The 63,635-nt window shown below is 40.9% G+C and overlaps 4 protein-coding genes across 4 annotated transcripts; 2 read left to right on the top strand and 2 right to left on the bottom strand.

The window, feature by feature from the left end:
* Positions 1-7,138: 7,138 nt before the first annotated feature.
* Positions 7,139-8,428, bottom strand: ripply2 (ripply transcriptional repressor 2). The gene is made up of 3 exons (XM_076084218.1): positions 7,767-8,428; positions 7,589-7,659; positions 7,139-7,500 (listed from the first exon to the last, which is right to left on the bottom strand). The coding sequence occupies exons 1-3, from the start codon at positions 7,887-7,889 to the stop codon at positions 7,338-7,340; spliced, it is 357 nt and encodes a 118-aa protein (XP_075940333.1). The 5' UTR covers positions 7,890-8,428; the 3' UTR covers positions 7,139-7,337.
* A 7,981-nt stretch (positions 8,429-16,409) lies between these two features.
* On the top strand, positions 16,410-18,895 carry LOC142942294 (melanocortin-2 receptor accessory protein 2A-like). The gene is made up of 4 exons (XM_076084563.1): positions 16,410-16,565; positions 16,660-16,796; positions 17,324-17,423; positions 17,838-18,895. Exons 2-4 carry the CDS (start codon positions 16,679-16,681, stop codon positions 18,313-18,315), a joined length of 696 nt encoding a protein of 231 aa, XP_075940678.1. The 5' UTR covers positions 16,410-16,565; positions 16,660-16,678; the 3' UTR covers positions 18,316-18,895.
* Positions 18,896-25,803: 6,908 nt separating this feature from the next.
* On the top strand, positions 25,804-48,228 carry LOC142941917 (uncharacterized). Its single transcript, XM_076084042.1, has 22 exons — positions 25,804-25,830; positions 26,486-27,894; positions 28,382-31,862; positions 32,139-32,318; positions 33,089-33,127; positions 33,782-33,900; positions 35,023-35,167; positions 35,378-35,517; positions 36,907-37,033; positions 37,451-37,486; positions 38,584-38,744; positions 38,917-39,040; positions 39,943-40,088; positions 41,361-41,487; positions 42,209-42,238; positions 42,356-42,468; positions 42,945-43,077; positions 44,779-44,918; positions 45,993-46,116; positions 46,493-46,651; positions 46,991-47,153; positions 47,773-48,228. The coding sequence occupies exons 1-22, from the start codon at positions 25,804-25,806 to the stop codon at positions 47,859-47,861; spliced, it is 7,212 nt and encodes a 2,403-aa protein (XP_075940157.1). The 3' UTR covers positions 47,862-48,228.
* An 84-nt stretch (positions 48,229-48,312) lies between these two features.
* Positions 48,313-56,609, bottom strand: LOC142942021 (NAD(P)H oxidoreductase RTN4IP1, mitochondrial-like). The gene is made up of 9 exons (XM_076084178.1): positions 56,012-56,609; positions 55,776-55,927; positions 54,507-54,575; positions 53,978-54,102; positions 53,425-53,473; positions 53,170-53,306; positions 52,442-52,625; positions 50,778-50,873; positions 48,313-49,244 (listed from the first exon to the last, which is right to left on the bottom strand). The coding sequence occupies exons 1-9, from the start codon at positions 56,307-56,309 to the stop codon at positions 49,050-49,052; spliced, it is 1,305 nt and encodes a 434-aa protein (XP_075940293.1). The 5' UTR covers positions 56,310-56,609; the 3' UTR covers positions 48,313-49,049.
* Between the last annotated feature and the right edge of the window lie 7,026 nt (positions 56,610-63,635).

The following is a 63,635-nucleotide window of genomic DNA, read 5'->3' on the forward strand; positions in this document are numbered from 1 at the left end:
TCCATACGGCATGTCGAGGTGACCTTTTAAGACTGTTTTAAAGATCCTAAAATACGTTTTACATAGTCACGCATTTAATTTATAAATAAGTGCTTGATTTATAATGTTTAAGAGCTATTTACAACAACACTGAAATTGTGAATTTGAACTTTGTTACTGCATGAAGGCTGATTCAAAGAGGAAACTTAAAAACGACTCTACATTCAGAAAAGTTCTCTGAACGTCAACAAGATCACTCACTTTTCTTTTTCTTTCTGAATAACATGGATCCCAGGATCACACTGCATGCGAGCAACGTTTTTCAGGCTGCAAAACCAAACGTTTCTTCTAAAAAACATGGGAATGGTATGAGGACCCCCATTCTTATTAATTGCATCAAAACTGAGAGGGACCTGCTCTGCCATAGCTTGTACAAACAACCTCACTCACCTCTGTTCTTCGGCAATCAACAATAAAAACCCCTTTTGCACTGTCTGCAGTCAACATTACACCTTTTAATACGAGGGAAAAAAGAGAGCATGTATGAGCATATGAGTGCGCTTGGTAACATGTGAGCACTCCAACACGAGGTCACAACACCAAGCCTGCACGTGAATATAAGTGAGAGAGAAAATACATGCAGGGGCGGTGCACACCTGTGTACTTTGATGAAACACACCACATGAGCAGGACTTGCAGCAGTGATTGGCCAGAGGTGGGGTTCAGTCTTTGTGGGTTTAGTCTCCCACGGGACACTCCTTCCACCCCTGACACCCCTGACATCCCTGACATGAAGCATTCCTCTCAGACTGGTGACCCCACATGACGGACGGCATCCTCCATGCCTATAACCGAATGATGAGACCCGCTGCAGCCCCAAGAGACAGAGAGGCAGAGAGAGGTTGTGAGCAGGAATGTTAAAAACTAAAAAAAAACAACAGCAAAAAAAACGAAATGGTAAAAAAAAAATGCAAGAAAAATTTGTCATAAAGACATTTTCTTTTAATCCTAATAGCAGCAGAATGGGAACACAGGTGGTTTATTTGAACCATAAAATGATTAAAAGGTAAACCACAATCCAAGATTTCATGCCATGATCTTACATCAGGGTTGTTGGGTGTGTGTATGTGTGTGTGTTGCAAGACTTATTTCTCATTCAACTTGACACCCCTGTTTCCATGGTAAGTTACGAGGCCTGACCTTTGAATCTGAAGCTCCCACCTCCAAAACCTTCTTCTTCATGGCTATCATAACCCCTTTTTGAACAGTTTGGTATAGCCACAAAGTCTAAAATGTGAAAACCGATAGTCATGACGAAACTTTTGGTTTCCCTCTCTTTTTTCAGGTTCGGGTTAAAGTTAGGATGAAGGTGAAAGTTAGGTCCATTTTTGTGGGAAAAGTCTAAAAACAATTGCAGAATTGCCAGGAAATTGAAAGGCAGCCGCCATATATTAACTAGCCACTTCTTCCAGACACGGGTACTGTATATCTAGACCTGTAGAGGTCTAAAACCTGCAGGGCACTTACTTGCCTCCAATCACATTTGTTTGAGGACTCTGCATCACATTGTAGCTCTTGTCAGGGCATGGGAATAGCTGAATGAGAGATTCTCAAACAGGGGCAGTAATTTGCAGTGTGTGTTTCTAAGTTATTCCAGCTCCCCGCAGCTCAGCAGTGGCTGACCCCTCTACCCGTCTGTCTGCTAAGAGGCCTACAGGGAGGAATCAGCCCAAATTACCTTTATTGATCCGGAGAGACAGGTGAATACCAAGCAGGGTTCTCTTCCCTACACTCTTCTTATCTCTCATCAGTCCATCCCCCTCCCCGCCTGCAAGAAGAGAGAATATAAAAAAGAAACAGGGAGCTTTAATGTGAGAGGAACTATCCTAACCACCACCACACGTTACTGTATCAGCCATTGCAATGATTTACCGTTCACATTCAGGTTGCTGTGATTAAACCTGCCTCCTCGTTGCTTGTCTTTCATCAGAGTGAAAAGGAATGGCGAGCGGCTGTTTTTCTGCCTCCAAACCAACGTTGTCCTTTCGCCCCAGCATACAAATCACTGTGGCGGTGGAAAAGATACTCCATTAGGTCCAACTCTGAGTTAAATCAATGCGTGACTTATCAAATGAAATAGGGGATTATGAGGTAATCACCTGGCAAACGTTGCTGAAATTGTAATTATCTCCACAGCACACATCTCAGAGAGAGGAGACCAAACTAACTATTTAAGTGGAGGGCGAGATTACAAGGTGTAGAAAAGCACAACAGCTATATCTCTTAGACAGCGGCGTGAGGCGGAATGTTTATGTGCTGAGAGGAAGGAGAGCAACACTGTGGTTTCTCTCCCTCAACAGAGAAACACGAATGAAAGTGTTCACTCCATTGACAGATTTATGCTTCTTGTCTTCTATCTTATTACCACAAGACGGCTGCTCAGTCTAGTTGCTGCTTAATCACACTGCTGTTTATGTGCATCACATTTGTAGCATGCATGAATGACAGGCACTGCATTATGTACAGTGCTATGAGAGGATTTGTAATGTCTTTACAACATTAATAATTTACACTGCAGCAATTTACACTTACAAAACAATTTGTAAATAATATGAATACAAAAATACACAATTCAAGACATAAATAAGTAATCTAATGAAATATAAAGTAGTATAAAGTAATATGAACATAATGATTAGGCGGATTAGAGTTGGATTAATAAAAATGTATTTTAAAGAGAAAATGAAAGAAATCCACTATAAGCCTTTTTTCCAGTTTATTTACTTAGTTTAATTATACTTTATTTTATTTGTTCTATTCATTTTGGACCCTGAAGCAACACATACTGAATCAGTTCAGTATTTCCATTAAACCCTGATAAGGGATCTACTTATGTTCAAACACAATTTAATTTATTTGAAATACATTTTTAATGAAAACCATGACTGCATGTTCTACTGCACTGCCGTGTAATGGAAATATTGTAAGCCATTTTGAAGCAATTTACAGTCATTTATTATGCATTTTGAAACCTAAAATGAGAGTCATATATTTAACCCAGTACCTAATATTCTGTGTCTGTATTTATTTTCCATAAAAATTCACATGCCGAACCTTCCAAATTACTCACATCTTTTACAAAATGTGGAGTTTGAATTGTCAACATCCTATAATTGAAAATGAATGGTTACTGAACAAGTGCAATACCGCTCCCAGGTGGAAGCACTGCAGAGTTACATCACTGGGCCCAAAACCAGATGGATTCTCACTTTTGGCTATCTTGCCCCATCTGTTGGTCTGAAGTGCTCATTGTGCTGTGCAGCTCTAAGTAACTGTCAGCTAATCAAAGGGGAAAACAAGAAGTGGATAAGGGCCCTGTAAGGATTTTTCAATCTTACAGTGAAGAAGAAAAAGAAGGAGACGGGAACTTTAATTGTGCTGGTTCTACTGTGGACAAACATCAAGTGGTGCTTCCACATACAATGCTGAATGTTGAGGTGGTGACAGGTTGGTGACACACACACACTGCAAACATCCCCAAACAGGTTGTTTGACAGCAGATGTTTGCGTCCCAGGCATCACACTATAACACTGTATTTAATATTCTACGTCACTTAGTATTAGATAACAGGTACTGACATGTCAGACCTCTGAAATAATGCCTGAACCCCCAAACAATCTCCATTGACATCAATAGTAAACATCATTACATTTGGAGAAAAGCAGTGCTTACAGTTCATTGTCCATCGGTGCATGGAAATTCACTTTGTAGCATATTTTCTGAGAGATACAGAGCAGTAACATTCTGCATCACCAGAGAAACTCTCTACTCCAAACAACGCAGCACTTCCTGTCTGCATGCACAAAGTTGCACATGAGCAGAAGCACACTGCCCCCCTTTGGCGTACAGCCGAACTACCTTTGAAAACACAACCGGTCATAAATAGACTATTCTGACAACAAGCCCTCTGTCCCCACAGAAAAAGCAAAGGTGTGGCTGTGAGAAGCTGGCGCAGTAGGTTCAGTCTCAGCCTGGCGGAGTCACGCTTGGTCACACTTGGTCACACTTGGTCACACTCGGTCACACTCGGTCACCTCTTTTTGGTGTCTGTGATCACACCACGAGCCTAGTCAAAGTTCACGGGGCAGGCCAGCAGTCACACTCTCCAAATGAGCTTTCATTACAAAAAGTAACATCTTGAGTGACAATAATGCATGTTTCTGAATACTCACTTTTGAGAAGCACCAAATTATGAGTTAATTTCCGACAATTGCTTTGAAATTGATAACTTTTAAAGGATTATTATGATCATCAAAGGTATAGATCTTAAGTAGACAGACTGGACCAAGGGAATGTTGATATCCATACTCTTTGTTAAAGCCGGACTATAACTTATTTTAAGATAATGTATTCGCAGGCAAAGAGAGGGTGTTTGGCAGTTGTGACACATGAGAGCGCAGAGGTCAACCATGGGACTGAACTGAGCGTTTACCCCCTCAGGTGTGTATTCCTCACGCCCAACTTCACACCAGCTCCTGGGAAAGCATGCGTCTGAAAAGTTGAAGCTGTGCAAAGTTCATCAGAGTTCACAAAGTTATGTCGGGATAGAACAACATGTAAAAGTCCAAACCAAAAAAATCACATATTGCATGTGTGTTTCATGGTAAACACTTTGCTTCACACTCTGTTGTGACTGTAGATATTTTTCTCCAGCTATGCTCTCCTTTTCAGGAATCTCCCACAAGTGATTTCTACAACTAAACAAGGGAAAGTATGTATAGATAAACCCTCAAATAAGAAATCTCTGCTTCAGTTGACCTAAAGTTTGTGCAGTAAAAGTTATAAGTTCATCAGACAGGCCATCAGTCCCTGGCTGGTTGTATATTTAACTCTGGAGGTGAGCAAATGTCACACCCAAGTAAGTGACACTCCTACAATCACCAGCTCTGACACCCAGGCATGGGAAAGTCTCGACCATGCAGGCCAAGGTTGAAGAGGTTATCAGAGCGTCATCACCAACTCCTAATTCAGTCCTGCGGATGAATATTCAATTTGATTTAGATGCTCAGTAGTCATCCTTACCCATGACTTGCACAGGAAAACATTAGGTGCAACGTTGTGCGTTGCTTTACACCTTTACTGTCTTGGTACCTGAGTTTTTGTATCAATCTGGGTGTGAAAACAAAAATGTGAATGAAGATCAGATCGTTATTTAATATATAGGTCGTCCTTGTCATCAGAATACAGTCTGTTCTGTGGAGGTCAGTAGTTCAGTGGCAGTGCAGCACCCCTGAGGCCACCATGTTTAGCGTTAATAAGGTGTGTAAACTGTGCACCCTGCAAAGCACCTAAAGATGATCCCATGGGTTCCCACGGAAAGGCTTGAAAGGTTGGCACCAGGGTAAGTTGAAGAGTTCAAGTCACTAAGTCAGAAATGCATGCAATAACTTCCATCACCAACACAGACAACTTATTAGATGTCAAGTCTGCATATATGTTTTGAAGTTCTAGAAACTGTGCATTTAACTATATCATATTCAAGCAATATGTTTCCTGCATTTAACAGAAACGTTGATGTAAGAGCATCATGATCACCTGCATAATGCGATGAGTCAAGACACCTATTTTAAACAGGCCATAGACCATTTTTTTGTGGTTTGAAATCCCAACTGTATTACCATAAGTACTACACCTACCAGCAAAAGTCCTTCTAAACCTAGTTTACATCTCCATTGAAATTTCATCACAATGAGGGGCGGCTGTGGTTCTGGAGGTAGAGCAAGTCGACCACTAATCGGTAGATCAGCGGTTCCATCTTCGGCTCTTCCAGGTCGCAGGTTGAAGTGTCCTTGGGCAAGAAAGCTGTGCCAGTGGTGCGAATAAGCACTTAAATTGGATCCTGTTTTGCAGCCTCTGCCATCAGTGTATGAATTTGTGTGACATTTGATGTGAGACTAGAAAGGCGTTATATAACATACAACTTCATATACTCTTTTCATAGTGCAGCATTGCATTAGAGTATTGTTATTACAGAAGCTGACTGCAGGGCCCCAGACACCCAGCGGCCTTGGCCCTATAGGTTCACTGTGTGTCACTTGGTTTGTTGTTATTTAATCTGCAAATGTGTTCGACATGTTTTTTTAAGATAGCTTACACAACTACAGCACAGTACCAACTGAGATGTTTGATGAAGGATCAGTACCTCATCTCTAAATCAATTTAAAGAAGTTAATCGTAGGTGATGTCCTCACTGACCTCACATGGTGCATTTCCAAAACAAATTGTGTTTTTTACATTACCAAAAGCTCTTGGACACACAAGCGATGCTGTTGGTTGAGTAAATCTCTAGATGAGATGCAATGTTGTCATAGTCTTTAGAATTACTTTATGTGTGTTTAAGTGATTGTGTACATTACACAATGCACAGCAAGCAGAAGGAACAAGGGTTCTATAGAGCCCCAACACCTCAGGGCCCCATGATGTGTTCATTCGGCCCTGATTGTCACATTCTGCTGTTTTGACTTGGTTATTTTTTTGTTAAAGTTGGAGAGACAGACATTGGAATTGGAATATACATTCAGTCAATAATTCATGAAACCCTTCATCAACCTCTTCATTCCTTCATGTTCTGTCCTGTAAGTGCAGGAAAGAAAACACGTTTTACAGTGTGGCATTGATCTTTTGGCAAACCCATAGAGTAGGATACTCTGTCCTGATGTATTTAAAAAATAATATTTTAAGTCGAACCCACATGAAACAATGTTTTTTTCCCCTTTGACTATCTCACATGCCGATCTTTATGCTCTCCTGACACGGTTGACACCTTCCACGTGTCACTGACATTTCCGCACCTCAGGCGACACTGCGCAGGAAATGGAGCGTTTACAGCCTTACACTGATCCATGGGAAAATAGCTGCTCCGCTACAAGCAGCGGATATGTCAAACCTGCTACAACTTGCAAAGACATAAAGTAATATTGATGTCTCATTTCCTGGCTTTCAAATAGTAATTATAAAAGTGGATGTCCTTTCCCTCAAAAACTCAATTCAGTATTAATTTCTGTAAAAAAAAAAAACTGATTTGATTTCGACTGTACAAGTTCGTACTACAGAAAAAAAGTCGGAATCAACTAAATTATTACGCCCCAGACAACAACATTCATTTAATGCATTTTATTGCAGTTCTTAACAAAGTACAAAAGAGGTAGAAGTGTTAAAGGAATAACTTAAGCATTCACATTCTTGTTTGGTAAAGAAGTGAAAACGGTATATTTACATATATTTACAGTAATAAATAAGAAATATATTATCACATTATGCAGCAATGCGTATTTAAAGGCTTGCGAGAGAGCCCCATTTAGTTCAGCTCCTTCTCCATCTCCTCCTCTTCATCGTCGCTGTCTTCATCGCTGCTGGAGTCTTTGTAAGGGGAGATGGTCGCTTGGACCGGATAGTTGCGCAGGAGCATTTCTGCATCCTGGTACAGGTAATCGAAACATCTCGATTTCGGCCAGAACAACCTTTAAAAGAGAACAAACAAATGAATAAGACAAAAAAAATAAACTGCATACGAATTAAACATCACTTATTTAACAAAACTCTACTTACTTCACAGGGTGAACGACCTGAGGAGTTTTGTGGTGTTGTGCAGCAGAAAGGTCTCCGTCATTAGAGTTATCCTAAAAAATAAAACAAACCGACCTTGTTAGGGCTTGTTACCCCTTAAAGAAACGCACGTTTGAATTAACAAAAACACCAGAAGCCTAATCAAGCCGTCTAAACTCACTCTTTGTGCCCCCGTTGTGTCCTTTGTTCCAACCCATGGTCTCCACCAACGACCGGACTGCTGAGCAACATTGACTCCAGGAAAAGCAGAAGGTAATCCACTGTTGGCATTTAAAGTCTCCATGGTTCCTTGTGTCGGTCAGTCCTGCGTTAAGTTCTCAGAGGATATGTGACTGAAGGCAGGAAGCTCCTATTTATCAGGGTCCTGGCAGCCGGTGCCAAATTGCGCTTTGACGCGCCTCCAAGTGTCTCCATGCGCCACGGTGTTCAGGTGCGAAGTCACACTTCAGCAAACTCCAACCATATGGTTACTTTCTTTCGTAATATCAAATGTAGAATATAAAACATTTCTCTTGATAGTTTTGCCTATTTGAAAGATATTTTCAAGACGAAACATATATTTCATCTCTCTTCATCATATATATTGCCCATGTGAAGTGTTTGAGCACAATGTAAAGTTTAATTTTAGTCTAACCGTCCTTTCCAGAGATATGATGTTAATGCAGTTTGTAAAGAAACCGAATATGTTGATAACAGTTCAGTTTTGTTAGTTAAATTCTTGTTGATAACAAGTTGCTCTTCAAACTCTTCAACTCCTTCACCTTTCATTATCTGCGTCTGTTTAGCCATTTGTGCGTGAGGTGTGAAGAAACCCGTGCCCTACTGTCATTGCCTGCTGAGTGGATGATGGAAGAAGGCTCGTGCTGAGTGTGTGTGGGGGGGGGGGGGGGTTGACACGCGTCAGCCTTTTGTAGATACAACAGCAGGAGGGGGGCTAATAGCTGCACCTTAGCAGACGCAAGGCTTGAATGCATCACAAACCCCCATATGGAAAACCCATCAATAATATATTATGCAAATGCTATATGAGCTCCACTTTTCTGCCCTTTACGAGGAAGACCTTTCTTTGATGCACTGGTCCATTCGTTCTTTTAGATAAGTGGAATGTTTACTGCCAGTGCACCAGTGGGGGGCAGTGTGGGGCTACATGCTGGGATGAAATGCTAATGGCAACAGTTGGTCGCATTTGTTGCTGGAGAAATATCCAGTGGTGGCGTAACTAATCAGATCCTTCTGTCAAATTACTGCCACGCTGTAAAAATACTCGACTACAAGCCCTGCATTCAAAAGCTTAATTAAGGTAAACAATAGCCTGAGTATTATCAGTAAAGCTGACTGGAAGTATCAAAATAAAAGTACTCATTGTGCTGTAAATTGTTCAAAGTGTGTTTTACTATTATATGATGTTTTGGATCAATTTTACTGCTGCATATAAAATGTAATGTAATAACTACAGCGTTATTTAAGGTTGTGCTCATTTATACTTTATACTGTTACAAATATCTGCCCAAAATTGCAACGCAATAGCTGTCTCAGAACACAATGGCTCAGAGGCACTACTAAATGTTTTCATCTGGCTTTATTCAGAGCTAATGGGTACCACATTTGAAAGTACAACTTGTTATAATGTACTGTAGAAGACCTGCAATGAGAGTGGGTTCTAATGTGAATCGTGCATGACCAGCATTGGATTTCTTTGCCCACAAGCTCTATCCACATAACGTTCCCTCTCTACAGGGAACAAGCAGTCAAAACTTGCTACTGAGCTCTAGACCTCTTTCTCCCTCTCTTCTGTCAGTCTCTTTCTCTGCTCCAGAGCTAATTGGACACAACATGCTCTGCTGCTGGCGTCTTTTGTGTTATTTACTCTTTTGCTATACTTTGTACTATAATGGCAAAAGAAAATGGATGCATGATATGCTCTTGCTGTTCAAACACATATGAGCAAACAAGACCTTTGCCTTCATTGGGCAGATTATTAGCATTATTCTTATATATTCTTTATATAATATAGTAAAACTAGGTCAGCAGAGTGTTCATGCATTTTCTTCAATACTCATAAAGTGGGAAAAAAAGCCAGTATCCCGTATTGGCCTCCCCCATTGAAATAAATCAAATAGAAAGGATCAGATGGAGATAAAGAGATGCAGATGAGATTTGAACCGTACAAAAAAAGAAGCTGCAGCTCAACATCAGGGAGGTATCAGTACTGTTCAGACACCCAGTGTTTTTGTTCTGCTAAAATTAACCAAAAGACTAAACCTGACTAAAAAAATTCTCCATCTGCTTTATACCGAGAGCCCTTCCTCATATAGCTTTCCTCATATTATCTCCATAGTATATAATTGCTCCACTTTTGTCTCACTTTCACTTTTTTCTTTCTTTGTGCTTTATAATGCACGGGTCACATTGCCTCTCTTTTTGCCCAAGTCATTTAACACTTACAGAGACACTCGATACTTCACCACAAATAAATCCCTCTCCATGGCAACATCAAGCATTAACTAATATATTTTTCGAGTAGTCCATTCAGTGAAGCCTTATCTCTTTATTTTTGCTCATTGCAGTCTTCCAACTAATTAATATGAATTCTTTCTTTCGCGACGAGCTAAAGCCTCGACATAAAACATGCAATGATGATACCTTCATGGTTCCCATGGTCCTGCTTCCAGTGTGTGCGAGTGGTTTCCGCCATTATTTTTGTGCTGGGCTCCTGTTTTGAAGGCTAATTTGATGACGACGATGATGATGATGATGATGATGATGATGTACTCTGTGGCACTGAATGGAAAACATGTTCTTATGTCATACAGTATAGTGACAGCAGTACTTTTGGGGTTTTCTTATATTGATCTTTTCCTTGGACATCAGTGAGCAAGTGGTTGGTTCACGGTGGGCTACTGATAAAAAATACATTCCTGTTGTTTTCCTCGAAAACCATCTACATAATGAATCTTGAGGAAAACGTCCCTTTCATTCAATACTGAAGGGAGAACATGTTGAGATATTGTGCTCTTTTCCTCCCTGCAGTCACACTCCAACAGATAGGGAATCTATTTGGCCTTGCTTGGAGGATTTACTAAAATGATGGAGAAGCAGTCTCAGCCATCACACGAATCTGAAAAGAAACAATGATTTTTTTATTTCTCTACAGAACTATATCTCAATCTACTGTTTTGAAGCCAAACAACTCACACTCTCCAAATGCCTTGGATGCCTTGATTCTGTTTGAAGGCTATTCATTTTACATCAAGTCACAATCCGAGGCAGACAAATACAGATCTGAGGAGTCAAAATTATTTCAATAGACAGAGACTATGGACATCAGTGCAGTGACGTTCAATTTAGTATGGTTTCAGCCGTCTGGATTAAAGGACCAGTGTGTAAGATTTAGTGGAGACTATTTCACATACAAGGAATACAAGGAATTTGCCTCGGTATTTTGGTGCATAACGGCCGAATTAAATAAAGAAAGAGAAAAGAAAAAAAGAGCACTGCAAAAGCCTAGAATTAGAAATACAAAATTTTAATTTACAATAACAATGTGAACAATATATCTGTTTATTTAGAATAGAAAGAGCTGCCTCGTGTTTAAAACAAAGAGGATAGAATGTGCGAATAAATATTCACATTTTTTAAATGTATTCCAAGGAGTTGAGCACTGCTCTGCGTGCTGTCGTGAGTAATGCTGGGGTTCACATGACTCCTGGCCTAACAAGCAAAACATTCTTCAGTGTGACAACAGGAGGGAGGATGCTGCTGCTTTAGGGCACTTTAATACCACTTTCCTGCTCCCAGCTCGCAATTACAGAGCATTGTTCCTTTACTCCGGGTTTTTTTAAAGGGGAAAAGGTTGTAAGTGCAAACAGCCCATTTTAAAATGGACCGTCTAATCAATGGAGAGCTGTTCATGTTTAAATGAAGGAAAAACCTACTTCTCAGCTCAAAATCCATTTTGTGTGAGTAAATTTGCCAAACAACATCATGATCCCATCTCATTTGCACCTCAGCTTATTGAGATGTAGATACCTTCATTGTAAATACACAATACTGATTGTGTGATACTGTATATCTTCCACTTAGTATTTGCATTCTGAAGAGGGCATTTCACATGAGTCTAACTTTGAGTTGTGTTCTGAGAATAGGCTACGCAGAAGGGCAGACTGACCCAGATTCTGGTTTAGTTGAAATCCTGATTGTTCCCTTGGAAACCATATGATGGGATGAAAGTAAGCGGAAGCAGATGAAATATGAGAAAAACTGAAAAGAATACTGTAAATTCGATTGCAAACCACAAAGCATAATACAATAAATCAATAACTGAAAATAAGAGGCTGTATTTATTACAGCTAAGCTTGTATGGCTTCAAGTTGAAGAAAGATGGAGCTACAATATTACAACACTTGCAATATAATGGTCAATTGTGGATGCAATAATGTTTTACTTTCTCTTTTTTTGTTTCTTCCTTATTCCATCGTCTTCATTTCAGTCACTGACCGTCTACCGCAGAGACCAAAGACTTGAATCCCCAAGCAAGGGTCAAGATGACAGCTGAGATTAAGTTCAGCGACTGCTCGATGTGTAGCGCGGTTTTGGGTTCATGTTGCCAAAAACAGATTTGGAAGGCTCATCCATCAGAGCTGATGCACTGAAAAATGCCACTTATGTGGGAGTCAATTGAAATGTCAAAGTAGAAAGGGTTAAAGGGAGTTGTTGCAGAGTGAGAGAAGGGAAATGGTGTGAGGTTAAAATGTGCTTGAGTGCTGTATGTTGAAAGTGGACGTACAATGGGAAGCCTCAGTATCCCAGGCTTAGTGAATTCAAGCTTGAAGAGATTGGAAGAGATGTTCTGCAAAAGGTTGAGACTGAAACATCGGACACATTAGGGAATTAGAATGCAGTTAATTAGAAAGTGAAAGTTCAATATCTATATGGGAAAATAAGACGGAAAGGAAAAAAAGACGGGATGGAACAGGAGACAAATAAAGAGAGCTCATTTATCTGATGTTGAGCAGTCAAGGATGAGACTTCATCGCTGGTGAGGGAATAGTGAATTTATCTCAGCAACATCAGAATCATGCACTGCACGTAACCACACTGCTGATGCAGGTCCTTTGAATGTTTCTACCCACAAATGTACAGATTCAGAGGTAGAGTCGCCGACTGGTTGGGCGGTAGCAGCTCTAAAGCTGGAGCCGATTTGTCACCAGAATGTTATTAAGAAAATGAAAGAGGTGAAAGTAATTAAGAAGCAACACAAACTATACTGGCCCATAGCACACACACATAGTGAACTGATGAATGCAGAGTGTTGATAAAATGCAGAAACAAAGTATACAACCATACAAAAACGCAACCTTCTCTCTATTTGTGGTGAGGAACTTTCTGGCTCTAAGCAGTAGATGTTGAATCTTAATCAGAACTACTACAGCAGTCAGTAATATATTATGTAGATGAGGAGCTGGAGCTTATTAAATACAGAAGGCTAGGGGCATAAAGAAACAAAATATACCATGTGGAGGGGTCTTCTTTACATTCGGTATTCTAATTACATTACATTACAGTCATTTAGCAGAAGCTTTTATCCAAAGCGACTTACAATAAGTGTATTCAACATTACATTCGGGCACACATCAATTGTGTTGGTGACACACAGAGCTTTGACTCCTGACAAGAACTTTGACCATTTAGCTGCCAGCTATTTCATTGAAAAATACCGTACCTACGTTATTGATCTGCAGATGATATGAGACACAATACCGTACAGAAAGCTTTGATGTAGCCTTTCCACACCTTCCTGTTTTAATCATATTCCTATAATAATAATAATATTTGGTGCTTTTATATCATTGCAATGTGACTTTTGTGATCCATCATTTGATAACATGGATTTTTCTTTTTCTTTTGTGAAGGTCTGGGCCTCTAGGGGAAATAAATTCTGTGAAATTGAGTTCACTACAAAAGCCTTTGTTATTTCTGTAGTACTGTGCAGTTTAGTTTGAGCAAGTCTCTCCTTTAGCTGAGCAGCACCAGAGACTAGAAAGAGGCATGATGTCATCTGGAGACAAAAAGGCTTCAACAAAAAACACTCCTTGATATTAAGGAGGCACACTGTCTGTTTCAGCAGTGAGCAATTAATTTAAAACAAATCATTTGGAAGGGATTAATAATCAACAAATATTCTCAGAGAATATAACCCGATGACACAATCACTACATGTCTCAGTGCTCCAAGCCATGTAGCCTCTTGCCTTTAAGGTTTTAGTAGTGTGCACGCTTCATACCGCATGACCGCCTTTTACATTACTCTGCTGCATATGTTTCTACTTGAAGAAACTATCCCAGTCACTAGATCAGTGCAGTGTAGGTTGTTGTCAGTTCATTTAGTGTGTTGCCAGGTCGGATCTGTCGGAGGTATTGCATGAGCATGTTGTTTGTTAAACTTTAATTTGTGTTGTTTCACAATCAAGCACTTCATGTTTGCTTTGTGTAAGCATGACCGCAATCTTTCTTGTAACCAAGTGTTTTAGTTGTCTAACCATCATCATATCTTAACTATAGTCTTCATCTTAACTACACTCTAGTTGCCATGTTCAGATATTTTAGAAAACATTCTGAAACTGTTTACCTTAAAAAAAAAAAAGGTAAATGAACGTAATCCCAGGTTTAGCAGAATTGTCTGGCAATAGCTCTGCCACACTGTTGTACTTGATACGACCACCAGATGGCGCCAGACATAGGAATTTTCAAACCTTGCGAGTGAGTAGTGGCTTTAATTGCATTGATCTGCAACAAGACTATGTTTAAACTATGTGAATGGTGCCAAACCTAGCTTGATCCCCATCAAAATAGTACCGGTTCTGCAAAAAACAAGGCAACCTCGCAGCTGAAGTGTCCAGACATGCGTTTGTGTGGTTTTGACAAGGGATACGAACGCAGCACCAGCCTATTTACAAAAGACAAAATGCATTGTTAACTCTAGGTCTACAGTGAGATGTATGTATGTTATGCATTCATAATCATTCTGGTGGATGTGATTCATTTGGGGGATGCGTCTATAAATGAATGGAAGCCTGAAGTGGCTCTAGGTCTACTTCAAAGGTTACAGTTATTATAAATAATGCAGGACTACTAATGAAGCCGTCGCTTGAATGAAGATTTATCCAAGGATGAAAAGAGGGCATTTAACTATGTGGTGTTTTAGAGTTTTTATAAGCATTTCATGCCACAAGCAGACCCATTTTCAAGTTCTCCTCAGTGGTATGTTTAAAATCATAGTCATGGTTGCTTGTTTACACCATTTCGACAACCCCTTGCTTCACTAAAATGGCAAAAGGTCAGGATATTTAGAGATGCACTTCCTCGAGCGACTTGGTACGGTAAATTATAAAACTGCACTTTGGGGTTTTCACAGAATTTAACACTTAACCCAAACTGCTTGATCTAAACGGGTTTCGCCAGCAGTTCAATAGCATGTTATTCGAATAATTTATGAAAGATTCACCAGTTGATTTTGTTACAGTGCTCATTAATGTCCCCAAATGTAGAAATGTATACCGACAAACTGATGACATTATGAAACTCAACTGAGCTGGGATAATGTTATAATAAGATTACATTGTTTTTAAGTGTGGTGTTGATGTCATTTGTGTGATGGCACTGGCATATTTTGGGAAATGGCTATGAAGGAGTTTTTTGTTCCATCCATTGGTGTACTTCTTGTGTTGTTTCGTGTTTAGACAAAACAGGAAACGATATGATAACTTTTTAAATGATGCACTATCCATACTTACTACTTACATAGCGAACACAGTAACATTTAATGCACTCCAGGCGTAGTTACCAAGAAATGAAGAAGGAACAACCGAGACACGACTGAATAAACAGCTAACATGGTTTTCCAAAATAACTATTTTTCAAGAGCATATATAATTTATGGTAATTAGTTTAGCATCACGCTGCTTGATATTAGCCGTGACTCATTGGTTCCTAGAAGTCTATGAATTGTTCCAAAGAACTGTGTTATGTGAACAGTTATATTGTGTCTCCTAAAATTAAGTGGTGTGTCATAGAATTATAAAATACAATCATGCATAATGTATTGAATCATTATTCCATTTGGATTTGAGAGTAGAGGTAAAGGTGGGAGGGTTGACAGAAGCTGGCATTCACTCCGATTGGCAGGTTGGATTTAGGCACTTCTTATTCTTTTCGTATTCTTTTTAATGAAAAGGGAAATAATGATAGTTGAATCCCAAAAGCCTATGTTTCAAGATGTCGACCATAGAAAACTCTTAAAACAAGTGAAACTGCAATGAGAAAAGGTGTGACTGTTTTACCTTGTTTGTCCAAAAACATCCTCAGGCTTTTCAATGAGTTACATTTTTCTGACATTTTTTACACATCCTGTGTGTAAATATGTAAAATATTTACATGCACTTGCACTTTATTCATATTTCACACACCCAAGCACCCTCTGCAACACATTCAATTGATAGTATATAGCCTACAAATGAAGTATCATAAAAGGTTTCAATACAAATTCTTCTAGAATGAGGTTAAAAGAAAACAACGAATCCACTGCATTGAACACACCTCCTCACGAAGAAAACCTGTATCTTCTTCGCCCCCCAACACCACACTCAGTGAATAATACATTGTTTTGCAGTGTAATCTCAGTCTCTCGGGGATTGAGTGAGCCAACAGTATGTAGGATGCTGGATGACGCTGGTGTGTACCAAAAGGCTGCTGCCTCGCTTACAGGAGGGTGGATGGAGTTGTTGCGTCACAAGTAAAGCGATGGATTTCCCTGCTTCTCGTCTTCCATCTGTTTGGAGCGTTGTTAAATTCCGGAAAACGGACATAACATCTGAGGAATTGTTTGCCGAAATTCACTGAATTCACGGGTTGCAGACTCGCTTTCAAAAACACTGAGGGGCTTCAAATCCTCGGAGATTGTGGTTCGTAAACTTTATGGCTTTGTCGTAGCAGTATGCGTTTATATGACCTGGCGTCTTTGCTGGTTTGATTTTAGTCGTTTTTCTTGTTGTTAAGGTACGTAAATCGGTTTGAAATGTCCGACTTCCACAACCGGAGCCAAACCAGTGCACGTCGCAGTGACTACGTGTGGCAGTATGAATATTATGACGACGAGGAGCCCGTGTCTTTTGAGGGACTCAAAGCGCACAGATGTAAGCTGAACACAACTGTATAGTGCATCATCACTGAGACAATCTTCCATTCTTTTGCTGTGCGTGTGCGAGCGCGCGTGCGAGTGTGTTGGTGCGCGATGTCTGTGTGCGAGCAAACAGGGTTACTCACCTTTACAGCTGTTCATTAGCAATCATGCATTACCCGCTGCACGTTTCATAGCTATATGCATCGCTTCAGCTGGAGAGTGACACGCGCGACCTGCCGCTCAATAAACAAATGATCTAGCAGCAATATTTCAGGCATGCACCTCCACTGGCGTTTTTATACTGCAATGGTAAGGATCAAGACCCTTAGTGAGACAAAACATACAGACAATTTGATAACATGCTGAGATCAAGTTATAAAAGTACTGAATGCTCGTTTTAACTCAGTAATTGAGAATTTTGCTCTCAGACAGAGATCAATCAAAAAAACACAAATATTGAGGGAGGAGCAGAGAGATGGGTTTAAGGATTATCATTAAATGATGTACTAAAATAAGATTCTTTCTTCTCTGACATTTCAGACTCCATTGTCATCGGCTTCTGGGTCGGACTTGCCGTGTTTGTCATTTTCATGTTCTTTGTCCTCACGCTGCTCACGAAGACAGGAGCGCCACATCAAGAGTGAGTATATATATTAGGAGGTCCACAGCCCATGCCTCCATTCACTTTCACATCCGGCCCCCCAGGGATAGTTTCAGCACCAACAGGAGCTCCAGCAACTCAGCTCTCACACTTGTCATCTCAGAGGATGGGGCCGCTTTCATGTCAGAGGCTGAGATGATGTGTGCGAAGGCACTGAGGGAGAGGACTGTAATGCATTTACTATTGTGATAAAAGATTGAGGGATGAGTGCTGGGATGATTTTTAGTGTTTTAGTTTTTCCACACAGATGGAAAAATAGTGAAAAGGAGGAAAACAAGACATGAAATACTGAAGTGTTCAGCAGCAGGTTCATTTCGGACTAAAATGTCCATAAATGCCCCTGATATTTTGTGTCAGTGTCACTTCACTGCTGCAATCGTTGTCTCTCAACAGAAACCCAGATTCGGCTGAAAAGCGCCATCGACCGGGCAGCTGTCTGGTCGACATCGGCAGTCCCCAGGACGAAAATGACAAAGCCTTCTCTCGTCCTTTGCTAACTGAGTCACGCTCATACTTTCACTTCTACATCAACGAAGAGGATCAGAGTAATGGGAAGCAAAAACCAGAGCGCAAGAGAGCTGGAAAGCCCAGCGGGGCCCGAGGCCAGCAGGGGACCAGAGGGATCAGCTCCTCTGGGATGGACGAGATGGAAGACGATGTTGAGGAAGCTGGGGAACACCAACCCCTCAAGGGACTAATAGAGGAGAGTAAGACAGACAGAGAATGTGCCTTCTTTTCCCACTTCAACATCCCTAACTTTGTCAACTTGGAGCACAGTTCAACGCTTGGAGAGGAAGATCTGCTGTTTGAGCCGTCCGTCATACTGGAGCGCCAGTCTCACTCTCAGGATGCTCACTGTGACAGCCACTAGGTCTGTTTCTACAACGACATCACAGGCATAGACATAACATTATTGTAATATTTGTAATATTTGCTTTCCTTTCACATGGCCATTTGTGATGTGAGGGAGGAAAACACACACCTGCCACACAGCTATTTCTTTCTTGAAAAGGGTCTCAGCTTGCACCTCACAGTTATGCGATGACATTTCTTCCCGAAGATAAAATTACCTCACAAATGGTACATTTTACTTTGAGTTAGGCTCCTCTGAATTGGATGCGGCGGTGTGCTACCTGAACCGGGTGTCTGCTTTGTACAATTCGTTCTGCTATTTATGCCGTCATGCTTTGTTGTGCAATGATAATGGACATTATCGCTCTAACGGGACACAAATGCCATGGGGTCTACCACAGAAGGCATAGAACTAAATCATTTGAAGGTGATGTGTACTTTAACCGTGTGATTAGTAGCAAAAAATCAAACATATCTATTACAATGTATAGGTAACCTAAGACCTTGGGTGACAATGTGATATAATACTTTTGTAGACCGATCTCGTTATCGAAATTATTTTTGATTGTCCAAATAAAGCCTAAATGGTTTTGTGGTCGTTCAACTCAACACTGGTGTGGTGGAGCCTTTTCTTAACAGTACACATTATAAAATGAGATCACACTCAGATTTGCAATTTCCTCAAGCTTTGTCAAAGGTAGTTAACAAAAAAACAAGAACTTCAAGCTGCTCTAATAAATATTTGTAATAACTTTAACAAAGAATTTCAGCATAGTAGTTTTGGGTTTTGTTTTATGGCCTGCAAATTGACTGCTTTGGTTCACTCTCACAGGTCTTGTCTATGCCAATGCCAACTGCAGGGAGAAAAGAATCTGATAAGCTCTTTGCATGCTACCTGCCCAGCAGCAAATATTGGAGTTGGCCAGAGACACAACTCCAAATCAATGCTACTGTTGCTGTGTCAGCAAGATGGGAAAATAAGCTGCTTTCTACAAAAACAAATGTATGCAGGTTTAATTTAAGCAGTATCTTTTAAAAAGAGTCTTCTGGTGACAATGTAGCAGAATATCTGTTTTGGAATGAACACAGGATCAAATTAAAGTGAAGTTTGGAAATGTCCTTAAAGATGCTATATTCGCAATTCAGAGCATATCTATTGCCTCCACACGGCTTTCAACATGGCGACGGCTGAGCCAGCAGCTAGCAGCTAACGGTGCTAACAGTGCAAACAGCGTTGTTAACCTGGTGGGGCGATGCTGTGGGCCGGGCTGGTGTTATCAGCAGTAACTGCCGTATGAGCACAGTGCAGAGTGGCGGCTACGTCAACAAAGCACAGAGAAGATCGGACTACAACTTATGATCAGGGAGAGTGATTTCATTATCGGTTCGGGTAGACATTGGTCTTCTTTGTCTTTACAAAGCAAATAGTTATATATATATAATAAATTGCTGCTATATTAATTCTCTGAATTCCGAATTTAGCACCTTTAAAATATGTTGATAATAACTTCAATGTTTGGGGATAACATACATGAGTAAGATATAGACAGACTTGAGCTCAGCAGTGCTGCACTCCTGTCTGGGTCTCAATTCAGTTAGAAATCTTCTTTGCAGTCAAAACTAATTAAATTGCTTCAAGTCATGTTCGTTGATGATTATGCAAAGTTACGCTTCAGCAAATGCCCGAGACCATGTATATTTAGCTGACGCAGAGATGTGCTGCGAATGCCAGGGAGTCTATCAACATTAAAGCGACACTAACTCCACCAGATCGGTCAAACGGCGCATTAATCATTTTCAGGAGGTGCCAGGGGAAATAAATGTTCAAGAATCTAGTATGCTGTCCCCTGACACAGTGTTTTTTGATGATTAGTTATTTTCCCGAGAACCGTTTGCAGGCAAATGGTATCCTCAAATTTTCAGTGAAATATCTCATTTTTACATAAGCAGCAGTTCATTATTCTGTCACCAATGAAATGTCATGGCAGCTGTCAAGGGGACAGAGATCAGTTGCTGAACAAGCTATGCCAGATTTAAAAGGGCTCCAAGGGTGCATTGAGCATCAATAACCAATGGAGGGGGCAATAGAGTCTGATCAATTTCATGCAGCAAGTCTGCCATTTGCTTTGTCTCCTAACCGCCCCAACGTGGTCTCTGTAGGCATTGTGGTTGACAGTTGGTGAGCTGTACAACGACGGGGGAGCGACTAAGAGCGAGGGAGAAGGAAGAACATTGGCATTTTGTCGACAAAGAAAACTCTCTGGGATCTGGTGTGTGTTCGAAACACAATGTCAATCTATACCTTTTTGGTTGCAAGAAAACAAGAAAATATCTACAAGGCAACATGAACAACAGCTTGAAAAGATGAGCACTGATGAGGAAATGCACAAGAAGAAGTGCATAATTCAGGCAAATTTAATAAATCTCATTAAAAATCAAGAAGTATCTTTTTTAGGCATACCCGTTTAAGAGAGTTACCTAAACAGCCAAGGTGGCTGCTTGTCTGAGAATTAGAGCATTTTTCTCCTCAGTGGGACTGAAAGTTCTCAGAACAGATGTACAACATAAATACACCGTAATTGTTACCGCTGATGTCTCAGTGCACCGATCCATACATAACAGGCCCAAAGTGTCTTTCTCTATTGCTTTTTCTGCAGCGGAGTGTTAATGTAGGGGAGAGATTTGGACCATTTATTCCAATAAAACGATTTCAAAGTCTTAGACACACTCATTAGACTTGCTCTTATTGTTTCCTGAGAAAACGCTATACCTGTGATGACTAAACCTGCTGCCACACAGCTGATTTAAATGTCAATAACCCTCCTCCACTTCATTTTCACATAATTCTATTAGCTCACACATTTTGTTTACTTCTTTACAGTCAAACTTTTACTTTGTTTTTAGTTAAGTTTGCCTTTAATTACGCTAAATTCCAAAAGTATCTATGATTGAAGGATTGCCTTTACATGGCTCTCAACATAGCAACGGCTGAGCCGGCTGCTAGAAGCTAACAGTGCTAACAGTAAAAGCAACAGCAACGTTGCTGACTGATATTTGATCGGATTAACACGCACAGAGGGAGTGTGACTTCCTTCTCTGCTCCGAATTTAGCACCTTCAAGTTGTTCTACTGTATATTTCTTTGAGCTAACAGTGCTGGTTGCTTTGCTAGTGCTAGAGGGACATCGATGCAGCTCCAGAGCAAAATATGTGCCCCTAAAGCAGAGCTGTCAAATATAGGAAGTGGCCAGACAGAATGTACCAACTGTCCACCACATTATCGGGGGCTCATCATTGGGATTTATGTTTTAGGAGGTTTTCTGAATACCTTTAGACTATAGTTTGTTAATGTGTTTGTTTTACTAACAATATTTATACTGGTTGACAAATTGTCCCGTTTTGTTTTATTTGTAGTTGGTATGTGTTTTTTCTTTGTGTTCAACATTATATATAAGTTCTCCTTTGTGGTCAGTTTATGTTTTTATAGCCCGAGTTCAGATCTATTTAGTTCACCCCTTTTATGAGCCCATAACTTTGTTACGTATTTTATAAATTGTTTGCAGAATTTTTTGTAAATAAAACCCACTTTCTTGAAAATCCACCTGTGGCTCCTTAAGCGGGCCAGCCCAGATTTGACCTAAAGATAACCATACACGTACAAAATGTTGACTTTTTAAGGATTTATCTACTACAATAAAGGTGTTTTTTCTTTTTCCTAACTCAATTGTTATTCAATATTTCCTTCCTGTTTAACCTGTTTTCTCTTCATTTTCTAAGAGCACCCGACACATTTTTGATCTACGGTTGAGTACACAGAACAACCAGTCATCTCTCTTTCCAACCATCTACCTTTCATTTGTTGCACTGAAGAGGATTTTCTGTATCAAACCAATCAAAAATACTGTACATCGTTAAACTTGGCATGTCACTATTTTATCCAGTGGGTCTTTAGGATGTATCAAGATCTCATCAAAAGAAGGCGTAACCAGTGGTCACACTTCATAGCTATAAAGTACAACCACTTAGATCACAGTTACAATCCTATTTAGTCTAAAGGAAAATAGGCAGATGGTTTACATGGAACTAGTCTTGAAAAAACGACACTTTAGAGCCTTCCTGCGGCACAATAAAGCCTATGTATTCGTATTCTATTAACTCCGGCACCAGCAGCCTGCTGATTCAAGTCTCTCGTCAAGCAGGAAAGATGGGTACAGAGAATGAGTAATTCTTTCTCTCTCCCTCAACAGCAACAAAGCAGCTGTTTACACACAGTGGAGCTGCTCTGTGTAACACAAGAAGACCGCTGGCTGTGAGCAGCTGCCAGCTAAGCATGTCTGTAACTGTGTAGATGGGACACAGCGCCACGCTAAAAACGAATTCTTGGCACATGCTCTAAAACGTATCCCTGGGTGAACCAATGGCTCAAAAGAAAGAAAAACTATACAACCTCGTATTACACTGCATACTATAAATGGAGTCAATAAAAATTGATTTAAAGTAGAATGTGTGACTAAGCCCCCAAACATTTGCATTCTCAGCAAGCTATAACAAGCTCTTAATCCGGGTCAATTATTTGAGTCAGCAGAGGTGAGGAGACATCCAATGGTGCATTTAGTGCACGTCTGTATTTTTTCAACAACTGCTTGTTTGATTAGCTTCAAACCAGAAAAACTAGACTTCCATTCTTCTGAGTGATCGTTTTTACAAGTGGCATCATTTGCATATGTTGCCTCCAAACATTGGCACCGTTTGGAAATACATAGAATAAAAAAAAGATTTAAAAAAAAAAAAACACTAATTTTCTTTCCCCGCATAACAAATTATCTGTCTGAACAGATATCACATGGGGATACAAGCCTGCGAATTGTCAACCACCATCATGCAGTTTGCTATGAGAAAAAAACAAGGTGATGTGTGAATTTTTCATGGGGCTTACAGTGAGAAAGGTTTCAGCTTCTGTAGCACGTTAATAAATCATGGGGACGGCAGAACAAGGGAAACACAAAGAGAGAATATATTTGAATGTGTGGAGGTGTGTTCAGCGTGCATAATGTTTGTGTGTGTGTGTGTGTGTGTGTGTGTGTGTATGTGTGTGTGTGTGTGTGTGTGTGTGTGTGTGTGTGTGTGTGTGTGTGAATATAAGGTTTTGGGGTGTAGGAATAGCCATTGGAAGTGGGATCTTGGGCCAGATGAAGGTCATGCAGGTGATTCTGAGAGGCCTAAAATAACAATATAATTATAATACCTGTGATCGAGAATCCATCAGATCCATGATTATATTTACAGTTTAATTAGATAAAAACAACCAGTAAAAATATGTAGAGTCTTTAATTAAGTGATAAATAGCAGGGCCATATACTGCCCTGTGTCTAAAGTGTCTGTGTTTCACAGGGTTGTTTATATATAAACAACCCTGTGAAACACAGACACTTTACCTATTTGTTTGCAGCCTTGACAAAGTTGCACAATAAACCGCCATCGCTGTGTCACGGTGCTCAAAGCCTCAGGGTGTGTTACCTGGCCCGGGCAGATTCCACCCGAACCAGTCGTCATTAACGGTAGGAGAAAAAAACGAATTGACACTTCTAGAGCTGCATTCACAATGTCACCTCTGGCGTAGGATACTCCGAGAGTGAGACTTTATATTTTCTCATTTTAAAACGTACGTTATTAAATATTAATTAGCTACAGACTGAGCAGGGACAGGTTACCTCACAGAGGCGGCGGACCACTGGCAGGCTTCCTTCTGTTTGAGGGCTTTTGCAGCGGGCTGCATTTGACCGGTTTGTTCCCGAAACAAGCAAGAAGGCAAGATAAACACTAATCATGGTAAGAGCTCACTATCTGTCTCTGCACGTGTTTGTAAATAAGTGAACTGAGGGCTTTTCGGTCGATAGACTATAGGTCCATTGTTTGTTTTGGTATTGGGGAGAAACCTGTTAGACCTCCACCAGGATTGCGTGGGCTGTCAACATGCTTTTCAAATCAGATTGAGCGAACTTGTATCTCTGCAACAGTAATTTCATATGTCAACACTGTTCAGGATATACCTATAGGTGTTATGAAAACATTAACGACCTGGAATAACAGGACCGTTAAATGTCTAAAATAATGACAGTTTTTCAATCCAATAATTACTAGAGTCACTCCCACACCCTAAAGGCAGTGGTTATGTGACACATTTAAAAGTGGAAAAAGTAGGCCTTAATTAAAACTTGTATCATGTAACGATTGCTTTATTTGATTATTAGAAATGTAAAAGTCGAGATAAAAACAATAAACCTGCATAAAAAGTACACAAAGGGTTAAATTCCTCGCCTAAGCAGCATGGAAACACTGAGTTGAGCTGCCCGCCAAATGAAACAAGAGCACACAAGTTTGGAGAGCCAAAAACCGAATTCAACAGGCCCTGAAAGCCACACAGTCAGTGCGTCATTTCCCCTGGAAAAGTTTTTTTTAAACACTGCCTCTCGCCGCCTTCAATTGCTACGATACATGTAGGAATTTTGAGCTCCACGCCCAACATTGCCTTGGACTGCTTCAGCAAAGCTATAGGACAGCAGTGTCACTTTAGTCTTATAAACCAGAGTTATTGCATCTATTTACAAACTGTAATGTTCAAGCATGTTTATGTAGACACAATGGGTCCACTTTGGAGAGTTCTAATGCTGCTTTTGTTTACTTAAACTCAAGTTCCATATGTTTCTACTTTATTAGCCAACTTGGTCTTTGAAGATGCAATTTGGTCTCACTTAGCCCGAGGTCTAGCAAGTCTCTCACATATTTGACAGCCAAGTGATACTTAGGCGCATTCTGTGGAAATAATTAGAATTATTCATCTCATTTATACTAATCTATTATATTAAATTAATGAAGTACCTCTTCTTGTCTTTCAAACAATAGATATGTTTTTCAGAAGTTAGGAGACGGCTTTATAATGTGTGCCGGTTCCGAACTTAAAGCATTTATTATTAGAAAAAAAACGACTTGATATTGAAAGGATAGACAAGCCAAACAATATCCCCCTGATGTTGTGACAAAAATGACAGTTGAACAGAACAGATATATCAAAATTACACTTGACCTGTGACCCCACACCAAAAATAATTAAAGTAATAATAATAATAATAGATAAAGCTGTAGTAGTAGAGTAAAAAGTGCAATATTATCCTCTGAGATGTAGGCTAGAGTAGAAGTAGCTGCATGAATGTAAATACTCAAGTAAAGAACAAGTACCTGGAAGTTGTCCCCAAGTATAGGCTATTGAGTAACTGTACTTGCCCAGTAAAAGTTATATTCCACCACTGCGTATCTCAGTGATTTTAATGTGACTGGTTGGGAGTTGTTAGGACGATATTGCAGCCAGTTATACCATAAAACCAGTCTATTCAGATTTACACATTTCAACAAACTGTAATCGCGGTCAGGTTCATGGTTACACTCGTGTCAGACGTTTACGAGGAGCACGTGAACGCACCGTTTTTCATCACCGGGCTGCGTTTGCGCCGATGGAGGGGCAGAACTTCCACAGCGATGTAACAGTCGGCCCATGCAGTTGTGGATGCAAGGAGGACTAAACACAACATGTTAATCAGTTAGACAAACATCTATTGCGGAGCTATTTAGTACAAACTGACAACGGTTTATATTTTTGATAGGGCCGGGAAGTTTTTTTCTGTCTAATTAAGGGTGAGTTGAACTTGAAACTAATGCCAAAAGGACATTCTCAGAGAGTTAAGGATGGATCTACCACTTTGCTAAGGCAGAATGTATTTTTTTTCTGATCATTTTCTGCTTTTACACACTGCTATTGTTTATCCTGGGGGAATGATTTTGTTTTTGTTTTATGCTCTTTAGGAGTTTTTGTTCTAAACCAAAATCATGTTCACATCCTACATAAAGAATCTGAATGATATGGTATTTTCTACGGTAAGCTTACAGGTTATAAGAACTCCTGCATGTATTTGCTATGCTGAGAGATGCATGCAAAATGTCTATGAACAAAGTTCTACTTATTTAAGCCTGCACCCCATTTCCTTTGTTCATTGGCAAGATGTTATATTTGCACTACCACGTGTAACTGCTGTCAGCTCACCTAAAGTTTGCGTATGTTAACTGAAAATATGCATGCTTGTTAACTGCCGCTGCACATGGAGACATTAATGTGAGTTATTCTCTGCTTTGATTTAGTCTCAGAGCCCTGAGGAGCAACAGAGCACTGGGGTCTTGGGTCGTTTCGGGAGCTGGCTCTCTCCATGGAAGGGAACGGGTCCAAAGAGTCCTACTGAAAATGCCTCCCCGACGAGCGATCAGGCTCTTAAGTCAGAGGGAGAACAGGAGAGTGACGAATCTGTGAGACTCCGGGCAAGGACAAAAGAGTGGGAGGAGGAGAAGGACCAGAGCTTCAATCCCAATCCAGTCTATCTCTCCAGAGACATTTTCCCCTGTGAAGAGGGGGACGCCACGCAGTCTGCCCACAGAGGCGGCCCTGTTGTGAGCAGCACTGAAACAGCAGGAGGAGGTCCAAAGAAGGAGGAGTTTGTGGAGTGCAGGAAGAAGAGAGTCAGGCAGGGCAAGGAGAGGGAGGAGAGCAGAAACGGCACTTTAGCGAGTGGGAATCCTGAGACAAATGCCAGTCAGCTGACACATCTCTCTTCCTCTTCTGAGCAGGGTGTGGTATGGGAATCTGACCAAGCCCACGCTCAGCCTCAAGCCCAGACACAAGCACAGGCAGGCAGGAGGCTGCATGTGTACCTGGAGGAGACCAGCGTGACTCACTGCGACCAGAACACCTGTGCTGGACAGGATATTGTGCAAGTCACAAAAAAGAACCTAAATGTCCTCAGCAAAGCAAAGTCATCACCACAATTTGATTTGAGCTCAAGTTTAACAAGTGCAGAGAACAAAAGGACACATGTGAGTCCTGCTGTTGGGGCACAGAGTTATTACAGTGCCCTAGTGGGGGTGTCATTGAAATCACACAACGAGTCGCAGTCAGAGCCTGATCCTGAAGGACAAACAGAGGCTGACAGCATGGGGCGTAAAAACGCAGCCAGAAGGAAAGTCGGGAAAAACTCTCAGGGAGATGAAGGGAACAGCTCACAGGAGAAAATGCCTCCCAGCGCCCAACCTGTCCCAGAGGGAATCTCTACATCAGATAACTCAGTGACCAGTGCTCAGGCCAAAAGTCCAAAGACTCACATGGGAGAGTCATCTGTAAACTCCTCCTCTGAGCACAGCTCCACCTCTCAGGCTTCACCTGAAGGAGCAGAGAATAAGACTTCCTGTCCCGATACAACCAAGGAGTTGGACAACTTCCAGGAATCAAACTCAGTCTTCGCAGCCACTCTGGCATGTGTGGTTGATGGGGGCGCAAACATGGAGGACGACAGTTTATACAAAGTAGAACGGAAGACAGAGACACCAGAGTCCAAACGCAGGAGTCTGAAGGTTTCTCGAAGTGAGGTGAAGCTTTTTACAAAAAATGTGCCTTTGAATCCAAAGCAAAATCCAGCTGGAGACACCCAGGAACTTCAAGCAGCATTAAAGAATTACACAGATGGAGCAAAGGATAAGCCCGAAACAGAGATCGATGACAGGTAAGTCTGTGACTGGTTCAATATAGACAGGGCGGTTTGTGAGTTCTGAATGAATGAAACAATGAATCATCAAATTTCCATAAGCTGTAATGTAGATTGAAAACTTTTCCAATAATATTCACTCGAAATGTCCCATTTGTTAGGAGTAAATGTTACAAGGAGTGTACCTCATTACAGACATTTTAATCTACCTGTTTGTCTAACATAACATTGCTGTCAAAAGAATATGCTGTGAGTTGAACAATGTTTTGAGTCATAACACAAAGTACAACCCTGTACTTTAAGATTGTTTCTGTAAAGTGCAGACCAGATGGAAAAATAAAATTTAAATTAATACGTCACATTAGTCTGTGGCAGACAACTTAATGCACAATTAGGTAGTTGTGCATGCTTAAAACATTTGTCAAAATCAACTTTAAATGTTTAACATTTTGCAAAATACAAAAATGTATGCTTGAATCTAACCTTAACCTCTTATCATACACAGAATACACAAGCTGAAGAAAATTGATGAGGAGCCTAAGCCAGTCATTGGCCGCATTGCGGATAAAATCAGCCTCTTTGAGCGCCCGGCAGCAAGTGTCAACAAGCCGACCTTCCAAAGTCCGAGGAGTGCTGATGTCTCTCCAGTCAGGAAAGTCACAGAGAGGGTGAAAACAGATTTAGCGTTGCCAGAAAACAGGTCAAGATCAGCTGAACGTTACGGCACAGCCAGGCCCAGCTCTGCAACACCCGTTGAGGAGAAGTCGATGACGATCAAGGAGCGAGCCAGGAACTTCACAGAGGCATCTGAAACAAAGAACAAGCCAGCACTGTTTAAAAAGCCAGACATGACAGGAATGTCTCTAAAAGCCACCTCATCTGTTGTAGTTGCTGCATCGAAGTCATCAGAACTAGACAATCAGGATAAACTGGATACTGAAATGCAAATACAGCAAGCAAAGTCAGAGATAACATTAAAACCAGATGGACAAGATAACACCACTGTAGGGGTAAAGATGTCCATTCCTAAAGAACAACCAACAGACTCCAACAACACAGTGGCCTGGAAAACAGCAGATCAGGGTACGAAACCCAACAGTGTTGAAACAAATGTTCCAGCTAAAGAGCCGGGTGGTTCTGCAGAACTGACCGATAGCATTAGCTCACAGTCCAAAGTCCCTAGCAGAATAGGCTCCCGCTCTAAAAGGAGAAAAGGTAGGGAACCAACCAGTCCCATCAGCCCAAATAGTGAAAACAAACTGGATCGCTCCATAAGTAAGCCAGAGCTCACTGCTATGAATCAACAACAGGTGGATGAGGCTGCTTCTGCCTCCAAACTACTCACAGATAAAGTCTCATTAGCATCTGATAAAGCTCAAGGAAATACAGATACCAGACAGAAAGCATTTAAGAAGGAGCCAGAGGTGTTAGGAAAAGAGAAGAAACAGTTGGATTCTTCTTTTAAAAAGGAGATTATTGACAAACCGGTGAACAGACAGGAGGGAATGCCTGAACCATCTGGAATGCCTGAACCATCTGTCAACAAAGATGAACCTGATACTGCTGCTTGTAGCAGTGAAACTAAGACGCCTGTTGACAAGGATCCCATTATTTTACCCCAAAAGGAGAAAAAGGCAGGGGGACATGGCCTCGTATTCACACAGAGAGAAAAGGCCTCCAAGGACAGCAGAGAAACTTCAGCCCCCTCCCCCTCACCGCCAGTTGAACAACCTATTGAGAAGACTGGTTCGATGGCGCAAGAGCCACCTGCTGAACAGTGGAAAATAGTTAAAGAATTGTCAGTGCAATCTGAACCTAACGAGCCAAATAAGAAAGACACAGTGCAAACACCAAAACGCCCAAACAAGGACATAGAACTAATAAATCCGGCTGAGAGTAAAGATGTGGGGAAATTGGAAAAGGTGGATTGCGAAAAAACAAATCAGACTGAGCAGAAAAACAAAGACAAAGCACAGCAGCTCCTGCGTTCAGATAAAAACACCACAAAGGCCAAGGTTTCAGAAAGCAGACAAGGTATCTCAGAGACAGAGGGGAGTACTGCGAGGGACGATGAAAGAAAAAATCCTGAAAGAAAAGAGGACACACAGCCGGCTAAAGTCATAACAAAACCAGAAACAAACCAACCAGAACCAGCCTGTCGGTCCTCAGAAAGTAAAAGTACATCAGTAGATCTGCCTGGCCAAAAACAAGGTGTCAGACACACAAAGACTACACATCCAGAAAAAGCTGCCGTTTGTGCCGTCACCCAAACTAATGAGGCTGCGAGTGTGACCAAGACAGCGAAAGGGTCGTCAAAAGGAAAAAATGCAGCAACTGTGCCTTCTGAGTTGCAAACAAAGTCTACAAAAAGCCCTGGAGCAGAGACAGAGCCAGTGGTGGTAGCAGCAAAGCCACAGCCTCATTCTGTATCCGTGGAAAAAACAGAGAATTCACCGGATGACTCATGTGCAAACAGAGCTAATGATGCTCAGTTATCCAGCTCAAAGTCAATTACCAAAGCAACTACAGCAGCTGAGAAAGTGACAATAAAAGCCGCTGATGGTACTCCAGCGCTGAAAGCTGCACAGACTGATAATATGTCAGAGAAGGAATCATCTGATAAAAAGTCTTTGCATTTTTCTGTCTCGAAATCTTTGAGCAGCGATGTAGCAAAGCAGGATGATGGGGCAAAAAGTTCAACTGTCAAATCAGTGCCCTCAGAAGTCTCAGGAGATATAACGAAACTAGCTCCTAGATCCCGACAGTGTGAGGAATCAAAGAATACAGTGAGTACAAGTGATATCACTTCACCCAAGGGTGCAAAGAAAATAGCTGATGACACTGCTTCCAGCTCCACAGTTGATGTGGTGGAGAAGACAGCTGAGAAAACATTCCATTCAGTAATGGATGAACTTTCACCTGTTGCTAATGGTAATATTTCCCCAAATTCACAACTCCACACAATCAAAAAGGAACCGGTCAAGAACAAACCAAGTCAAACTCCAAAAGCACCCACTTCCCCACATGCTAATAAGCCGATCCCAGACACAACCCAGCGTTCAACCATGAAGAAGCTCCATTTTCCACATGGACGAAGCAAAGACGATTCTGAAACACAGCAAGACGCTCCTTCAAGCTGGCTGGATGTGGACTTTCCCAAACGTCTTCTAAAAGTCTCGGTGCCCAAACTGAGCTCTTTTGGAAGTGAGAGCAATCTTCTGGACACTGAGCTAGATGATGATGATTTCATTGAGAAAATCAAGAAGCTTTGTGCACCGTTCTCCCTCCCGCCACGTAAACACAACCAACTCCGGACACCTCAGCCGCCATTTGCCATGCCTGCCATCAGAGAGGCCCGCTTTGAGAAGACGTTTGACCCAGAGGAGTTTACGTTTGGCTTGAGGAAGAAGGATCAGTTCAGTGTAGACACAAGCCAGAGCCTCTTTGTTTCTAAGTACCAGAACAAGGAGACAAAATCCGGCGTGAAGCCTGCCAGGGCTAGTTTGGCAGACAGGAGCATGCTGCTCAGTATACTGGACCCTCACTCTCACACCGCTGTCAAAGATGAGGAAGATGTCAAGGAAGAGAGAAATGACCAGATCAAGGTGAAGTCTCGCTTGGAGGGGAGCTGTGTCTTCAGCAGCCTCTCCTCCTCCATCTTCAGAGAGAAGAGGAATGGAGTTCAAACGCAGGCAGAGGGCACCCACTCTGGGGATGTGTCACCTAGTGAAGCCCCCCAGCTAAGCCCTCCATCTGTATCCCAGTCACCCCCGCTAAGCCCAACTGCCACGAATCCACTCAAAGACACACTGGCCCTGAGCCACAGGGAGGAAGCCCAGGCTGCAGAGGCTGTGGTCAGTGAGTCAGGCCTTCCACTTCCCTCCTTTAACGACATCAAGCTGCCGGACTATTTGGAGAAGTACCTCCCCCGAGAACCAGCAAAACCAGAGCACAGCATACAAGGACAGGAGCAAGTCAGAACTGAGGTCAGTTTTTCTCATGTTTTCACCAACTAAAAAGTATACGAATGTTAAAGTTGTCCTCATAAAACAGAGATTTCACAGGTAACATAGTACATCTTGCAAACACAAGTTGAAAAAGTGATAATAGCATACTCATAGAAGCTAGTGCTCTGTTTTAGCATGTCTCTAAATAAGAAAAAAACATCTTTGCTGTACTTTTTTTCGAGTAGAGAAGTAGAGAAGCACAAGAATAACCTTCATGCATACCTGATCGTTTTTGGTTTGTGCATTGTGCATCAGGTTATTGTAAAAATGACGGCTCCAGCCTCCGGAGGGGAAGCAGACCTGGCTGTGAAACCAGATCGAGTGCTTCCTGATGCTGTGCCTCCATGTTTTCCTGAGATTCCTCCAATCACACATCCTACACTCCTTGAGCTTAAGCAGCCTCTGGCTCTGCCACAGGCAATACAAAGTAATAATGTAAGTGTGCAGCATTTTCATACTATTAAAAGGTTCCTAATAGTTTAGTATTACAAAATTAAAGCTGCATATCTTTAGACTGCTTGCTGCACTGGTGGGTGAGTTAGAAACTCTTTATATCCTTCATTTCCCTTAGAGCTGCACTACGGTTTTTAATGGAAAATTCCACTATGCTATTTTTTTTCTTTTTTCTTTTTTTTACTCTATTTGCATTCTGGTATCATCATTAGTACAGAAGCTTCTCAATTCACAAAACAGTGGATCTTTTGTCTTGCTAGTCCCTAAAAATGATTTAAGGCTGCAACTTGTGATTATGCTTTATTATACATTTTACATAATTTCCTAATCATTGCCAAATAACGTCTTAGGACGTGTTCTGAAGAAAGGATGGCCTCAAATAAACTCACTATTTGATCATAGCATCATCATTTATGATGTTAAATTTGTGTTCTCCATATATGTTGAATTGCTTGTTTGCCTGTGGGAAAATGTCACATTTTTGGTTTCAGCTTTCTAGGTACTGCTGTTTTTTTCTATTTTTCTTTTGCTTCCAAACTCACAATTTGCTTATTTTGCATGCTGTATTAAGCAACACCTTTTCCTACTGGGTATACTTCCCAGTGTGGTACATGAATACAAATTCAAAACAGTGCTGTCTCCATGGACCCACTGTGTCCCTGGAAGTAAACTGAAAGGTCGGCTTTGCTTGCATTTTATTGATGTTTGCAATAGTCTGTGGTCTTGAAATTTATGTGTTTTTTGCATTCCAGATAATAACTGCCAAAGGATTTCACAAGCGCCCTGGAAAGGTACAGTAGGCACTGCTTTTCCCACATACAATAGAAACAAGATGGAGAGAGGAATCTGAACAGACAGCTCTCTGTTCTGTGAAAACATCTGCTTTTCATATGGTGTTCTTGGGGGTAAACAAAGAATTTAAAAAAAAAAAAACAGTCTAGTGCAAATGCTCACCTGGATGTGATTATAGTCTTAGAGTTCAGTGCTGCCAAAGCAGTGCAAATAGTGTAGAACTTTATTGGCAGCACTGCTTTAACTCAGTACTTCTAGCTTTAGCTGTGCTAGGGATCCTCTGTCATGACTAAACAAAACAAAAACCACTGCATGGAAAGATCTCAGATTTTAGAGAAGATTTGATGAGGGCTTTTTAAAACACTGTTATCGACTACTTCTATCTCCAGAGCAGCCGGCATGTATTTAAACTTAAAGGGTAGCATGACATTAACAGTACGCCGTGGTGGGTTTAAGTAACTGTGTGCCTGTTCGGGCTTTTTGGTTCGGATAACATAGATATGCTTTTAATGTAGCATAAAAGAGGATTGAAGGGAAGTGCCATGCTATTAGGTCTTTGTCAGCGCTGTGTGAATCACGATTTGATGTGATGGAGCAAGCATATAATGCCATTTTTTATTTAATTTTTTACACTATCTTTCATGTCTCCGCAGATGGTGTTGTTTGAAAAACCTCAGTTCAGCGGCGAGGCGCATGATATTTACAGGGATGTAGCAGATGCTACTTCTCTGCAGCTCTCGCCTCTCATATCTGTGAAGGTTGTTAGAGGATGGTAAGTAGCTACATTCAACCGGAACTTTTAGATGATGAAAAGAAAATGTGCACTGAAATATATGACTAATAAGTGTTGATTGGTTTTGGGGATGCCAGTGTGGCCTGTTAAGGCCCCTGAATGTGTCATTTACTTTTAATGGAATCTCAACATTGGGAGTTCTAACATACAATTATATATATCCACTCTCTTTTTACTTGAAGTGTCCCTTGGTGTTTACTTGTAAACAACCAAAGTTTCTTTTTACATTCAGTGTTACTCACCAAAAAAACATTATGCATATCCTTTCGGTCTGGCAATGTGTTGAATGCATTTACTTTGTGTAGAACATTATGTTTTTAATTTTGAAATCTGCATTGTTTACACGCATCTTCTTGTTCTCTGTCTTTGCTGGAGCATTGCTGTGTTTCTTGACGTGTTACCACCACCTTCAGATCAGTGGAATAGTGTGCAACCATTGGCAGGAATTTGGATCGCATGCTCATGTGTGTGCTCTATGTTGCTCTCCCAATAAAAGCAAAAGGGATAGTTACATAATTTCTTGCATAACTATATAATTGCAGTCCTTATAATTATGTGGTCATTAGATAATGACCGACATGCCAGCTAGCCTGGCTCTGTCGAAAGGTAATCCACCTATCAGCACCTCTAAAGGTAACTAATTAACCAAACGTATTGTGTTAGTTGAATCAGTATAAAAATCAAAGTGTAAAATTGACATGGTTCAGTTTTGGGGAATTATGTGTTGTGGTTGCCAGGCAACCACCAGAGACCTCAGGAAATTACTGTGCCCGGCCAAGAATTGACATTTTTTACACTCTCATCACACAAACGGGATATAACGTGGTAATTAGTGAGCTTTAGAGACGCTGGTTAGAAGCTGTTTTTTGTACCTTTGAACAGAGCAAGGCTAGCTGTGACTGACGGTGACTGACGGTGACTGTGGCTGTAGCCTTATATTTATGGAACAGATAGGAGAGCGGTGTTCATCTTCTCATACAACTTATGGCAAAAAAGCAAATATGCGTATTTTAAAATGTTAATGTCTTACCACATACATTTAGTCTGGTCTTTCCTTTTTCTTTCCAACATATGATTATCTGATTTTTGTTTTCACTACAGCTGGGTGATCTACGAGAAGCCTGACTTCCAGGGACGCTCCATCGCCTTGGAGGAGGGAGGCACCGAATTGGCAAATATGTGGGCAGAGACAGAACCACAGAACAACCCACCAATGCTGATTGGCTCAATTCGACTTGCTGTCTGGGTGAGTGCATTGGATATACTGTACTTCCACCCCATTTGGCCTTCAGCGTTTCAATATCTACAACACTGTCACCCACTGTCATGGCCCTCTGAAACAAAGCTAATATGTGATATTGCTTTGATATTCAGTACAGACTCCTTGGTTGTATCGCAAATGAATGATTTAAGAACTATGCTGTTAATTACTGTGTTTGTTTCTCCCTCTCTGTAGGATTACAGCCTCCCCCGCATTGATCTGTTTACTGAACCAGAGGGCCGCGGCAGAGTAACACCTTATCACGATGACACCATAGAGACAGGCTCGTTTGGCATCCCACTGAGCACTGCGTCCATCCAAGTTCACTCGGGGGTGTAAGTGTGGCTGTCAAAGCAAAAAAATCATTCAGATCTTTGCAATTGACCTCTGGTAAAGTGTGTGAGACAGTAACAAGCCGACATAATCTAATATTTAGCAAGGCCCTTCTATTCATTGTGATTGATCAGACTGGTAGACAGGGAGTTATCTGTAGATTAGATTTCACTTGAAATGCGATACATTTAGGCACTAAAGAACAAAGAACGAGCGTGATTGCTTTATAGCAGCAAAGCATGAAGTGCAGCTAATGAGAAAACCCTAGCGCTCTGCGGTGTTGTTTATATTACTAATGACTGGCAGTCAGATCCAGCAGAAATGTAAAGCTATCTTTCTAATGGGATGCTGGCGGTGTCTGGCTTTGAAAGAAAGCTGAGAGATAATAATCATGACTAGATTCCTCAGGGCTTACATTTGTCTTTGGTTTGACTCTCACTCGTTTGACTTTTCAGGAATGTCTGTCCTGCTGATGCATGTTAGGAAATAGAGAGAGTGGGTGTGTTCACCTGTAAAGTGAAGAGGTGGAGATGAATTAGATGGCAACAGACAAAGGTGTGGGTAGAATTTGGCAAAAGGGAGAATGTTTTTCCACCTGAGAGGAGTCGGCATCGGGGACATGTTGTGCCCTGCCCATGAGGAAGTTAATGACAGTTAGATGTTATTTTTCACACATCTATTTTTGTCGATTGGTAGAAACCTGACATTTTTGAGATTGTTTCAACATTACTCCTCATCTCATCTTCGGACCCCCCCAACCTGTTTGCTCTGTGACAAGTGGAGCAACTGTTTAGCAGAGGTAGTCTTTTGTTTAACACATTTACTGTAGCATGTACCTATGCTCAATCGACTCCTGTTATTATGGATCTTTCATAGCCATAAGGTTGGCTTCAATTCTTGGAATCCCTTCCTCAGCCCTGACTGAATTTTTCAGTTGACAATCATGTGGTGATTGGTAGAGCATTGCGTTTCACTACATAGTGAATCAAAATGCCAGAGGTTGGGGCGTTTGCTGACAAAGGCTGCCCACCAAAAGGAAGAATGCTTTGAACTGAAGCGTGCCACTCCCAAGATATTTCATTCTTAAAGAAATAGCTTTTGTTTTCTGCTGTAGTTGGATGACTCATGTTTGACATAAGTATATACTACCTAATGAAAACACTGCCCTGCCCTAATAATACATAAATGGACCAAGCTAAATTGCCAGTCATGCCTGTAGGTGGTGAAAAACTGTGAGTTTGTTCTCTTCATAACAATTATGTCTTTCATAAAAGCAACAAGCCATGCAGGGTCATCACTCCATGCTTTTAAAACAACCAAAAGGCATAATGTGGAGGGACCTTTTGACTTAATACTCAAACATGCAATGTGGGTGTCCCTCTTTACTTCAGGTGGCTGGTGTTCAGTGACCCGGGGTTCCAAGGCATGATAGCTGTTCTGGAGACGGGAGAGTACCCTTTTCCTGATGCCTGGGGCTTCCCATCACCCTTTGTTGGATCTCTGAGACCACTTAAAATGGTTTGTTTTTCTGTGCAACATCTCATGTACACTGCAGAGGAAAGGGGATGGGATATGTTAATTTGTTTAAAATGCTACGGCATTGCTGGTCGGCCCACCAATTTGGTTCCGACTGAAATATCTCAACATTGTGAACACCTTAAACAGTATTGATGTTTAGCAGGTATTGTGAGCATGATAGCTTGCTGAAAAGTCTCATGAAGCTGCTACTTCATGAGACTGCTGACTGTGCTTGCCAAGACACATGTTCAATTAATGTGATACAATTGTATTCTATTACTTTATTTTGCTCCCTGTCACTGTTTTACATAAATGACAGAGTTTTAAAGAAAATAGAACCTTTTGAATATTTGTTTTTCACAGTATACATTTAATTACAGAAGAAAAAGGTTGTTGATGACGATGTTTCTATTTTAGGGTGGTTTCAAAGTGGAGAACCCCAATGAAGTCAAGGTAGGACTGACATACTTTCTGAAATTTACTTCACTTGCATGTTCTATGCATGCTTAATTGTCACAATGGGAGGCAGCTGGTGTTGTTCATGATTTAATGATGAAAAATAAACTTACGGGACGCAGTCCAAAAACAGGCAGGCAACAAAGGTAAATCCAAAGAACAACCAGGTGCGCTAAAACACTGGGAAAATAACTATAATAATCAGGCTGGACTACATCACACAAGGAGAGATGACGAATTGACACTGAAACAGGGAGAACAAACAGACTAAATGCACTAGGATCTAATTTACTAATGAGCACAGGTGTGGTTGAAACACGACCAACAACAAAAAAAAGACAAAAGCAGGAAGTAAAACAAAACATGACACAAAATAAAACAGGAAGCAGACTAAACATAAATGAATAACCCGGAACAAGGAAAAACATGACACACGGAATACCCAGAAAACAAAAACCTCTAGGTCACATAAAAACAAGACAGATAAACTAATAAAGGTCACTAAAAGATTATAATGCCAGTTAGTCTTCCCAAAAAGTCTCTGGACACAGAGACAGACTGTTAATGTTAATATAATGTCATTTTAAATCTGCAAATTGTAAAGTAACCAAATGATTAACTGTGTTGTTATTGCATTAATAGAAAACATCTTTCATAAAAGGCCTGTTGGCAGTGTACATTGAATTCTTCATTTTTCTGAGTGTTGTTTTCATCTTAATTTAAGAGAAAAAGAGATGTGATGTCAATGAATTGATAAACAGCCTTTTTAAGACTCAACATTAAGTACTATCATTCAACACTTGCAGAAGCTGAAGTGCAAAATTTCACAATATTATGCTCACAAATGTTCAACACACAAAGTATCCAAGGATGTGTTTTTCACCTCATTTGTGGTCATGCTGAACCATAGCAAGACAAAGCCAAGGAAACAAACATTACTCAATGTATTTTTATAAGAAGACCTTTTAGGTTTATTATGCGAACAGCTATCCTGGATCATGTGTCATACAAAAGAACTCAATTAAGTGCATTTGAACAAAAATAGGAAAAAAAAGAGCCAGTTTGATATAAACCTTGTTCTTTCTCTATTTCAGGCCGTGGTGTATGAGAAGCCTGGCCTTGAGGGCTCCTGTTTGGAAATCGACAGTGACGTATTCAGCTTTTGTGAAAGTGAAGGAGACACTGCTACTGATGAAGCGTACTTAGACTTGAGAAAACTGAAGTCTGTGGGTTCTTTAAAGATCATTGGAGGACTGTGAGTCGTTTTCTGCATAGTTCATTCTCTGTGCTTAGATAGGATCAAGTTAAAGTGGTAATCTTGACGTGTGGCAAAGTTTATTCAGGACTAACTTTGCTGCCAGAAGGTGATTATGAGGTTATGTGATACAGCTCTAACCAGCAACGTGGGTGCGCTTCTTTCCTTCCAGCTGGCTGGGCTACAGCGAGCCCGGGTTTGAGGGCCAGCAGTACATCCTGGAGGAAGGAGAGTACCTGGACTGCAGCGACTGGGGAGGCTCAGACCAGCTCCGGTCACTGCGACCAATCCTGGCTGTGAGTACCATACTGGGCTAGCTCTCTATACACCTTTGTGTGACCAAAATGAACGGACAATACATCTCTATGTGACGAAAAATCTGGTCTAATGTTTAAATAATGGTTCGACCAACATTGGTTTGTGAAGATTTAGTTCAAAAATGGAAAGGATTCTGTTTTCCCTCCAAAAAAGTTCCTTCTTGTCAGAATGTAAAATTCATGAAAATTTATTCAGACCAAAACTTTCCATATGAACTCACACTATTGACAAGGTAAGCAAGCAGGGAGACCTCTATTAAATACCAATTGAATTAAATGCAAGTTTTTATTGGAGAATTGATTCAACAGTGTGAACAAATGTAAATAAAATGCAATTAAGTTTGTTTTTTTATGAAGCTGTGGTAACGGTATAAACTTCACATTATCAGCAGCTGGCACTGCTGACTTTTGGTTGACCCAATAATTAATTGAGTTAAATGAATGTGATTCATGTGGGAAAAACAAAGAAGCTCTTTCACACTGGCAAGGCTGTCAAGATCCAGGTTATTTAGATTTATTCAGACTGCAAAACAACATGTGTAAAATGAACATATTATGATTATTCTAAGTAATGCTCATCAAGCAAATATGAGACACATTCATTGTGGCAGATTTGACTCTTTGTATCTGAGAGGTCAATTAGTTTGAGCACTATTTATCTTGAATGTGTCATTAGCAAAAGGAAACGTGCAGTGCATGCTCTTAGTAATATTATTCTGAATGTTTAACTTGACTTATTTTGTTACTAATTTCTACTTCCAAGGGAAGACATTACAAAAGAAAGGTTAAGAACCACCACCATAGAGTATATTGACTTTGACTATGCTTATTCATTATGTATCTTCTTGGTGTGACGCTCATCAAATGCTTTTATTCTACAGGATTTTATGTCGCCACACCTCAAAATGTTCAGCGACAAAGATTTCGGCGAGCTGGGAGTCAACATTGACCTCACAGTGCCTGTCATTGACATGGACGGCACAGGCTATGGCATGAAGACGCAGTCAGTTGATGTCATCGGTGGCGTGTAAGTGACAAGCATTATACTTCTCCCAGTAACTCTCACTGCTGTGTGAGCAGTAATGGGAAATATAATGTTGGAGAATTTGCAGGACTATTGTTAATCCTGCTAAAGCAAATTGCATCAAATCTGTCTCTGATTATTGAATAGAATAGAATAGAATAGTACTTTATTCATCCCCAAGGGGAAATTTGTCTGTGGAAGTCCTGTTGGAAGTCCTGAGCTGTCTTTACACTGCAAGGCTTAAGGTATTTTTCTACAGATGATACGGTACAGTCCAGTGCAGAAGCATTCCTATGTTTCAACTTGATAATTACTTCAGGCTATAGTCCCATTGAGTTCTTGTGTGGTGTAAGGCCATTCTTTACGTAGCGGTGAGGCCGCCGCGCCCAGGTTGACAGGTCGAGACAGATTACCTTGCTCACTAATGTTTAGTCTGCCACACCTTACTTCCTGTCAAAGTAAATCAGTTTTGGAGCATGCTACTTTACACCCTTTCTCAGTGGGAATATTCTTTTTTTTTCTGTATTATTATAGTACATACTGTTTAAAAAGTAGAAAGTCCAATTAGTGGCTGTGTTCCCTAGTTGTTTCTATTTCTGTTTCTTTATGCTATGATCAGCTAAAAGAAATGCAGAAGTAAACAAAACCAGAAGCAAATCAGAATGAATCATTTCTCAAATCAGAATAATGAAATGCAGAACATGCGGATCGTTGCTACCCAAGGGAGAGGCCAACAAAATTGTAAACAATGTGGAGTGTAACATTTTGTCCTTCTTTAGGAGGGAGGACTCTTGTAATGTTGAAGGGTTGTTCTTGCTGTGCTGCTAGACTGTTATTAGATTGCATAGCCTCGCCCATGTTGTGCTGCCGTCCTTCTGAGCCTCTGATTGGCTCAGCGTGTTATTTTAGCATTGCTGAGAGGGACTTGTTTGAAGTGTGGTGGCACACACAAGCCCACAAATGCAGACAGACACAACCCCTGTTCCCACAACATCACACACTCGCACAGCTACCCCCAGACATGCCCAATTTGCTGAAAGAGCACATAGCTGCGGAGATACTATCATGTGGGAGGCCATTATCAACTTGGACTTCGACCAAGAATTGTTGACTTGACATGATTAATGAAAAAAACACTTGAATTCTTGTGGTTTTCATTGTCAGCAGTGTTTCTCTACTAATTAAGCATATGAGAAAGGACAAATCACAATTCTGAAATGTCAGTGCAAAAGCAAAGGGTAATTATGCTCCCCGTCCTTCTGTTTTCTCTCTCAGCTGGGTTGTGTTTGAGGAGCCGGGCTTTTGTGGTGAGTGCTACCTTCTGGAGAAAGGCCTGTATGGAAGCCCAGAGGACTGGGGGGCGCCACAGCCCAGAGTTGCCTCAGTAATGCCTGTTGTCTTGGTAAGAGCAATGACTCAGACAAAGTTATGAAATCTTGATGTTTTGCTCCAGTTATTACACAGATTTTACTGTGATATTCTGTGTTCACTGCAGCAGCTGGTGTGTTCACAATTACTTTCAGATATTGTAGTTTTAGCATTCTATAATTCATAATAGTGCAATATTGAAATGCTTGCTATATTCTCACTTCCCCTGGTCGTCCCACTGTGGCTAAGTGCTTTCATTGCATGTGACCAGTCACAAAACTCGTGCTTGTGACTAAATCCAAACAATTAGGAGGGAGTGAGCAGGAGTCTTTTAGATGACAGACAACCCTTTATGAAGCACATTATTTTTGCAAGCATGAGTCATGTGCAAAGCCAGAAGTGGGTAGGGGAAAATACTTGTCATAAGACTTAAAAGTGAAAACATATTAAATCACTATGGTGAGTCATCATGAAGCTACTTCAATTTCAATCCAGATGATGACAAACAGACTTATATTTCATGCAAAGTCTATCGCAGTGTTGCATCTACACTCTTAAGTTAAGTGACTAGATGCACTAAAATGAAATCTTTTCTGAAAAGGCCAATAATACAGTGTATAATTTAGCTTAAAATATAAAGCAAAGAAGTAATGGTAATTTGTTGTTATTGTCTTTCCCACCTCTGCACATTAGCCACTTTTGTGTGTGATTCAATGGATGTAAATGACCCTCATTCGGCTTTTGTTTCATTTCAGGATGATTTTGAGAATGCAGCCAAGTTTAAGGTAAGCGACTGAAAAGGAGGAAATGACACATCTAATCTTGCTGGGATAGCGTTGGTCTTATCTGATGTGTGTGAGAGTGGATGACTCAGGCTTATTGTCTTGCTGTGTGTGCTCCAGGTGCAGATTTTCTCTGAACAAGGTTTTCAAGGCTCTGTTGTCCCTCTGGAGGACAGTGTGGCCTCCCTGCAGGACGGCGTCTCTGTGGCCTCATGCAAGGTTCTGGCTGGAAGGTGAGTGATACTGCACACTATAAATACAAAATATCACTCCGCGGCTATTTTGAGTTATGATGTAAATTGAATCGTATGTACTTGAAAGTCTTTGCACTATCCTGCAAAAGCAGGAATAGGCCGTTTGTGATTTCCCAAAGGTGATCTGATACAATTAAAGCTGCATATTATTATTTTTCTGACATGTTCAATTGTATTGCTCATATTACAAAAGTATCTCTGGGACTCGAGATCTGCTACAGGCTGTAACTGCTCCACTTACTTACGAATGGCCGTGCAGTCCTGTGCTTGTGTGTAGTCTGTTTATCCTTATAAGCATGAATAACCGAGCATAAGATTCATATTGTGACTCAATGAATGTACATATTAAAAATGTAACACCTATATCCTACAAATAGTTTTAAATGTTGATCGTGTTTCCTCATTAATCGAGAATTATGTGTGTTTGTGTATCTGTTTATGCAAATTGCTTTCAGCTGGCTGGCATTTGAGGGCCCGGACTTCACAGGCAGGATGTATGTGTTAGAAGTGGGGAGCTACCCAGACCTGAGGGCAATGGGCTGTGTCAATGCGAGATCCTCCATCCTGTCGCTGCAGACTGTTGGCTTTGTAAGTTTATTTTCTACTCTGTAATTATTACAACACCCATTCCCTTTTATGTTGTATAAGTGTATAAGTCAAACTTATCAATAGATACAGTGCATCCGGAAAGTATTCACAGCGCTTCACTTTTTCCACATTTTGTTATGTTACAGCCTTATTCCAAAATGGATTAAATTCATTATTTTCCTCAACATTCTATACACAACAACCCATAATGACAAAGTGAAAACTGTTTTTTGCAAATTTTTGCAAATCTATTAAAAATAAAGAACGAAAACATAACATGTACATAAGTATTCACAGCCTTTGCCATGACACTCAAAATTTAGCTCAGGTGCATCCTGTTTCCACTGATCATCCTTGAGATGTTTCTACAACTTGATTGGAGTCCACTTGTGCTAAATTCAGTTGATTGGACATGATTTAGAAAGGCACACACCTGTCTATATAAGGTACCACAGTTGACAGTGCATATCAGAGCATAAACCAAGCCATGAAGTCCAAGGAATTATCTGTAGACCTCCGAGACAGAATTGTATCGAGGCACAGATCTGGCAAAGGGTACAGAAAAATTTCTGCAGCATTGAAAGTCCCAATGAGCACAGTGGCCTCCATCATCCGGAAATGGAAGAAGTTTGGAACCACCAGGACTCTTCCTAGAGTTGGCCGCCCAGCCAGACTGAGCGATCGGGGGAGAAGGGCCTTAGTCAGGGAGGTGACCAGGAACCCGATGGTCACTCCGACAGAGCTCCAGTGTTGTTCTATGAAGAGAGGAGAACCTTCCAGAAGGACAACCATCTCTGCAGCACTCCACAAATCAGGCCTGTTTGGTAGAGTGGCCAGACGGAAGCCACTCCTCAGTAAAAAGCACATGACAGCCCGCCTGGAGTTTGCAAAAAGGCACCTGAAGGACTCTCAGACCATGAGAAACAAAATCCTCTGGTCTGATGAAACAAAGATTGAACTCTTTGGCCTGAATGCCAAGCGTCATGTCTAGAGGAAACCAGGCACTGCTCATCACCTGGGCAATACCATCCCTACAGTGAAGCATGGTGGTGGCAGCATCATGCTGTGGGGATGTTTTTGTACAGAGACATCCTCGATGAAAACATGCTCCAGAGCGCTCTGGACCTCAGACTGGGGCGACGGTTCATCTTCCAACAGGACAACGACCCGAAGCACACAGCCAAGATAACAAAGGAGTGGCTTCGGGACAACTCTGTGAATGTCCTTGAGTGGCCCAGCCAGAGCCCTGACTTGAACCCGATTGAACATCTCTGGAGAGATCTGAAAATGGCTGTGCACCGACGCTCCCCATCCAACCTGATGGAACTTGAGAGGTTCTGCAAAGAAGAATGGGAGAAACTGCCCAGAAATAGGTGTGCCAAGCTTGTGGAATCATACCCAAGAAGACTTGAGGCTGTAATTGCTGCCAAAGGTGCTTCAACAAAGTATTGAGCAAAGGCTGTGAATACTTATGTACATGTTATGTTTTCGTTCTTTATTTTTAATAGATTTGCAAAAATTCTCTTTAGAGGACAACATATCTGTTGTTAACAAAGAGCAACATTTCCAGGGAGCAGAAAAGTGTGAGAGTGGCCCGTTTCCAGGGGAAACCTCAAGAATCCCTTTAATGTCTATCTGCAGCTCTCTGCCCACTCCAATCCTTGATGTACTTTCTATCCCTCTCCACCTCTCGTTCGGCAGGAGTTTTCACTGCCATCCATCACTCTGTTCGAGCGGTGTGGTCTGTGGGGTAAGAGGGTGGTACTGACAGATGGATCAGTCAACCTTCAGCTGGCTGGAGGCTGCAGCAGAGTCCAATCTGTGCTAGTGGAAGGAGGCATGTGAGTACATTACAAATGCTGTGTGGTAACCCGTTCTCTAGGAATATAAAGCAGCTACTCAGCCGTCACCAAGTTCTCCTCTTGGTGCGAATTTGGCAAATGAATGCATGGTGTGCGTGTGTGTGTTCTTTTTGTTGTTTTTTTACTGGGGAATGAACTGTGCTGTGAAAGCCATTTTCTCTGTTAGGAACATGTAAAACAGAATAATATCCTTAATTTCTCACTCATCCATCCTTCAGGGCCCCCTGTTGATTATCCTATTCCACGTCCTTGTTGTTTTTTAATCTCTTTTTAATGTCTTTGGAATTAAAAAGTTATTAACTACCAAGTCGACGTGTCAAATATCTTTTTAAGCTTAGTCCGTTGCGTGTGGCGAACCATAGCCATTTAGTGTGCCGCTACTGCAACAATAACTCAAAGAGTTAGGTCAAATATCAACAGACAAAGCAAGGCACTTGGATTTTAGAGATGAAGGATTCGGAGATAATAAAAGAAGCAACGTCTGGGGTTTTCTGTTTAAATAAATGCCTTGGTCTTTATAATTGGCAGTGGTTACCTTTGCATTTGCAAGAAGAGTATTTACTGTTTTCCAGGTTTGATATCCAGGTAGTGAAAATGGCCTCCTGGAGTTATGGTAGCAGTTTTGGCCTCAGACATGATGTTTCATAGAGTGCAGCATCAGCACATCTTATGTGCGGCAGCACTGACAGATGGAGTGATGATGGAAATCTGCTGCTGATGTGCGAGATTCAGCCTCTCGGTGTGAACCAATGCTGAGGAAATAAAGGGCTCACAGTGAGCCAGAACTGTCTCTGTAGTGGCACATTCCTACTGCGCAGAGAGAGAGACGGGCACTCAGCCAAACAACAGGGCCATTGAGATCCCAGTTAAAAGCAACATTTAGTGTCAGAAAAATTGGACGGCTGTGAAGCTCGGCACATTTGAGAAGATTACCTTTGGCACAGTGCTGCCTGGAAGAGACGAGGACTCACAAATACAGCTATAAGTCAAGGTTTCATAGTAGCTGTTGAACATGCATAGCTTGACTGTGTTTCTGTCTTTCTTCGTCACTAGGTGGGTTTTGTATGAGGGAATCAACTATCGGGGTCCTCAGATTTTGCTGAAACCTGGTGAAGTGCCTGACTGGCGCAAGTTCAGCAGCTGGCAAAAAATTGGATCCCTTCGCCCTCTTATACAGGTATATATCCTCACTCTCCACAATAGGCCCAAGGCTTTCAGTCCTATGCATTAGAAAATCTGCACACCAACCAAAACAATTCAAATGTCATTAATTAGAGCTGCACAGTACACGCTGTAAGCCTCAGCAGCCTACTTATTGTAGTTACTTGTGTCATCGTTACAGTTGAGACCTTTGCAGCAGCTGACATTGTAATTATTGAGTTTGGTGGAGAAAGATATTTACTACTTTCAAAATGCCTCACCTTGAAGTTGGATATTGTCAGATTTGTTTGTATGGAGCTGAATATAGCTTACTTTGACATATTTTGTATATCTTTTTAAGGAATTGTGAACCCTGTTGTCTATGTGATTGGTCTTGTGTGTTTTCTGAGTAGAAGCGAGTGCACTTCCGCTTAAGGAACAAACAGACGGGGCTCATGATGTCAGTGACCGGCGATTTGGATGAGATCAAACTGCTGCGGGTCCAAGAAGCAGAGGAGACTGATGGATTCGAACAGATCTGGTTCTACCAGAATGGACATCTCCACTGCAAGGTACCGGCGGTACCATCATTATACTACTGCAAAAGCTGACCTGTGAACAGTGCTATGAATAAGTCATGAGCGAGCTTTGAATAAAGCAGAGGTGATCAACGGATACAAGCAGTGCTGCAGTCCAGACAATTTTAATCATGTCAAAATAAATTCCAAAATCGAATCTGAATAATTAGAATTAAGATCAGGTCCAAAGTAAAGGACAGGACTCAAGACAGACCTGGGTATTACAACAACCGGTAAAAAGTCTCTCCCTGTGTGAGGTGCCACGATTAAACAATAGACAGTATAATAGACTTTAAATAAATTGTCATTGAACTCCTCTCTCTGTGTCTCCAGCTGCTGGAGGAGTGCTGCCTGAGTCCCACTGGTAGCATGGCGATGTCAGGAAGCCGCGTAGGTCTCTCCCCAGAGCCAGACAACCAAGACCAGCTCTGGAGCTTCACCCCTAATGGATTTATCTGCTACACCCCCACCTCTGATCTGGTCCTGGACGTCAAAGGTGAGTCATCCATATGTGACATGTACCTTTTAAAGAACACAATTTGTCTTTAATATTACAAGACATGATGATAGTGAAGTATTTCCTAGTTGCAGGACAACAAACTTCCTGACACTTAATGTTTAGGTTAAAGAAATTCTAACATTATTTTCACATATCCTTTTTCCCCAGTTTGTTTTACATGCACGATGCATTCCTCATTAGACTACTAGTGTTACTTAAGATGCAACTTCTGTACATTCGTTTATAACTCATGTTCACACCAAGCCTGTATTCTCCTGTTTATTGGGAGTTCCACTTAAAATTGAAAACTGGGTGTTTATGTCTAATGGCTTTGTTTCCATCACTGTCAATTACTGACACCTTGTGGACTAAACCATGTTAGTGTACAAATGATCCTCCTCTGCACTAAGATGCATAGTATTGTGGATATTACTTGTGATAATATTTTACATGACATATATGAAAAAACTAAATATTGTTAACATTACCATATAATATTATGGATCATAAACTCATCCCAGCTTCAGTAAACAAAACACCCCTTTAAAAATAACACTTTTACTCAGAATTGTAATTAAAAAAAAAAGATTAATGAGAACAAATGTCTCTGTTTCAGGGGGAGCTCACTACGACAAAAACCAAGTGATTCTAAAAACACTTGATCCAAATAAACTCCAACAGCAGTGGGATGTGGAGATTATATGAAAACACGAGCTGCTGGACTGGATCCTTAATAGTTTTATCATCAGAGGTACACCTCGACCAGAGGCTCCGTTATGCAGCTGCAAGACAACTGCTCAAGGGCGAGGTACATCATTGGAAATGCTCAACCTACAAAAATGTCCAGTGAGAAGGCCAACATGGAGAGCTATGAATAACTCCGTAAGAATGTATTACTACCCAGAGTCTGAACTTTAAATACTTTATATTTTACACTTAACCAGTAACATCCTAAGGCTTGTTTCTTTGTCTTTTCATTGATTAATTCTGTTTGTCTGATAAATATGTCAAACAGTGTTAAAGCATTTCCATATTTCCATGCAACGTCATGTTGTGTATATATAGTATACAGTATATACGCAACGTCATGTTGTGTATATATAGTATACAGTATATAGCCTTTTCAAGCTGCATGCAATACGAGGGAACAAAAAAATACAATTTCTCATGACTTTTCTTTGTTTAATCAAAATTACATAGCACACAACTCTTTCGTTTTCAGAATAATAAACGTATTTTTGTCAATAAATGTGTTCAATACATGGTACAGCACATTGAGCAGCACTTGGTTTACAACAAGGTACAGACTTAATGCTTCAGATTGAACGGTTCATTTTTTTTTTTTTACCTCCACCACGTTTTCGGTTTGGTTCTGTACGTCTGTCTGTCAGCAGGATTACAGAAAAACAACTGGCCCCCCGATTTATGACTTTATGAAACTTGTTGGAAGAGTATATGTAGCATGGGCCGAGGAAGAACCCATTTGCAGAGGATTGTTCTTGGCGGATGGTCTACGGTCTACGCTCTCCGAGTGCCCTCCAAGTTTATTATGCGACTCCTTAGTGGATAGATTGCAGCAATCAGAAAGCTACCAAAAGTTGTACCAGCTCGGTGCTGTCCTGCATGGCATTCATAAGTCCACGGCTGGTAATCATGCTAACTTCACCATGACAGGAATGCTGCATAACTCAAAACACCTTGTGAAAACTTCAGGACAGTACTGGAAGGAATAACAATAGCAATAGTTGGCACGCTCAGGTCACGCTTGTAGTCTGCTGCATAACAGCAGCACCTCTGCTCGCTTTGGTTAATAGTCTGCTGCTGTCAAGAGTAGCCTTTTAAAAAGGTGAGGCGAATCACAGCTCAATTCATTTGGCACTCTGCTTACTGTCTCTAGTTTTGGTTGGCCGCTTCTCGTACTTCTTGCTCAGACTCTGAGCGACCGTTCTGCACCAACTCCTCGGCCCATTTGTCATCCTGTTCAGCCACCCTGACTACCGTCTTCCCTCTGGCGTGGCCATTCTCCAACTTCTGAAAAGCCTGGGGCACCTGGGTAAATGGAAACTGGGCCTCCACTACGGGCAGGATCTGCAGTGAACCAGCAGAAAAAATATCATGAATATGAGCTTAAAAATCAATCAGGAGGCAAAGTCAGGAAACAATTAAGAGATCATATTGAAACCCTCAGCATATCAGCCATGGGACGAATAGTATTCGGCTTTTGTTTTAATGGGCAGGCATAATGGATGAGTGGGCTGCTTTATAAGACTTGTGTAGACCGTTTGACGATTGAGTCAATTACCGTATTTTCCGCACTATAAAGCGCACCGGATTATAAGGCGCACCTTCAATGAATGGCCTATTTTAGAATTGTTTTTATATATAGGGCGCACCGGATTATAAGGCGCATAGAATAGAATAGCGTCGTCACTATCAGAATAGCGTCTCTTGAAAGGTGCCATTTTGGGGTCTTTATACACACAAGTGGTGTTGGACTAGGAGTAAGCACAGTACCGGTGTTTACCGCGGTGCGGCTTTGTAGTTTACCAGTCGTACTGAAACATTTTGACAGAGCGCCGTGTACAACCAGTATGGATCAACCAATTAACCAATTGATCCATATATAAGGCGCTCCGGATTACAAGGCGCACTGTCGTTTTTTGAGAAAATTAAAGGCTTTTAAGTGCGCCTTATAGTGCGGAAAATACGGTACATTTTTCTGTGACAACATATGCTTTCTTGTGTTGTGCTGAGGAGATAAACTCCATGCAGTGAGTGCTCTAAACCAGACAAAATGAATAGCTATTCTATCTCAAATACTACTGGACCCAGATCTAAAAGGTGTATACTATAGATGTTTTCCCCCCCAATGTACACCAGTGGGAAATTACAGTCATCATTTTTAATCACTTTAGACCAGCAAATATCCATAAGCTCCTACTGCTCCATCATCTCTGCTTTCATAGCTGTGAATGTGACAAAGTGTGGGCGGGATGAGGAATGTGATGAGGCTGGACAATCCTCTGCTAGTCACACAACACGAGCAGCAAAGGCTTGTTATTCTGGTCAGCATCTCTTGTCGTTAACAATGAATGGGGAGCGCAGTTGCGTCACACTGGAAACCATCCACACTTCTGACTGAGAATAGGACCTGCAGACAGAGAGGGTGCGTGTGTGTGTGTGTGTGTGTGGGGGGGGGGGCTGTGTGTGCCTATAGCTTCCCGCCACTGGTCTGAGTGCGCCGCTCGCCGTAAGCCCCGGTACAAAAGGACAGAGGTCCCACATGCTTTTTACGAATGGCTGCTCAGCACTGTTTAAAAATCCATTCACCGTCTCCTGGCGCCTGACTCAAATCGCCCAGAAGCCAACGGTGCACAGCGGGAATGCGATGCTCACTCTTTAACAAAGCCCCAGGGATCCTTGAATACGGGCATGCATGGAATCCCTGGTATGTTCATATTTCATATGCTGTACGATCTCCATCCCTGCATGAACTCCACTATCAGGCTGTGATTGGTGTGGGAATGAGGGGATTTACATCTCCCCATTCTGTCAGCATAAGTTGTTCTGAATGACAAGTATGCCCGCATGTATGATATCGATAATGAGGCAGTACAGTACCTTCCCTGCATCCACCAGCTTGCTGACCTCGTCCAGGGCAGGCCCATCTGGCGCATAAAATCCCCACCGATAGAAGACTCCACTTGATATTATGTTCTAAGAGGCAACAATAAGAGGTCAGGCAGGTACGCACCTCACTGGGTGGAAAAGAACACAGAGTGGTTTTATCTGGGAATGAAAATATTGAGTCTACAAACAAAAAGGTCCCAAGACGAAACAAAGGCCAAAATAGACGTATTGTATCTACATCCACATCGACTCATATAACATACCAAGAGTGAGAAATAACTGCATGGATTACATGGAAGAAAAAAAATCTATACAAATTTGCTGATAGACCAGTGACCGACATGTACGGTAGCTACTCAGAAATGAGTCTTCCTATGTACAATTTCACATATAATGATTCCTCTACAGATATGTTTTACGGTAACTGTTCTGTTATTCCGGGACATGTCATCCATCCACTGAGAAGAGGTATTTTGTTTTGTTCATTTAATGATGTTACAAGGAAAAACACACTCAATAAAAGGTGCACCAGGAAGCATCTCAAACAAAATAAGAAAAGAAAGAAAGAAATGTACTAATTATAATATTGAACACTTGATATTTGATAATAATATATTATGCGGCATGACTTTGCCACACCTTTTTTGGAGAGAGAAAAAAAAGAAAAAAAGATTCGGTAAAATAAGTCAGTGCTGACAAGAAGTTGAACACTAGAGGGCTCAGTTGTGCTGTGATCTCCCAGATGAAAAGGACGTGCTGTCCAGAGCTGGGAAACGAGGGTGTGACTGATGTGGCTGAGCCTGGCCAAACGGACCAGCTGGCTGCGACCGTTGACAAAGGGGCCCAGAGGCTTGGCAAGAAACACACAAACACTGGTATTTGCTGGGGGGGGGGATAGCCAGCTACAATCTGCACAAACACCCAAATAGTGCTGGTTCAGCAGCAAACACATGCATGCACACACATCGCATCTACAACGCCCACACTCACAGTCCCATCCAGAGACAACTCCAACACTGCCAGCCGTGCTGTCACCAATGCCCAGAACGACTTGACACAGCAGCTCCACCCTGTCCTGGCCCTCTTCACCCACTTCTTCCCTCATTACACATGCACTCCACCAACAGAGCAGCTGGAGGGATAGGACCTACATGCAATAACACGAGGCTTACACCCATGCAGGGACTCAAACTCTTAATGCGGAAACTCCCTTTTCACCTGCACACAGTCATATTAATTAAACCCTGCAGGGTGTATTTCTACAGCTCAAGCATGAACCTTTGTAAAGAAGCTAAGTCAAGTTATAACATGATTGTTCCTTCCCCGTTTCAACTGATCTTCGATTTATCTGATCAACTGAATAGACATAAAATGTAAAAGCTCTGGCTGGAACAGGTGTACACCCATGACACAATGTTGTCTTTCCATACCACTGATGATTAAGTATTCCATTCCAGTTTGAAGAGCACCTGTGGTCCACACCCATGCTGCCAATGGCGTCATGACAAGTACTAAACTGGAAGTGTTTCGTAAAGAATAAACAACATGACGGTAGAAGTTGTTTGCGGGGCAAATGGATGCGCATGTCAGACCATGAACAGCAGTATAATCAACATCAGCTCTGTTTTAATCCCCGTTTGTTCTGCTCATTTCACCTGTATGGCCTTGCTGTGCAGGGAGAATCCAGCTTGAAACATCCCGTCCAGTAGGCCCAGGGAATCGGTGTTGAGGAGTAAAGGTGTTACCAGTGTGACGTACTTTGCCCCAGACCAGGGCTTCAGCAGGCCCATCGCCCACTGCTCTGTTTCCCCACCCACGTTGTCCAAAATCACGTCAAACCTGACGGTACAAAGACAAGACTGTCAAACTTCGGGGGACCCTGGTGGAGAAAGGTTTCAAACACAGAAAACACACGAGGACTTCATCGCAGGTTCGTGGTTCTAAGAGCGTCGCATGTTTCATCATCGTGGGTCAGTGTCCTCTTTCACTGCTGGAGCCCTGATTTAAAGTGTCGAGCAAAAGCCAGGCTTTACCAATTTAGTTTCAGGGAGGGGAAGAGGGGGGCGAGTCTACATCCACCGAGGCCTTGAGCCCTGGTTTCCATGGAAACTACAAAGCCAGTCAGTGAGCTGTTGCGCCATGATGACAGGAAGATGTTTACCACATTTAAGGGGCGTTTAAAAAGGGGGGGGGGGGAAGTGCACACAATGTTCTTTTCATTAGCACCTTTACTGAACTGGCACTGCCTATAACGGTTTACTTCAGTAGTAAACAGGGAGCTTTAACTTGGAGCTAGTGAAGATGTCGCCACATAATGTGCTACGGGATTTCATATTCTGGTTACATAAAAAATAAATAAAACACTTTTCACAGCAACACATACCTTTCCATCATTTCTAGCTGTTCAAGTGAATCTCCTGCCGTGTAGTCCACCACCTCATCGGCCCCCAGCCCTCTAACGAGGCCTTCGGCGTTCTGTGAGCAGGTGACGGTTACGTGGGCACCCCAGGCCTTCAATAGCTGGCAACACACAGAGGAAGAAAACAGAAATATACACACACAGACACAGCGAGTGGCCTTCCACTCATACAGAGTTTAAAGGAGTCACAGCATGCATGAGGAATACACGCTGCCTTACCTGAATAGAAAATGTTCCAACGCCTCCCGAGCCTCCAGTGATCAAAACTCTAGGAGGAAAGAAAATAAAAAGCAGCAACCAGAGGGTCGTTCAATTACTCTGTGACTTATTTAAGCAAACTTCAAGCAGTGGAAGAGCGGAGGTAAAAGGGGATTTGCAGGATTGGAAGCTATTATATCCGACGGGGAGTGAAAGTTCCATTACATTACACACCAGGTTAGATTTTTCACAGTCTGTGGGTTAAAGGCAGCACCTAAAACTCTTTTGATGCCAATTAGAATGAAACAGAAGACCAGCCACCACCACTGAAACGAACGTGACGAAAGATGTGTCTTGTCAAAAGTATAGCTCTGCATGACTGGACTGATTTAACAGACAAAGAGCACATTTAGAAACTCCAAGACCTTAAAGATAGTTATAGTTCTCAGAGACTTCTTCTTTTCCCTGATACTGTGATTCACACGTCTTATGTTCTAACTTCTGTGTATAGAGGGCGATGGGGTAGAGACGTTCAATACAAGGTGACAGTATCCAGGATCAGGCAGGTGCTTGCCTTTTATTTGAAGAGCTGTCTCTGCAAAGACCGCCTGCGTTGACGAGTGCAGACAGAGCCGTGTTGGCTACATAGGGGATTGATGCCGCCTCGGTGTGACTCAATGATTTTGGCTTATGGGAAACCTGCAAAATCAGCCAAGAGTTAGAAACAAATCAACACAACATTTTATTTTATTTTTCAATTATCAATTTACAAGCTCAGTCTAGTCATCAGATCGACTGTGAAGGCAGCCAGCTATGTGTTGCTGAACAAGATAAAATAAGTAATTTGTGTCCCTCTATAATTGGTGCCACAGTGACTCCTGCAACCAAAACCATCTAAATCCTGATTACCTCTTACACTGCAGGATGACATAACCGGGTGCACTTCTTCCAGACTTCCGTTCCAACATCTTTTACTATTCATACAAGAGCTCTTTATCGACTCTTTCCATTTGTTTGACAACATACTGACAGGGAAGTCGATTTAATCGGTCACTTGATGATGAAAATCAAAAGCTCCTGACTCTGCTAGCTCTGTGGCTCACCTCATACTCTGTTAGAGTCACAAACTCTGCCAGACTGCCTTGTTTCCATGGGGGAACAGCAGCCCACACCTGGAACAGAAATGTGACATTTAACAAGCTGGACACGACTCAATTCAACCACCTACTCTTGTTTGTTTTTTAACCTGATTCATCGGCTGTTAAGCTCTTAGTCAGCAGATCTCCTCTCACCATGCGTTTTCCAAAGATTACTAGAATACTGTATGTGCATTTTTGGAACAGTGTATTATTCTATTATTCAATCACATTAAGTTGAATTTGCATAATCACATTTGTATCTGCGGGAAGACAGTAATGTGGAACTGTGGGAGGCAGCACAGTAGAGGTCTCACATTATTATTCATGTGATGATCAAGCAAGAAAGAGTTTCATCTTTCCTCCAAGAAAATGTCTCTGGAGGACTTGACTGTGAAGTTGCAGGTATTAAGGGTCGGCGATATGATGACAGTATAGATTTTTTTAAAGTCAACACCAAACATTTTTACTACAGCAGCCATTTATTTTGCAACTAATATCTTTATATGATAGATCAGTGGTACCTAACCTTTTGGGCGTGTGACACCTTAAAAATATATATTATAATAATATATAATACAAACAAAACAATTTATGTTATATCCCGTTTTTTTTCCTATGCTGTTGATCATCCTGCCCCAGGACGTTGGGACCTCAGGTTGGGAACCACTGTGTTCAATGAGCCGGACAGTTTTATGGCAATTTGTTTTTTTACAACTTTTGCTTCACGATGATGAAGAACTTGATTTCTGGATAATTCAATTTGCCGGATGAACCACAAAAAAAAATACATCAGTGTCTGGTTATCTTGTCAGTAAATGGTTTCATAATTGATTTTCATGATGATCTAGTTTATTCCAACATTGCTAAGTTATGCACCATCATGCCCTCCTCTCTCTGTAATATAACACGGTCAGTATTGGACTCATCATTTTCACTCCTGGTCTTAACCATCTCATCTGTTGGAGCAAAGCATGTGCATGCATGTGTTCCTATGGTCACATTATGTATTAAATAGAAACGCATGCATATCATAATTTAACACTGTAACCATCTTTCCACTGGTTTGTCTTGTCTGTGCGATAGCCATGTCCTTGTATTGTCATACTGTCTTCTATGTTATGCGTGTCCGTCAGGGAAAAACTATAATATAAACTAAATACATTTTAAAATATACAAGGCAAAATCAAATTATGAATACAGTTATTAAAGAGAGGTGTGCAGTGCAGCTCATACCTCATCTCCTGGAACAACGTGGGTAACCTCAGATCCACAGTCCACCACTACACCAGACACATCACGACCCAGAATCAGAGGAAACTCACTATCACTGTCCATCACAGACATTGGATCCCTTCTTAATTTAAGCAATTTAGCTCCATAACCACCTGGAAATGACAAAGCACGCAGGTATATTAAAAGAACAACAAATCCCCGATTATGTCATTGTTTTGTTCAGTGCCAGCACTTACCCCTCATAGATGTATCAAGAGGGTTGAGACTAGCCGCATGGACTTTAATCATCACCTCACTGGGAGAACTGACAGTGGGGACGGGGACTTCTTCTGTGTACTTCAAAACTCCATTAGTACCGTACTGATCAATGACCCAAGCTGACATACAGCCATGCAGTCTTGAAGGTGAACTGCCTATATGTCTCCTGGGGCACACACTCCAGCATGCCCTGGCTAATGTTTTGGTCGAGTCTGCTACTCTCGCGTTGAGCAAACACAGTAACCTGGTCGATGCCATAGCTCTGACACAACCCATTAAATCGTCCTTCACCTGGGTGTGCCTATAAGTCCAGCTTTTGATGCAATAAGTCTTTTGGAAGAGCACCTGTCACTAGGTTAGCTAGCTGGCTAGCTAGGTAGCTACTCAGCTAATATTAGCATGTCCACGTCGTCTGCGCTCAAAGCACATGCAAAAATAAACATAACGTTAACAGGTCAAATAAATAAGCGACGACGCCTTTGGGCACGTGAAGTGTATATTATCCAGTGTCACATTAGGCTGTTACAAAACCAGCAGATAGCACACCCCTCCACGGCTAGATGGCTACATAACAAGCTACCCTTTGAACTCGCAACGATAGCCAATCAGAATCCTGTAGCTAAATATTCTGGCCAATAGAGGAAGAGAATTACTCTGACGTGATTTATTATTATTATTATTATTACTTTACTTTATTTTTTCAACCTGTGATAGAACATGTTACCATATAGAAATGCAACTAAATACATTTAATTTTAATTAATTAATTTAATTTAAATTAATTAAAACTGTGTTAGAGCTTAATATCTCAAATCTCGAATACAATGTATGAGACCCTATGTAAACTAAAAGTGCATACCTTTTTTTATGTTTTGACGGTTTTTCTTGTATGTAAACCCTATACTTTCTGTTTGTAAAAACTAATTTATTTTTTATTTTTTTATTGTAAGTAGAAGAGACCTCTGGTGCAATGGTGTATTGATTTTATTTAATACTTGCTTGTATTGTTTTGTGTTATAGTATTTTTTTAAATAGCGATGTTAACAGTAAATAGCAATGTCATATATTTAATATACAGTATACAATAATACAATAAGCAAACTAAAATAAACATGTTTACAATGAAATGTTGTAACAAACCAAAAACATAAACCAACCCAAACCCTAATAGATAGAAATAATTTAATTGCACTACGCCATTAATTCTCAATCACAAAAACCCATTATGTAGCAATAATAATCTATTATCATAAAAATGCATGTGTACATGAAAAAATGATAAGCCAATATACTTGAGAGGTCCACTCAACAGTAAATTGACTACTGAGTGCTCCATCAGCTGGAGACAAATGGGTGGAATACATGCCAGTATAGCAAAGACTAATGGACGGAGCACAGATCAGCAAAGAAAAACTAAGGCAAATGGGGAAAAAAACATTATCTGTTTATGTCTGAGCAATACAAGGGGTTGCATTGGGGTTCACTAATGTTTACATGGTGCTTCACAATTATAACATGGCATTATGTCTAAAAGATTAATTTGGGGAATGTGGTCAAACATGGACCACAGACTTACACACAGTTTATCTCTGTTGCGTTTTAATTCTTGAACTGACAGTTACTTCACTTTAATTAAGGTGGTTACCATTCAAATAAAAAGTGGGCTGAAGGGCAAAACTGCTGCCCCGTTGTTGACTATTATATATCACTATACAATAGCTACATGGCCTCCCATTAGGAGTTATCATGAGGCATGAAAAACAAGTCAAAGAAGCAGCTCAGTTACCTCATGTTATCCTACAGGCTGGTGAAATATTTAAATAAAACAAATCACACTTGTCCCATGCGAATGACAATCTCAAGCAGAATTTATGTTTTCTTTTCCAGAGACAAAGAGAGAGAGAGGTGAGAAAAGGAAGAGAACGTGGGGCCTGTGGCTGTGTGATCATGATTCAGCATGAAACCAGGCAACAAACAGCGCTGTCATTATGATCAAAACTCCCAGGGGAAAGAGGGCACACTGAAAATTGGGTGCTTTGTCCATGCTGGTTCATTACCAGCATGGACTCTCTGCTCTGTTAAGCACTTTGTGATTTTCTGTCTGTGAAAAGTGCTCTATAAATAAATTGTATTATTATTATTATTATTATTATTATTATTATTATTATTATAATATTACAGTTGGTCTGTCTAATGAATTATAATCATGGCTGCTGCTACAAAACCCTCTATGTTACTGTGAGAGGTTGTCATTTTTCAGGCAGTAAATCGACTAAAATAATCACGATTGAAAATGTTTTGTTGACTAGCTTGCCAAGATTAAAATGGGTCAGACTATGAGAGCAGAATTGGTGTTTTTAGGAGGGGCATTCTTTCCCAGAAAACACCATGTATTGCTTTTCTAGGTCTCCTTTCCATCTTGGGACCTGTGGCCCAAATCACATGGCAGCTCTTATAAAATACAGCTTTGATCTAATTTAATTTAGTGGTCATGTAGACAGGCCAGTCAATATCTGACTAAGGAGACTTTATCTACCTACTTTGTCACCTATCCTGTGCAAGGAATATATCAAATATAATAGCAAGGTGATAGTTCTTTTGCATTCCCATCTTTCTCACCTGTTGTTCCATGCATTCATTTTTATTTCATCCCTCTTCCTTTAAGGTCCTCCCAACGTCAAACAAACCAATTAGCAGTCAACTTTCTAGATAATTGGCACACCACATCTCAACAGTGAGCCTGCCATGAGGTTGGGCATGAATGGCCACTCACTGCTTGGATAATGATCACCTCAGCCTTGTTTATGACATAGAACTTCTTCTGAGCCATGGCAGAGAGAACGGGAGGGGGACTGTGCACCTCTCACTTGCTGGGCTCTGAGATTATATTTTTAGAATGAACGATTGGTTTCTCTCCTTGGTAACTGCCCCATTTTTCTTGAATAGGTCAGACACAAGTACAGCAGAAACTGACTGTGGTGTAGAGACATCAACAGGAAACCCAAATGCTTCTTTATGCTTCTTTATCTATGTCATGACTCTTGGTTTTCACTTGATTTAAATGGTGTAAAATTAACTGTCTGCTTGTATGTATTTATGTATGTGGCTTAGCAAATGACAAACTGAACAGAGAACTGAGTGTCTTTGTATGTTGGTGGGAGGAAAGCTAGTTAGCTGTTAGCAGCCGGTGGGCAGCAGATTCCTGTGGTTGTGTTTAGCTAACTTAGCTAAAAGCTAACAGGGCTAATACAGTTAACAGAGCTAACAGATAACGTGACTTAACACACAGCAGGACTGACTGAGGAAGCGTTGAACAGTGCACTGCGGTGGAGCGGTGCAGACAGCTGCATATATTAAAATTTGACCATATCTGTTGAGTCATTGTGTGAGTGAAAAACACGTCTGATGCACTAGCTGAACACGAGAATCTACACACTCTACTTCTATTGTAATACATTAAAATTAAATCTGTTATGCTTATTTGTACATGATCCTCATTCTAGAAAACATATTACTGAAACATCCTTAATACAAGATTTTAACATACACACAGGCCACTGTACACTACTGGTATATTAATTATATCTCTACTTTTTTATGACAGCCAATGAAATCAAAGATAGAAAAATAATTAAGAAATGTTTCACTCGTATCTTACTATGACAGCACAACTAAAAGATCCATATCAACATGCCTAGATTGATGTTCAGCAAAGGAACCCTAAAGAGTTCAATATTAAATATAAGAAGACATATTGAAATAAATAACAGATACACTGCGAAAACAAATTAAAACATGTATTAAGAAATAATTAATACATGTTTATGTTTTACACCTTTTATTAATGTGATTCCACATTTCATGAATACTTTGGGGATCCATATCATCAAGTCATAGGCTGCCCAATAAGAAAACCTATGATGCTACATATAGTATGATGTATTCGGTCACACAAACACACATACACACACATGCACACACACTCTTGCCAGTGTACAGCAGTGACACAGGAAACCAAATGCGGCTCTGCTGTTCATCTCATAGATAGCATCTTATCTACAGGCTTCTTCCCCACTGCAAGGACAGCAGTGGAAATGTAATGCCCTGTTCAGTCTCTTTGTCCAGGGGATTAGGAAGAACTATACTGTATACGCTGACGTCATGCTGAGTTATAGCTGTCATTTTAAAACTTTGGCTGACACACACACACTTTGAAAAAGTGGCAGGAGGATTGACAGAAACAAGTATGTGCACGTTCCCAAATGTTTCATATATTAAGACACTATTAACCACTTTCCTCCATAGTCTCTTTATTTCTTTTATTTTACATTTCTTATATCTACAATTGTCAAATGTAGTTGAAAATAGGCACATACTCTCACCAAGTTGATATATGAATAGTTGGACAGGAACTAGAAAACACGTGACCTTAATTAAATATTTACAGATAGTATGTATTTAATAAAAAAAACACAAAAATGCTTTAAAACTGTTGTTAATGAAAAAGCTTATTTCAGTTTGTGCCCATATAGTGAACAACTGGTGGCATGTAACTACTGACAATGAATTGTATTAATGTACCTGCATGTAGTTTAAGGACATTGCCCAAGATAAAAGCAAGTAGCCTGCATTCCTTTACAAACAGTCAGAGAGCGTTTATTTACAAGCAGTTGATTCTTTATAACCTGAGAAAAGGTGATGCTTCCTCTGGATTCTTGTCTTAAGTGCAGCCCACTTGTAATTACCAAAACAACATCCAAAGCATTAGCTGCAAGGCTGCAACACTAGCTTAATACTTTCACATTTTGGGGACAATGCTTGTTTGTTTTCTGCTAAATTGTATCTGTCTGGTTCACAGATTAAGTATCTTTCCAATATACTCTGTACCTGTGGGGTTTGTAATCCAAACAGATCTTTTACCAGATAACATTGCACTTACACAAATACTATCTATCTTACACCTAATTGGACAGTCGTCTTAAAAATGAACCACATTCATTATACAAATGTCAGTGCCTGCTGGAGTGTAGGAAGAAGAGAGGGTTAGGAGTCGAGCTGACAGGCTGCTAATGAGATAGCATCAAGGAAAAAGGCTCCTCAGTTCATTCAAGAGGTACAATTTCGAACATAGTAGTTGGGTGTATGATATTATGAGGCACACTGTGGAATTATGGTTTGGCTTGTGGGGTTTGTTTGGACCGTAAACCATTTCCATCACCATCATTACATGTTTTCAACAGGTTTTCATTTTGAACACGGTCGACCTTTTACATTTTCTTTTTCTTTTTTTTAAAAAGTCCACAAAAACAGTCCAATAATGTATCACCTCTCACCTCTTCAAGAAGGCCTACCCTTCCGCTTAGCACTTACCTAGCATCTACTGTATTCATACTAGCTTATTGCACTTATTGTTTTTATATTAGCTTGTGGCACTTATTGCATTCCTTTGTTTCTGCACTGTACGTTGGCTCTGGTTTATGCTCTTAGATGCTTGTTTGAGGTAGGGACATGCACTTATTACTTCTGGTGACTAGTTGTTCTCTCGAAAACCGATGTTGAATACACTTATTGTAAGTCGCTTTGGATAAAAGCGTCTGCTAAATGACTGTAATGTAATGTAATGTAATGTATCAATATTTTCACTCTGTCTGACATCCCTTTTGCTATTCAAATTCACTCATCACATTTATGGTTTACAATGCAGCAGTAGGTGTGATATGTTGTTGAGAACAGAATTTACGGCCCTATCTGATATCCATTCAAGCGGGAAAAAGGTTTGTTGCTGTTAGAGAAGAATAGATCATTCGAACCAAATGTGTTTAGCACCAGCATTTACCTTTCGCTAAGAACCACGGCAGAGAATATATTTAAATATGAAGTGTAACTCAATAGTATACGGAAAAAAATAAAAAGGCACAACACATTAGCCGCATGTCACACTGTGCTTTTGTTGCCCAAGCTGTGGTGATGGTAAACAGCTGTTATCTGTCAACACAAAGCTCATATAATACTGTAATCCTTGCCTATTAGACAGTGATGACTATATTTGTTCAGAACTTTACTCTTCTGAAAAATCCAATGGAATTTGATATTTTGCAAATACACTTAGAGTAAGAGACTTAAATATACTGAGAGTAGGATGAGAAAAACTCTCTTTCTGTCCTCTAAATAAACCAGCAGCCGACTAGTTTACGATAGGATTAAGACGGTCAACAGACAGTCTGTCTCTGGCCAAATGTAGCAAAATCCACCTACCAGCACCCATAAAGCTCACTAATTAACATGCCTTATATTGAAAATGTGTGGTTTTAATTAATTAATTAATTAATTACAAAAGCAATAATAAACTCCCTTTTGCTGCTGATTGTTTACAGTCCGATTATCAACCTGAGATGCGAGACTGTAGTTGACGCTGAGAGACAATGCATACGACAGGAAACCAGACAGAATACCAAAATCTTGTCCTGTTGCTGTTGTGGAGATTTTATATTGCACTGGTATTTTGTTACCTTTGGACAGAGCCAGGCTAACCTGTTTCCAGTCTATCTGTGAGTGATCAGATTAATGATTTAGTGAACAGACAAATAAGAAAGTGGTATTGATCTTCTCATGTAACTTTTGACAAGAAAACATGTATAAGTGTATTTTCCCTAAATGTTTTTTTTCCCCAAAACTATTTTTTTAAATCCATGAAATCCAATTTTTAAAGCTGTGCCATTACATCAAATGTAAAAAATAGAGTCCATACTAGGTGAGTCTGAAGGGTTCAAGATAAAACAGAGCAGATCTGTGGCTGACCTTGTAAAATATGGTAGGAATGAGGTCATAGATGTTCAATATCAAATAAACAAGGAGTGTGAAAATCATCACTTCAGTTAACAGCAGCAGACTCAGCAGCTCTTTTGCCAACGTTTCCAGTTGGCCTCTGCTTCGGACATACGTAGTTGTGGAACACATTTCTTTTGTTTCCTGTACAAGGAATGTCAATAACAGCTCAATTCAGATATCACAAGGTGGGGCAGCACAGCCAAGAGTGAAAGTAATAATAATAATGAAGTTAAAGAAAAGAGGATGACCAGTACTCAGTGGATGGCAGATTATTAATTCAATTCATCAGAAAATATATCAGAAATAACAGAATATCTGTCAGAGGATCTTGTAAGCCACTTTGCCACAAATAAATCATCACTGTCATGACTTCCATAATAACTGTGGTGTCCAAATGTTGCTGCATATTTTGAGTCTGAGATTTTGCCAATATGACAGGACTGAACAGCTCTAAACTTTGGTCACCATTTAATAATACAAAAGCTGTTGGCACTAGCCTTCAAAAAAAAGGGTGTGGTGGTCAGGTACAGTTTTCTAAGCTACACAGCTGAAATTCAAACAGCTTTTTAAATTGACACATGTCGAATAATCGCCTAAAGAATTCATGACAGGAACACCAGTTTTAAGTGTGTGTAGCTTGTCAGTTGTTTCTGACAGGCGAGTGCAGCTTGAAGAAAAAACATCGATTCTCTGTTCCCTCGTTGACCAGATGGTACTGAGACACGCAGACTCTCTCTCACGCTTGAATGTACTCAACACTCATTGTGCGCAGGA

This window comes from Anarhichas minor, unplaced genomic scaffold (genome assembly GCF_050575085.1).
Source record: "Anarhichas minor isolate MPS153535 unplaced genomic scaffold, ASM5057508v1 ptg000136l, whole genome shotgun sequence".
NCBI classification, from domain to species: domain Eukaryota; kingdom Metazoa; phylum Chordata; class Actinopteri; order Perciformes; family Anarhichadidae; genus Anarhichas; species Anarhichas minor.

Excerpts from the sequence above, each read along its gene's own strand:
- LOC142942294 (XM_076084563.1), top strand. The coding sequence starts at position 16,679 with ATGTCCGACTTCCACAACCGGAGCCAAACCAGTGCACGTCGCAGTGAC. Across the intron at positions 16,797-17,323 it reads GGGACTCAAAGCGCACAGAT|ACTCCATTGTCATCGGCTTC; the intron begins GTAAGCTGAACA and ends CTGACATTTCAG. Across the intron at positions 17,424-17,837 it reads ACAGGAGCGCCACATCAAGA|AAACCCAGATTCGGCTGAAA; the intron begins GTGAGTATATAT and ends GTCTCTCAACAG.
- ripply2 (XM_076084218.1), bottom strand. The coding sequence starts at position 7,889 with ATGGAGACTTTAAATGCCAACAGTGGATTACCTTCTGCTTTTCCTGGA. Across the intron at positions 7,660-7,766 it reads ACACAACGGGGGCACAAAGA|GATAACTCTAATGACGGAGA; the intron begins GTGAGTTTAGAC and ends TTTATTTTTTAG. Across the intron at positions 7,501-7,588 it reads CAGGTCGTTCACCCTGTGAA|GTTGTTCTGGCCGAAATCGA; the intron begins GTAAGTAGAGTT and ends TCTCTTTTAAAG.
- LOC142941917 (XM_076084042.1), top strand. The coding sequence starts at position 25,804 with ATGGAGGGGCAGAACTTCCACAGCGAT. Across the intron at positions 25,831-26,485 it reads GGCAGAACTTCCACAGCGAT|TCTCAGAGCCCTGAGGAGCA; the intron begins GTAACAGTCGGC and ends GCTTTGATTTAG. Across the intron at positions 41,488-42,208 it reads CAGTAATGCCTGTTGTCTTG|GATGATTTTGAGAATGCAGC; the intron begins GTAAGAGCAATG and ends GTTTCATTTCAG.
- LOC142942021 (XM_076084178.1), bottom strand. The coding sequence starts at position 56,309 with ATGGGTTGTGTCAGAGCTATGGCATCGACCAGGTTACTGTGTTTGCTC. Across the intron at positions 54,576-55,775 it reads ACGTTGTTCCAGGAGATGAG|GTGTGGGCTGCTGTTCCCCC; the intron begins GTATGAGCTGCA and ends TTTCTGTTCCAG. Across the intron at positions 50,874-52,441 it reads TGCACAGCAAGGCCATACAG|AACATAATATCAAGTGGAGT; the intron begins GTGAAATGAGCA and ends GTTGCCTCTTAG.